The sequence below is a fragment of the Lycium barbarum genome, chromosome 4, assembly GCF_019175385.1.
Source record: "Lycium barbarum isolate Lr01 chromosome 4, ASM1917538v2, whole genome shotgun sequence".
NCBI classification, from domain to species: Eukaryota; Viridiplantae; Streptophyta; class Magnoliopsida; order Solanales; family Solanaceae; genus Lycium; species Lycium barbarum.
The window spans coordinates 140,607,412-140,669,826 of record NC_083340.1 but is presented as its reverse complement, the minus strand read 5'-3'; the positions used below and the strand labels follow the sequence as shown (position 1 = coordinate 140,669,826).

The 62,415-nt window shown below is 35.6% G+C and overlaps 2 protein-coding genes, 1 long non-coding RNA gene and 1 pseudogene across 3 annotated transcripts; 1 reads left to right on the top strand and 3 right to left on the bottom strand.

Annotated features, from left to right (window-relative positions):
* Positions 1–13,107: 13,107 nt before the first annotated feature.
* Positions 13,108–15,639, bottom strand: LOC132636678 (uncharacterized). Its single transcript, XR_009581390.1, has 2 exons — positions 15,052–15,639; positions 13,108–13,509 (listed from the first exon to the last, which is right to left on the bottom strand). It is a non-coding gene; the product is annotated as an uncharacterized LOC132636678 (long non-coding RNA).
* Positions 15,640–17,718: 2,079 nt separating this feature from the next.
* LOC132637929 (chlorophyll a-b binding protein 4, chloroplastic-like) lies at positions 17,719–18,048 on the bottom strand. Its single transcript, XM_060354941.1, has one exon. It carries the CDS (start codon positions 18,046–18,048, stop codon positions 17,719–17,721), a length of 330 nt encoding a protein of 109 aa, XP_060210924.1.
* A 9,405-nt stretch (positions 18,049–27,453) lies between these two features.
* Positions 27,454–32,530, top strand: LOC132637928 (glycine-rich cell wall structural protein 2-like). Its single transcript, XM_060354940.1, has 3 exons — positions 27,454–27,545; positions 28,075–28,569; positions 32,220–32,530. The coding sequence occupies exons 1-3, from the start codon at positions 27,497–27,499 to the stop codon at positions 32,528–32,530; spliced, it is 855 nt and encodes a 284-aa protein (XP_060210923.1). The 5' UTR covers positions 27,454–27,496.
* Positions 32,531–62,401: 29,871 nt separating this feature from the next.
* Positions 62,402–62,415, bottom strand: part of LOC132637927 (chlorophyll a-b binding protein type 2 member 2-like) — a 362-nt pseudogene continuing 348 nt past the window's right edge.

Genomic DNA, 62,415 nt, shown 5'->3' with positions numbered 1-62,415 from the left:
AAGTTAACAATATTAACCACTCGAACTATAATCTTTCTATCATGGTTTTCTTAACTTTAAAGCATTGAAACCGTTCAAGGACAACTCAATAACTAAATTAGGATGATAAACGTACCTTATTAGTCCAGAAACTCGAATTGTAACACTCTACTTTCAAGCTACAAGGCCAAGAACTTGCTGCCAACACGAGTTACTAGGATATCCTAACTAATCTCGAGTGTTATGGGCTCACATCTTACTTAGATGATGGGAAGGGATTAGGAGAGGGTTGTGGAGTGTATTAAGAAGCTAAGGATATGTTGGTATGAAGAAAATGAGGTTTAACACGCAACAGATCAATATATAACATTTCAGAAAGCTCTCCACCGCCTCGCATTGACGGAACCATCGATGTACGACGGTTCCGTCAATTTTCGACGACCCGTATCTTCCACCGTACATCTCCAAATTGCAGTGTTCCAGTTGCATCGGAAAGAAGACTCGCTGAACTTCAGTTTACATAGGTTATGCGTTCCATAATTCCTCTATTCTAGGAGATATATCTCTCTCAATTTGACCCAAAATTTCCAGTCCAAAGTTCTGCCAAGTTTTTCCAAAATTTCAACAAACTTAATTTCTTCGATTCGCTTGATCCTGGATCCTTTAGACCCTTGCTTAGTACTTATTAAAAATATTCCTTAACCTTATAAGGGTTTCATGACCTCTCTGAGCTTACACTAGTTTATTTACGACGCAAACGACGCGAAAATTTTCGAGGCGTAACAGCAAGTGTGTCGATAACAAATAACTTTATAAGTCCATCGCCTATATGAAATACTTTTATTCCATTTTTTGACCTGAAAGCTCTGTTGGTGACTCTGTCTCATTGGCATCTTGGCCTATTTGCTAACTTGCATTGGAGTGAACTTCAAATTTTTTATAATGGAAGAATATAACATTAGAACACAACTTATAATAGTATCTCTATACAAGTTTGTTTGTCTTTATGTCATAAGTTTATTATGAACAAACCAAACACCCAAAAGAAAAGGGAAAAAATCATTTTTCGTACAAATAAGAAACTTTATATGTGTATCTCGAGACATTCTACATGTGTACCTCGTTTCACATAAGCATCTATACATAAACGAGCTCCTAAACTTGACACAATTTTTCGTTTAGACACTTTATCTTGGGGTCCTACCAGTTGAACACTTAAAGCTGATGGATGATATGTGTCTATTAATTCCTTCATTGTATAAATAGTACGAGGTCTCAATATCGTCAACATTCTCTACAACAACAACATACCCAGTGAAATCTAGGGGTGGGCATAGATACCGAAAAAACGAACCGAACCGAATGAATTTGGTTTTTCGGTTTTCGGTGTTTCGGTGTTTTGGTTCGGTTCTGGTTTTTTTAAATAGCAAATTCAGTGTTCGGTGTTCGGATTTTCAGTTTTTCGATTTTTTGGTTTAACCGAAGTTTTTTTTTTTCTTTTTTGAAAATTTACTACATGAATACAATTTTTTTTGGGAAAAAACATAAGTAGACAATAATATTATAATATTTACATACTCTTAGCAACTAAATGTTATTAAACATTACATGGCAGGTTAAGGGTTTTATAGTAAATCAAATTGCTATATATAAGGAAACCTTTCAGACGTGAATAACTCCAATACCTATTTGTTGTTCATAGTATAACTGCTTTTATACAATTTCATACTTCCTCCTTATTCTGCAAGATTTTTTTCCAACGTTTTTTTCTTACCTTTTCTACTTCCTCCTTATTCTCAACTTCTTTCATTGTTCCATAAAAAATAAAATCTCAGTTTTCATTTAACACTACAGGATATTGAACACAAGTATAATAATAATTTGAGTGTTGATTTTTATTATATATAGTATAATAAAAATGTTATACATAGAATAATATTCATATAATTTATTTCACCTATTATAATAAATTAGATATAACTCACATAATTTGATTATACACTATATAAAATTTTATATACCTCGTATGATTTTATTATACGTTGTTTAATACATTATATTTTGTATATAGAAGATATTATCTTGTATGTGTGGATGATCACTATGATTGGATTCTAAACTCATCAAACCTTCAAACATTTAGTCTAGTGTAAACCTCTGTAACTCAAAGCAATCAAGAAGGAAAAATGGAAATAAATGGAGAGATGTGTAATTGCTAAAAAAAAATCGAATTAGAAAAACCGAACCGAACCGAACCGAACTAATTCGGTGCGGTGTGTTATACCCTATTTTAACCGGGGTCAAAATAGTTTACCACATCCGGGTAATTCCGGGGTTAATTAAAGTTAAGAGTCGCCACCTAATTATTTACGGTGAATTAGGGCACCTAAAGTTAATTAAAGTTATTTATCTAAAGTTTATTTTAAAGTCTACGAAACCAAATGATTCTAGGTACGGGTTCAACTAATCTAGAGGGAAGGTATTAGGCATCCTCTAAATTCCATTAATAATGGTTAATCCGTCCGGACTCAAATTTAATTAGGCTAAGAATGTAGATGTAATATTTTATAACATTTAAGAAAATATTTTGTAGTATTACTAAAGTTATAAATAGATGTATAAGGATCCTATTTAAAGTAGGATTTGTAGAAAATAATGATTTGTATAAAAGACCTTAGTTATGAATAAACCAAAGGAAGTATGGGATTGTATAAGGTTTTATTTGAAACACTTTAATAACTAAGTGTTAACTGATTTTAACAGTTATATATATATATATATATTAAATTACTAGATAAAGACGTTTATTTAAAATAAAAGGGATTCTGAATTTGTAGCTGGTAGAAAGGGGCTTAACATTGAATACCAATTTTAATAATTGACTAACTTAATTAGAAAGAAAATATGTTTGGTTGCTGGAATTGTTAAACGTCTCGTAAAAAAATGAAACAGAATCAAGTTTTGCTAAAATGTTACTTTTATACTTGCTAAAGTGATACATTACGGGCATCCTCTTTCAAACTAACTAGGTATTATACTCTTATGTGACAAATGTCCTATTAGGCGAGAGTTAAATGACACTAGATAATTAAAAGTAGTCTAATTGTTAATGCTATAATGACCCGGTTTCAGCACACAAACACACAAATTATCAAACAGAGAAAAGAGAAAAAAGAACGTAGGATGATAAGCATGTTCTTCATTCAGCTCCCCAGAAGTGGTAAACTGCCCGCAGGCTTTCATTATTCAACGGACGTAAAGGAGAAGTAATATCATGTTGGCTCCGTGCGACATCGGCGGCATTGAGTTTCAAATGAAACTGTTCGGCTCCGGTAAATCATGAAACAAAAAGAAAAGAAAAGACATTAGAAAAGGGATATCCAAATGCGATAGATGAATAAAAGAAGAGTAGAGCATCACAAAGAACTGGAATTGCATGTTTCAGGCCACACTTTGAACCTCGACAGATTAGGACACTGGGTCAATGATCATTCATTTGGCATACAAAATATTAGAGGCAAATCGACTATCATATATTGTTAAGATATAAACAACCACATAGTACAGAACTTTAAAACCGCGAAGCAAACTGAAGATTAAGGTCTTAGGCATAGAAATTCTATTTTTTTTAACTAATCTGTTTCTTCCTATCAGTGCAGTTAAAAGAAGAAAAATCAGAGGACCTCAACTCTATCCTTAACTGTTCAATCCCGAATTTCAGAAGAGGCTAATATCAAGTGAAGAATGGAAAACTTAAACAACCCAGCTAAAATCTTTTCATCTTTTCAAACAAAAACAAAAAAAGGAGACTGAAAAGAAATAATGTTGAACTCAGGAAACAGATTCAATCAGCAGCAACAATTTTCACAGAGAAGCATATAGAACTCACATGGGCTTGTTAAACTTTGTCTAGCTTAAGAGTTTGCGTCGATAGAGAAGGAAGCATTAGCTCTATTTTACTCTAAATGTTGTGGACCATTGAAAGCAATGAGCTAATCTTTTGAAATAGGACAAGGTGGTACAGAATGAACAGGCAGTAGACACGAGACTAGAACCTTTTGCCTGTACATTAGTTTTGGCATGATAATACAAATGAATCCAGTTGCTGAACATCCATGTATCAATCAAATATTGGAGAGTTTGATAGTTAAATAATGTCATATTGGATTCGTAAAACAATTCCTCGCGTTGAGACAGACAAGAACCATATCACGTTAGTCATATAGGCAGAATACACTTATTGATTTCCCTATGGTTAAGATGCATACTTCCGAATAACTATATAACATACCGCAAAGGAAAGTGGGAAACAATTCCATGAAATTACAATGCAGGGCATCTATGATGATATCAAGACTAATACGAAGGAATGCTAATAAATCAACAGATACAAATTATCTATCAGGTAAAGTTACCTTTACCTAAAATGAAGTCAAACAATTTGGACACGGTATTAGACACACAGGACTCCACGACTCGAATAACGAGAACCAAACTTAATCCCAAGAAACCTGAACAAGCAGCTGAAAGCCATCATTGTGCTATGCAATGACAAACACCAAACTACATACAGAGATGGGCAGTTGATACCCGACTACATGACAACTAACCTAAATGAGCTAAATGTGATAATCAAACTAACAGGGCACAGATACCATACTAAGCACTGATAATCAAACTAAATCATTCCAACCCAATGACTCAACTAAACAGAAGATAAATACTACCCTAAATGTGACAACTAAATTAGACAGGCAACAGAAGATAGACGCAGCAAAACTAAATTAAGCAGATAGAAACACTAGAACACACAGAGGAATGTAAAATGCAATAAGATAGAAGAGAACAGAGGATTGCTGACCTGTTTTGTGTACAGTGAAATGGGGTGTCGACGGTGTCGGATCTACTCTCTCGTTATGAATAGAACCGAACCTTGAGCCAAATGAACTCGAATGAAAGTATTGAAGAATTTTGCGAACTAAAGTTTCGTATTCTTTCTTTTTCGATGAATCAGATACCAAAATAGAGAGTAGGGATTCGTATCCTCTTTTTTTTTTTTTGGCTGAGCTCTTAACATGATATTTATAGGTGAAGTGAGTGCTAGGGTTCACGATTTGGGCGGGGTTTCGAAATGATATATCCATTTGAATTTTGAACAAATCTCTGTTTCGTATCAATTGATTTTCAGAATTCGTCTTCTTGTGTTGACTCAGTCGTTGAAGACAGGAGGGAAGGAGACGTTTATTGGATGTTGATCTGGAGATATTCGAAAATGGGTCTGTTAAAATCTGCCATGGCTGTGGCAATATAACTTTTTGTTTGAAAGAGGAAAGGATGAGGGAGTGAGACGTGAAGAGAGAGTTGTGCGTATTGCACGAAAATGGGATGGCAAGATCTGCCATGGATGAAAGCAAGTCTGTGTTTTGCTAAATGGAGGAAGAAGATGATGAAGTGCGGCTGATCTGTTTTCTCTAGGTTAAGGTAGTGGAAACATGAAGTTGGGTCGGGTCGGGTATAAAAATAGTGTGCTGGTCCGACATTAACATGGGGGCTGGGTTGAATTTTAAGTGTGGGCTTGACTGATTGGGCCATTAATTTGGCTGAACTTTCATGGCCCTTTCTTCCTTTAAATAATTTATTTCGGGCTTCTAATTTAACAACTAGTAATTAGTATGTAGAAAGTAAAGATTTAATAAAGTATAATTAATTTAACGAGTACAAAGTCCGAAAATGAAATGATGACGAGCTATTAAAAATTTCAATAAAGTAATGCTCGTAATGTTGATAGTAAAAATAACAAAAATGAGAGTAAAGATATTAATAGCAGTAGAAATAACAAATAGTAGTGAAAATAAAGTACTTAGTTTATTAATAAATTTAGAAGCCCAAGGAAATAAATTGGAATAAAGGAGGGACAAAATTGGGTGTCAACAGATTTCCCTCTTCGACCGGAGACGATGTAAGAGTTTTCGGGCAAAGAAGTTGACGTGAAGCCGATTTTGTTCCGACCAACAAGTATGACTTGGAAGAACTTGAGAAATATGGTTTAGGAGAATTGGTGGAAAATATTACATGATGGAAAGAATTATGGCTGAACCCGTTTCGAATTGCCTACATGTCTCGGGTTTCGTGAGAATCAAGTTTAAGAAGCGGGTTGATACTGACACTACGTTTTTGCCCCAGTGTTGAATTATAGTGAGACTGGGATATAGAAAAGGATACAAGATTGTGAAAGAGTTGACTGAGTAGAGTTTTATCGGTGGATATGAAAGAAAAATTAACCTATGTATCACGTGTTTGTGGACGTAGGCGGAGTCGGGTTCGAGAGTAGATCCGTGACCCTTGCTTGTGAGTTTGATATTCCTCTTCAGCAAATTTGCCCCAGTTCACTGCGTAAGATAAAGTTCCACGTTGTGCTGTGTCTCTGTATGTGGGTCGTACTTTCTGTCAAAAACTGAAATTTATGTCAAAATCAGTAATAAAGTCTGGGGTAAAGTTGAAAATGTAAATCTTATAAAGAATGTAAAATGATAATAAATATAAGTGTGAGAATGAAGATGAAGCCGTGTGGCTTATAGTAAGGTTGTGTGTCCAAATGTTGTCTCTGGTTGTCTTCCGGGACTTGAATAAATGTGTGATGTGTATGCTGAGGATGTAATAATATCTCCAGTTGTATTTGGAGACTTTAATGATAGTAATAAGGCCTCTGGCTGTCTTCCGGGACTCGATGATAAATGATGTCTGTGGAATTTAAGGTAAAGTCGTTAAAGTGGGTAAAATGGATGATAAAGTAAAATAATAAAATAGAGAGTAAAGTAAAAGTGTAGCCGCTTGGTTTATGCAGATGAGGCTGTATAGCCATATAATGTCTCCGGTTGTTTTCGGGACTTGATGGTAAATGATATGCTGATGAGGCCGTATGGCCAAACGATGTCTCCAGTTGTTTCGGGGACTCGAGGATATCTGTGAAATTAAGGTATAGTTATTAAAGTGAATGATAAGGTAATTAGTAAAGTAAAAAGTGAAGTAAGAGTGCAGCCGTCTGGCTTATGAAAATGAGGCTGTATAGCCATATGATATCTCCGGTTGTCTTCGGAGATTTGATGAAGATTCGCGTAAAGTCCGGGGTAAAGTCGTAAAGTGGATGATGTCTCCGGTTGTCTTCGGAGACTTGATGAAGATCCCTGTAAAGTTCAGGATAAAGTCGTTAAAGTTGGTAAAGTAAATGATAAAGTAATTGGTAGAATAGAGTGATAGTGTAGCCGTCTGGCTTATGCATATGAGGTTGTATAGCCGGATGATGCCCCGGTTGTCTTCGGAGACTTGATGAAAATTCCTGTAAAGTCCGGGGTAAAGTCGTAAAGTGGATGATGTCTCCGGTTGTCTTCGGAGACTTAATGTTGATTCCTGTAAAGTTCAGGGTAAAGTGGTTAAAGTAGGTAAAGTGAATGATAAGCATGTAGATTCCTGTAAAGTTCAGGATAAAGTCATTAAAATTGATAAAGTAAATGATAAAGTAGAGAGGGGAAAGTAATAGTGTAGCCATTTAGCTACTGATGTTGATGAGATCGTGATAAGCCCAATTAATGACGTCTTCGATGTAATCCTGATGTAATTCGTCTTCGATCTCGACAACCTACAAAACAGGTATATTTGTTAATAAAGTCATAAAGTTATTGTGATAAAAATAAAATTAAAGCTTAAGCTAGAAACAAAGCCGTTTGGCTTTTAAGGCGATGCCATAATGGGCCAAATGATGTTTTTCGGCCATGACTGATAAACTTGACATGTTGGTCTCGCGGCCTTTTAATTCCTGCACTCAAAGAAAAATTCTTAGTTTGGGAGGGGGAAGTTGATTCGTGTTGACTCGAAGCTTGACGTTGTCGGCGCTCCATTCGTCTTGTTTGTTTGGATCTTGTGATCTCCGTTTAAGCCTCGGTAGATGAACAGTAGTGAAACAATTGAAAGAAAGTATTTCATTTGAAAGGTAGGTATGTAAGTATATGTATAAGGAAATGTAACTATATGTATGTAAGTTGTGAAATATATATATGTAAATATATGTATGTAACGAAAGATATATATGTAAATATGTGTATGTAAGTTGTAAAATATTTCTGCCAACTTCAGATTGTGACACTTCTGAAACAATTGAAAAGTCATTTGTCTATACTATTTCCTGTCTGGTAGCCTTAATATTGTCGATGTCCAACTTTCTCTTGTCTAATCTTTCAAAATATGCCCCAGTTTTGGGCTCAGAAGGGTACACTAGACTTGTGTTGTGGTGCGACCGAACCTTGTATAGGTTGCCTACGTATCCCACCAAGGGAATCAGGTCAGAACGTAGTTCGGAGTACATAAAGTGGTTTGAAATTTTATAATAAAGGGACCGAACCCGATATGGATTGCCTACGTATCCCACCAAGGGAATCAGGTCAGCGTAGTTCTATTATGTAAATAGTAGAATATTTGTTGGATTTCTAACTAAATACGACTGTCCCGTATGTTGATAGTCTACGAATCCCACCGAGGGAATCAGGCCTTGTGTAGTTCTCAAATAATAAGGCTTTTTTGGATTTTTTGTTGTAATGCAACCGAACCCTATGTGGGCTGCCTACGTATCCCACCACGGGAATCAGGTCAGCGTAGTTCGTACTGTATTAAAGGAAAGGTTGCAAACTAGGTTGTCTAACCTAATGTCGTACTTTGGTTTTTCTTGACTGATAGTTTTCATGCTTGTGTCATCACCTATCGGCTATTTCAATTTCTTCCGAGTGGAATCTTGTCTTGTCCTCTAATTTCTTTGTTATTCTATCGAGATGTATGTTATTCATTCGTTCATTTTATGTCACAATCATAGAGTTGGCAGATTTGATAAATAAAGTAGAAAATAACAATAATAGATGATTAAGGAAAATCAGAAATGCATTCATAGTTTTTGCAATTTAAGCTTCCAAAAGATGAGGCAAAGCAACAAAAGTTTTGGGGCACGATTTAAGCCTCATTTTTAAAATCGTGCTATCTCAAAAGTTCACTACATGTTCAAATCTACCAAGACTTCCGGCGAACTAGGGATAGAGTACAAGTCCAATTCTTTAAAGTCTCTCCTGGTTCGGCACCCCAGATGGTTGGTGTCTCGGTGTTGTGAGTAGTTGTAGCGGCAATCTCTATTGGTGCTTGTTTTTGGATTGTTCCCACGGGAGCAACAAAAGTTGATGGCATGATGGCTTCTTTCACATCTCCATCTTCTTCAACAGTGATCATGTTCACATTGGCGTTTTCATGGGTAGGTAGAAGGTTGTTGTCCACATTGGGCCGAGCTCTAGTGATCTAGATCGCTCCTTCTTTAATCAGGGCTTCAATTTTGTTTTTGAGCCCGTAGCAATCCTCAGTGTCATGCCCAGCAACTCCAGAATGGTATGCACAACGTTTGGAACCATCAAACCATCTTGGGATAGGATTGGGAATTTTCCCTTCAATCGGTTGTATCACGCCTGCTGATTTCATTCGTTCAAACAATTGAGCCAAGGGTTCAGCGAATCGAGTGTAATTACGGGTGTTTTTGATGTCGGGGTTTGGACGGGCTTTAGGTGCGGTATGTGTTCGATTTTGGTAAGTGGGAGCTTGAACAGGTTGATATGGTCGTGGGTTTTGATGCGGAGGTGCTCGGGGTTGGTAGTGGTTTGCTTGGGCGTTTTAGACAGGGTAAGGAGATAGTGGAGTTTGGTAGGGTTCAGTATAGTGGTAAGGGTAGAAAGGTTGTTGTGAATGGTTAAAGTATGTGATGGCTTGGCTTGGCTTGGCTTATGTCCTTGGACATTCATGACCGCAGCAACATCTTCTTTCTTCTTTTTAAGCCCGTTGATAGAACCAGATTGAATGGCTTTGTTTACAGCTTGCAAAGCCGTAAGATCCTGAATTTTTCCAGATTTGATTCCTTCTTCCAAGGCTTCACCCATTCGGACAACGTCTGTGAATTTTTGTCCCATCATACCTATCATTTTCTCATAAAATATGCCGGCCTGGCATTCAATGAAGGTAGCGGTCATTTCTCTGTCATTCATCGGGGGTTGTACCCTGGCTGCTTCTGACCTCCAACGCAGTGCATATTCACGAAACGATTCAGTTGACTTCTTAGTTAACTTAGTCATGTAGACTCTGTCCGGTGTGATGTCGGTGTTGAAACTGAATCAGTCCATAAAGTCTTGGGCCATGTCGCTCCAACAATGCCACTTGCGGATGTCTTGTTGTGTATACCAGGTAAGAGCTTCACCAGACAAGCTTCTTATGAATAACTTCATTCTTATGTTCTGATCTCTACCTACTCCAACCAGTTTGTCGCAATAAGCCCTTAAGTGTGTATGAGGATCGCCGGTTCCATTGAAAGTATCAAACTTCGGCGGTTTGTAGCCTACGGGCAAATCGACATCAGGCTGCACACATAAATCTTCGTATTCTACGCTTTTAGTTCCCCTAGCAACTTGCAGGTTTCTCATTGCCTCCTTGAGGCTGTGGATCTCTTTTAACAACATATCATCCGCCCTTGCTTTTGCCTCTTTCTCCATTTCCTCGTATTTATCTACCTCGGGTTGGAACCTGACCGTTACTGGGTTGGTATAGGCTTGTGTTTCCGCTGCATATACCGGAGGAAGATATTGTGCATTAGGAGTGACAAAATGCGCCCCTTGTATATGCTGGGTTGGATAAGTTTGGCGGTGGGAATATTTTGGACTGGAGGTGGTGTGTTATAAATGGTGTTTGTAGGTAGTTTGTTTGGTAGGTTTAGAGGAGTAGTTGTAGGTGGTGGATTAGTGTTGGTAGGTAAAGGAATGTAAGGAGTGTGAACTTGTGATTGATTTGGTGGGTTGACGGGTGGTGGATTAGGAGTAGCATAGGTAGTGTAGGTGGGTGGTTGACTTTGTGGAAGAGTATAGACGTATGATGGATTTGGTGGATTTGTGAGGATGATAGGAGGAAAGTTGTTGTTGGTAGGTGCATTGTTTTGTGAAGGAAAATGTTCAGGAACTGGAGATTCGAGTGATGGAAAACGAGGTGGGTTTAGTGCAACAGTTCTAGGTTCAGGAGGTGGACTTTGGAGTGTAACAGATAAATTGGTCAGGTCCCTAACCCGATTTAGTTCGCCACGTAGGTCCTCAATCTCTTGAGTCAGGCGGGCGATATGTTCGTCATGTTGCATAGTATTTCTATGTTCAGAAGTCTCGGGAGGATCGTTAAAGATCACAATGTTTTCCAAACCAGTTGAAACGGATGCGGCTGGATCAGTCATGATAATTTCTTTTCCTTGCACAACCCAGGTACGTCAAGGTAGTGATGATGTCTTCGACCTTGTGAGGTAAGGGTGGTCGGCCAGCTCGAGTGTCAACACTAATCAACTCTTTGGGAATAAAAATAAAAAGAAACATAAAGCACAAATGATGTCAGTCCAGGTAAAGTCATGATCATGTAAAGTCAAGTAGGTCATGTAGCAAATAATTCATCGAATAAAGTCAAACAAATTGTCAAACAAATGTACATGGGTATATCAAACAATAACGCGTCCTAATGTGCATGTGACCTCTTTGTGCCAGAGGTAGGCCTATCGTTTGTTTGAAGGGTAAAGTGTGCCATAATACGTCATCCCGTTGCTTTTGATTAATTAAACAAGTTCTATTTCCCAAAATAAAGTACAAAAGTAATGTGGTATTTATTACATACCAAATGAATACAACATAAAATGTTTCCTAATCTAGATAAAGTAAATACAATTTCCTATGTCTAAATTTCAGCTCCGTTTTGTGACGCTCTTGGTTCTCGTCGGTTGTTGATCAAAGATGCCAATCCATACCTGTCACAGAAGCGTTAGTCATTCCCTCCCTCCAACGCTTCCCTCCCTCCTAAAGTTTAATTAATTAAAGCAAGTAGTCAGTATTTAGGCACAATTACCTTCAAACATGCACATAAAGTATGATTATTGTCACTTGGGGTTGTGAACCCACTTGGACGTTTGGGTAAAGTCATCTAATGGGTTTAATACACCAAGGGTATTAAACCTCCTAGGTCATGAAATGTATGCTCTTAATAAAGGGTGTTGGTTTAGCTCTACCCTAGGTTGACTAAGAGCGGGTTTACTAGACGCAAGGTTCCCGAGCGGACTACTCGAGTGAGAAGGCTACGCGGTCACCGGTATTCGGACACCCCGCGCATACGCCAACTCTCCTAAAATTTTGGTATTTGAAAGAAATTTGCGGGTGCGCGAAACACACCTCGTGTGTACGTGTGATAGTGTGAACTTCCAAATGTGGAGAAAAGTGATACGGAATGACAGTTTATATCAAACCAGTAACAGTTAAACAGTTTATATCAAACAAACAATTAATAGCATGTACAAACAGTTAACAACAAATAAAGTAATTCAGACAAGCACACAAAGCCTAATTAAACTAAGTCTGTTATGGTTAGAACCTAAGTAATCCCCAGCAGAGTCGCCAAGCTGTTGTACCCTATTTTAACCGGGGTCAAAATAGTTTACCACATCCGGGTAATTCCGGGGTTAATTAAAGTTAAGAGTCGCCACCTAATTATTTACGGTGAATTAGGGCACCTAAAGTTAATTAAAGTTATTTATCTAAAGTTTATTTTAAAGTCTACGAAACCAAATGATTCTAGGTACGGGTTCAACTAATCTAGAGGGAAGGTATTAGGCATCCTCTAAATTCCATTAATAATGGTTAATCCGTCCGGACTCAAATTTAATTAGGCTAAGAATGTAGATGTAATATTTTATAACATTTAAGAAAATATTTTGTAGTATTACTAAAGTTATAAATAGATGTATAAGGATCCTATTTAAAGTAGGATTTGTAGAAAATAATGATTTGTATAAAAGACCTTAGTTATGAATAAACCAAAGGAAGTATGGGATTGTATAAGGTTTTATTTGAAACACTTTAATAACTAAGTGTTAACTGATTTTAACAGTTATATATATATATATTAAATTACTAGATAAAGACGTTTATTTAAAATAAAAGGGATTCTGAATTTGTAGCTGGTAGAAAGGGGCTTAACATTGAATACCAATTTTAATAATTGACTAACTTAATTAGAAAGAAAATATGTTTGGTTGCTGGAATTGTTAAACGTCTCGTAAAAAAATGAAACAGAATCAAGTTTTGCTAAAATGTTACTTTTATACTTGCTAAAGTGATACATTACGGGCTTCCTTTTTCAAACTAACTAGGTATTATACTCTTATGTGACAAATGTCCTATTAGGCGAGAGTTAAATGACACTAGATAATTAAAAGTAGTCTAATTGTTAATGCTATAATGACCCGGTTTCAGCACACAAACACACAAATTATCAAACAGAGAAAAGAGAAAAAAGAACGTAGGATGATAAGCATGTTCTTCATTCAGCTCCCCAGAAGTGGTAAACTGCCCGCAGGCTTTCATTATTCAACGGACGTAAAGGAGAAGTAATATCATGTTGGCTCCGTGCGACATTGGCGGCGTTGAGTTTCAAATGAAACTGTTCGGCTCCGGTAAATCATGAAACAAAAAGAAAAGAAAAGACATTAGAAAAGGGATATCCAAATGCGATAGATGAATAAAAGAAGAGTAGAGCATCACAAAGAACTGGAATTGCATGTTTCAGGCCACACTTTGAACCTCGACAGATTAGGACACTGGGTCAATGATCATTCATTTGGCATACAAAATATTAGAGGCAAATCGACTATCATATATTGTTAAGATATAAACAACCACATAGTACAGAACTTTAAAACCGCGAAGCAAACTGGAGATTAAGGTCTTAGGCATAGAAATTCTATTTTTTTTAACTAATCTGTTTCTTCCTATCAGTGCAGTTAAAAGAAGAAAAATCAGAGGACCTCAACTCTATCCTTAACTGTTCAATCCCGAATTTCAGAAGAGGCTAATATCAAGTGAAGAATGGAAAACTTAAACAACCCAGCTAAAATCTTTTCATCTTTTCAAACAAAAACAAAAAAAAGGAGACTGAAAAGAAATAATGTTGAACTCAGGAAACAGATTCAATCAGCAACAACAATTTTCACAGAGAAGCATATAGAACTCACATGGGCTTGTTAAACTTTGTCTAGCTTAAGAGTTTGCATCGATAGAGAAGGAAGCATTAGCTCTATTTTACTCTAAATGTTGTGGACCATTGAAAGCAATGAGCTAATCTTTTGAAATAGGACAAGGTGGTACAGAATGAACAGGCAGTAACACGAGACCAGAACCTCTTGCCTGTACATTAGTTTTGGCATGATAATACAAATGAATCCAGTTGCTGAACATCCATGTATCAATCAAATATTGGAGAGTTTGATAGTTAAATAATGTCATATTGGATTCGTAAAACAATTCCTCGCATTGAGACAGACAAGAACCATATCACGTTAGTCATATAGGCAGAATACACTTATTGATTTCCCTATGGTTAAGACGCATACTTCCGAATAACTATATAACATACCGCAAAGGAAAGTGGGAAACAATTCCATGAAATTACAATGCAGGGCATCTATGATGATATCAAGACTAATACGAAGGAATGCTAATAAATCAACATATACAAATTATCTATCAGGTAAAGTTACCTTTAACTAAAATGAAGTCAAACAATTTGGACACGGTATTAGACACGCAGGACTCCACGACTCGAATAACGAGAACCAAACGTAATCCCTAGAAACCAGAACAAGCAGCTGAAAGCCAGCATTGTGCTATGCAATGACAAGCACCAAACTACATACAGAGATGGGCAGTTGATACCCGACTACATGACAACTAAGCTAAATGAGCTAAATGTGATAATCAAACTAACAGGGCACAGATACCATACTAAGCACTGATAATCAAACTAAATCATTCCAACCCAATGACTCAACTAAACAGAAGATAAATACTACCCTAAATGTGACAACTAAATTAGACAGGCAACAGAAGATAGACGCAGCAAAACTAAATTAAGCAGATAGAAACACTAGAACACACAGAGGAATGTAAAATGCACTAATATAGAAGAGAACAGAGGATTGCTGACCTGTTTTGTGTACAGTGAAATGGGGTGTCGACGGCGTCGGATCTACTCTCTCGTTATGAATAGAACCGAACCTTGAGCCAAATGAACTCGAATGAAAGTATTGAAGAATTTTGCGAACTAAAGTTTCGTATTCTTTCTTTTTCGATGAATCAGATACCAAAATAGAGAGTAGGGATTCGTATCCTCTTTTTTTTTTTTTTTTTTGGCTGAGCTCTTAACATGATATTTATAGGTGAAGTGAGTGCTAGGGTTCACGATTTGGGCGGGGTTTCGAAATGATATATCCGTTTGAATTTTGAACAAATCTCTGTTTCGTATCAATTGATTTTCAGAATTCGGCTTCTTGTGTTGACTCAGTCGTTGAAGACAGGAGGGAAGGAGACGTTTATTGGATGTTGATCTGGAGATATTCGAAAATGGGTCTGTTAAAATCTGCCATGGCTGTGGCAATATAACATTTTGTTTGAAAGAGGAAAGGATGAGGGAGTGAGGCGTGAAGAGAGAGCTGTGCGTATTGCACGAAAATGGGATGGCAAGATCTGCCATGGATGAAAGCAAGTCTGTGTTTTGCTAAATGGAGGAAGAAGATGATGAAGTGCGGCTTATCTGTTTTCTCTAGGTTAAGGTAGTGGAAACATGAAGTTGGGCCGGGTCGGGTATAAAAATAGTGGGCTGGTCCGACATTAACATGGGGGCTGGGTTGAATTTTAAGTGTGGGCTTGACTGATTGGGCCATTAATTTGGCTGAACTTTCATGGCCCTTTCTTCCTTTAAATAATTTATTTCGGGCTTCTAATTTAACAACTAGTAATTAGTATGTAGAAAGTAAAGATTTAATAAAGTATAATTAATTTAACGAGTACAAAGTCCGAAAATGAAATGATGACGAGCTATTAAAAATTTCAATAAAGTAATGCTCGTAATGTTGATAGTAAAAATAACGAAAACGAGAGTAAAGATATTAATAGCAGTAGAAATAACAAATAGTAGTGAAAATAAAGTACTTAGTTTATTAATAAATTTAGAAGCCCAAGGAAATAAATTGGAATAAAGGAGGGACAAAATTGGGTGTCAACACGGTGTTCGGTGTCCACTTTCAAAAAACCGAATCTAAAAAACCGAACCGAACATTGAAAAAACCGAACCGAAAAACCGAACGCCCACCCCTAGTGAAATCCCACAAAGTGGGGTCTGGGGAGGGCAGAGTGTACGCAGACTTTACCACTACTTTCTTAAGATAGAGAGGTTGCTTCCGGTAGACCCTCGACATAAGAAAGAAGCAATTCAAAGCAGGAAGCAAAAGATTCTTTGATCCCCTGAAAGGATGTTAAATGGCTTAAACTTTTGGCAAATTTCATGTTCTTCTTAAACAAATAAGGCAAGCAACATCTCAGTTACTTATACTACATCGATAATATAAAAATTAAGAAAAGCCAACAAAGACAATTAGCAGAAATAACATATCTAGCCCTTCATTCCTACAAGCACAACCTTCCAAGGGTTACACTCCTCCTTTTGTACACTTCCCCTCGCCATTTTCCTCTTCAAAAGAAAATCATACTGCTTTCTTTGCATCAAACTAGCCACCTTTATAACATATGTATTCTAACATTTCATTTTTGGACTTTGTTCCTTTGTTGCCTGTTTGCCTTCCTTCTACATATGTGATCAAGTTTTCCTGTTTAAAAAAAAGATCTCTCTTCTTTTTCATTCTCAAAAGCAATGCACTACAGAAAATGTCCTTCCATAAAGATCGTCATGGCATGAACTAATTTCCTTGCTTTAATTCCGCCCCTAAAACGAGCTCCTACTCCTCCTTCATGGGAACGGAAAAAAGTGATCGTACTTATATTACAGGTCCTTCAATTGCACTATTATAAGAAAGATTCAAGCAATTAGAAAGAGCAAGTGAGCAGAGAGAAAACAGAATAATAAAATTGTTCTCACAGCCTCAAGTGATGACACAAACCAAGAATTATGCCCATGTCAAACCAGAACTCACTCACAAACTAATTTTTCAATTGGAAATACTGGAATCTGATCAAGATCAGCTCTTTCTTGAACTCAGCTTGAACTGCAAACACGCAGGCTTCCAAGTCGGAAAGACTCAACCTTCGTGGCAGAATTAGAAACCTAAATATAAGTACGAAAATTCTGAGATTGATACTTCTCTTCATTTGCAATACACACATCATATCAGTGTAGTTTAACCTATTGTAGCTAGTCAGTTACTATTTTTAAGAGATTCCCAAGTAACGCTTATCGTGGAGATTTACAAAGTGATTCTGTCAATACTTTTTATACTGAGAGTGCGTAGAACTTAAGCTCGTTCATGTTGATATGCTACGGAAGTCTAGTTCCTACTCTTTTCTGGTAGATATCCTTATATATATATTATGTTTCTGAATTAACAAAAATCTTGTTTTGTTGGAAGTCATAAGCAGTGCAATTCATCACTGATTTCTAGCAATATAGGTTTTTTTATATTCCAATCTTATTAATTAGTTAGCATCATTCTCAAAATGTCAGTGGTATGTAACGAATATCATCAAGAGATAAAGAGACTGAATTGGAGAATATGTAATTCTTGGCTCTTGCATATGAATTAGCAAGTTCATAGCACATCAACAACATGGAGTAGCCCACAATTTTTATATATTACTAAATTCATTTTCCGGGTACAACGTTAGTAGCAAAAGCCCAAGCATTGTTAGCCACAGGGTCAAAAAGGTTCTCAATTGGTCCCTTTCCCGTGACAATAGCTTGAACAAAGAAACCAAACATCGAGAACATAATCAATCGTCCATTCTTGATTTCCTTGACCTTCAACTCAGCAAATGTCTCTGGATCATCAGCGAGGCCAAGAGGGTCAAAGGCACCTCCCGGGTAGATCTTGTCAAGGCCTTCACCTAGTGAGCCTGCACCAACTCTGTATCCTTCCGCAAAGCCCATAAGGACAACTTGGCAGGCCCAGATAGCGAGGATGGTCTGGCACATTATCCTTCTAAAATATTAGGAAAAACTACGTATATATGCATATTAAGGAGAAATATTTACGAAACGTGACGATAGTTTTCTTTATTTACAAAACATAAAGAATAATTACAAAACTTGACAGTGTATGAATACTGTATGAAGTCAAGTATATTGAATCCAGATTTTTTTTTCTCTGCAGAGTGTATGATTAGTGTATGAATACCGTAGGTATATTCATACAACTTTCATACACTATTCACACATATTTTTCATGCTCACCGGAAAATAGTCAGATCTGTCCGGAGCAACTAAGAAGACGAAGGGGACAGTGGTTTGACCGGAGCAACGAAGAAGAAGATCTGGCCGGAGCAACAAAGAAGACGAAGGGGACGAACACCCTCTTCCCTCCACCACTAGATCTGGCCGGTTCTCTGCCAAAGCTCCGGTAGATTCCACAGCCGGAGGATGGACGGAACCCTCGCCGGCGGGAAGACCATTAGCGGTTGTTGGAATGGGTTTTTTTTTTTTTTTGGTAGAATATGTATGTGTATAGGTATTGTAATGTTATGTTTTGTAAATAAAAAAATATTGTCACGTTTCATAAATATTCTCCCTTAATACGTATATATATGTAAATCACCCAAAATATTATCGTAGTAATATTTAATTTTCAAGTGTTGTTATTTTGCTAATTAATGATTTATTATTGTATTTTTAGCTTTGTTTCTGATTTATGCTATTTCGTATTCTGATGATTTGCCAAACATACTCAAGGAATCAGATAGGGACCATATACGATCAGGTCCCCTAGCCGTTGCAGGGTCAACCCTACAGCTGTAAAGTTGTTGCACTGTACCGACTGACAGCAGTGCAACAGCACAACTGTGTTGTGCTATAGGCCAAGACTACATGAAATGTCTCTTTTGGATCATCTCACACGCTCCCCTATATAAACAACATGTTACAAGTGTAACCCTAACACTTTGCAAATATGAAAATCACATATTCAAAGTGCTAGCCGCCATTGCTCTCCAGGAGCTCCTAAGAACAAAGCTTCGACAAACACAAGGACCAGATCCCAATGACTGAAGATGTCTTAAGTCCTTAGGTTTGTTGAGTCTTTGTATTTTGATCTTTATTTGTATTCCTACACTACTTTGTAGAAGTGTCATAGTAGGATGGATTGTCAACCTTTTCTCAGTTGTTTACTTGGCCAGAGTTAGTCAAGGTGTGCTTTTTTGCAATACAGTTATTGTAAAGTCTTACAATAGAGTTGTTGTAAGAGGGGAAGGGATTAAGAGTTTAATTCCTAGGTTGCAATAGGTTGTAATATGAAGTTGCTCATTTATAGTGACGTTTGGGAAATCCTACTCCGGTAGGTTGTGGTTTTTAATCGCTTGAGCAAAAAGTTTTCCCGGTAAATATCTTGTGTTATTTACTGTTGTGTTTACTCAAGGGAATATATAGAAAACATGATTCTCTATACTGTTTGGTGGACTCGAATATTTTATCAGTGTCCAAACAGTAAGTGCACATTATCCATGAAATATTTTGAAGCATATCTAGACGGTTACCTACATTAACAGAGTAGAATATTTAGTTACTATATTTTTCAGGACTCTATTTGTTAAATGATTCAAAAGGCATGGAATTGATCATCAATGTCGAGTAATTGAGTCACTGGATTTTAAGACTTCCAAAATTCAAAGATGGACTGCATATATTTGTGTGGCAAATAATTTTTTATACTTTCAAATTTCAATAAATAAAGAGAAACGCATGATAAAATTCACCTTTAGTGACTCACTTTTGTTTGATGTTCAACTACGTATACATTCACTTCTTTCTCGTTTTATTTTGGTTTTTTTTACGTTTTTTAAGCGTTTATAGATTAATCGGAAAAGGTTCAAATATGTCATCGAACTATCGGAAATGATTCATTTATGCCACTCGTCAATAGTTTAGCTCATTTATGCCATCGAACTATTAGAAATGACTCATTTATGCCACTCATCAATAGTTTGGCTCATTTATGTCATCGTCCGTTACCAAATTGACTCATTCATACCATTTTTCATTAACGTCGATTTTACAATATCAGATATGATACGTGACCTCCAACTAGATTATGGTTGTGGGTGGGTAGGGTGTATGAGTAGGATTTTTTAGTAATTTAGGATTTAAAATTGGGCTAGTTTAATTAAATGACGTAGACCTCTAATGGAGGCCATGTTTCATATCTGGTATTATAAAACCATCGTTAATGAAAAATGGCATGAATGAGTCATTTTGGTAACGGGTGATGGCATAAATGAGCCAAACTATTGCTGAGTGGTATAAATGAACCATTTCCGATAATTTGATGGTATAAATCAGCCAAACTATCGATGAGTGACATAAATGAGCCATTTTCGATAATTCGATGACATATTTGAGCCTTTTCCGTAAATTAATTAATTGGACCCCGCCAATAGTTATTGACCATGCCATTAGCTATAGTATTTAGCCCCTTCCTATGCAGATTTTTCATAGTACCTTAAAATTTTTACAATCTACTTAGTACTTTAGGTCATCCATGGCAACTCCAGCATTCAGCCTCACAAAACAAAGACCACATAAGCAAAGTAAGATATATTCCTCTTTCTTCTTTCTTGATACTTTACAAAAATGTTAATGAGTCCGCCGTGTCTGATAGCCTCTAAAGGTAATGAATGCATTCTTGGAGGATCACATTTTTTTGACCTCGTTGCACATAATATTACTGCATCCACTACATAACAAATCAGTCTAAATTAATATAATTAGATTTTTTTTTTTTTTTTGGAAAAAAAAAAATACAATGCATATGTAGTTTAAGTTGAGCCGGCAATGGAAGTTTTAGTGACTAATGTTAGCATCCATTTTGTGGCGACGCGGTGATGTCATTACAAAAACTCTTATTTTTATTGGTGATTGCATCGTTCGCCAGAAAAAGTCGTCATTAAAAATCTCATTTTTGTAGTGGTTGTTGGAAGTGGAGCTACCAAATGGAAGGAGGTTCAATTGTGAGATTCATTCGTTGAAAAATAATGCTAAGCAAATAAGATAAAAATGTTTTTGTGTATTTATGAATTGTTGAAACCCTTTAACTTTAGGGGAATTTTTAGTATCGTTATAAAGGCGATTTAAAAAATATTTTGGGTTTTATGTCTAAATTACAAGTGAATCATTTTTTTCAATTCTTTTGATAGAATTTCTAGTTTCGCCACTGGCTGGAAAAGCTACATTTTTTTTTTAACCAAGAAAATGCTATTTTCTGTGCAATGCTAACAATAGATGCAAAAATGAGATGCAAGTTGATGCTTGTTGTTGTTCTGGGAGTCCTAGTGCAAACTTCCTCTGCAAGAAAACTTCTCTAGAATCCAATATTACCCAATTTACCTAACTTCAACGGTGCATTTGACCAAATTTTAGGAGGTCTTGGTGGTGGCGGCGGTGGCAGAGGTGGAGGTGGAGGAGGAGGTAGTAATGATGGATTTGGTGCTGGCTTCAGATTTGGTGAGGGCCATGGGTTGGGTGTAAATGGTGGATTTGGCCAAATTGTGGGAGGTATTGTTGGTGTTGGCGGTGGTGGTGGTGGCTTCAGAGGTGGAGGAGGAGGTAGTGATGGTTGATTTGGTGTTGGCTTTGGCTATGGGGAGGGTCACGGATCCGGTGCAAATGAAAGAGTCGGCGGCGGTCAAAATAATGATAGTGGTTTTGGCACTGGAGCAGGTTGGGGCCATGGTGGTTGTGGCAATTGATTCCACCATTTGCTCAAATGACAATGTTTCATGTGCACGTTATTTTAGTGTGCGCTATTTCGCGAGTAGTTCTTGAATAAACATTTTGCTAGTGCGAACTTTTAATAGAGACATCAATGTGATTATGTGACAATGTTGATATGATGTAATTCTACTCTTGTTTTGATCAATTCAGCTATTATAGTAATGAATATCTTTTAATCTACAACGACATTGTCCGTTGATCAAGATCGTCCACCATTCAAACTACAGACTTATGAGTTTAAATTTCACTCAACTTGGTTACCTTCCCTTAGACAATATGTATTAGTACTCCAATTCACTTGAAGCAAAATCTGAGAAATTTCTTCAATAACTGCCTTTAACTTCAGGTTTCACTGAAAACTATGCCTAAATGGAAAATGGTCAAGCGCTTCCCAGAACACAGTTAAAAAAGGCCAATTGATCGAACAACTAGTTTAATAATCTACCATATTTGATGCTCCATACTTCTATGTCACATTCTTTTCTGGTCACCGTATTTACAGACACATCGATCTGTGTTTACGGATTTTCCAACATACAACCACATAAGTGACCTATAAAATCATCTTCTGAACAAGATCCTAGATCTAGTACTCCACCACTCCCTTAATCTACTATTAACAATAGTATCTCTATTAAGGATGCCTAATGGAGCACCAAAGTTTTGCCTTTGACAACAAACTCACAGATAAAACACGTATGTTGAATTGTTTGTGTCACCTATCTTGTTAATTATGGAGATAGAAGCCTTTGAAAGGTGCAAAAAAAGCTTTTTCCCTCATTCACTCTTTGACCTGAGCTCTGTTCATGAGTAAATATCTTAAAAAGTCATTCAATTTTGAGAAATTATTTAGCAAAGTCATTAAACTTTGCTATATATCAATAAAATCATTTAACATTAGCCTTTACTCTCATAAAATCACTCAACTAAATATGTCATCAAAAGACATGACAATATTAATTAATTTTTTTATGCCATGTAGACATGGACCCCACAAATTAAAAAAATCATATTTTAATACCTCAGCATCCACCTACCAATCCTTCATTTAAAACTCATTTTCTTTCTTGTTTCTACCTTATCTTTATGTGTGCTCTTATTCTTTTTCTTGAAATTATTTTCTTATTTATTTATTGCACTGTCCTTCTTTTTAGCTTCTACAATCTTTCTTTTCAGCTCTATTTTCTTATCTTTCTACTTTGTTTACGTATATCTATTTAATAGATAAGACTTACTCATACAAGATATTTACACCAAATCAATACGTATGAATTTTATTATAATTAAGAAATAAATAAAATAAAAATACATATTAATTACTCATAATTAAAGAATATATAGAAACACGTGAATGTTATTATTGGTCTGGCTTAAAGGAAGAGGCCACATAGGACCGGTTGGACCCTTTCCCTTTGTAAGCAAACAACAACAACAATTTTTTGGTTAATATACATTAGCACTAAGGTTAAAAATAAATCTGTTGGCATTGTGTTCAATGAGTCAATTGAAATTTAACAACTTAGCTCTCATGTAAAGTGTCTAAAGTAGTAGATTAATTTTTATACATTAAATTTTAGAAAAAACTGAAATGTATATCCAAAATTAAAGTATGAATTTATTTTATTTGTGGGATCCATGTCTACATGCATGGCATTAAAAAATGATTAATATTGCCATGTCAAATTTCTTTGATGACACAATTAGTTGAGTGATTTTATGAGAGTAAAGGCCAAAGTTGAGTGATTTTATTAATATGTAGTAAAATTTTAATGACATTGCCACATAATTTCTCAAAGTTAAGTGACCTTTTGAGATATTTACTCCTCTATTCATATAGCGTCACAACTTGTTTCATAGTAAAAACCCCCCCAACGAATACTCGAATTAATTATGACGCACCCAACCTTTGCGGACGATCTATTACCCCCCTGGCCTTATTTTTTCTATATTTTTGTACTCTTTCGGCTGACATGGCACAATCAAAATTTGATGCCCAGTTGCGCAGTAGAGAGTGTTGCACACTCTCCGCCACATTGGCGCCACATCACTGCCACTTTTCCTTTCTTTTTTTCATTTGATTTTTCTTTTATTAATTATATTTACACCAATTAACCTCTAATTAACCATTAAACCCTCCATTAATTTTGTCTTCTTCATCACTAAACCCTTCTTCTTTTTCTTCATCATTTCAAGAAATCCATCAACCCATTTTCTTCCTCCATTAACACACACACATTCAACCCATTTTCTTCCTCCATTAACACACACACATTCAACCCATTTTCTTCCTCCATTAACACACACACACACACACACACACACATTCAACCCAATTTTTTCAAAATTAACAATCCACATTCAACCCATTTTCTTCCTCCATTAACACACACAAATTCAATTTCTTTCATCAATCATAAATATCCTTTCAAGAAATCAACCAACCCATATTCTTCCTCCATTAACACACACACATTTTACCCATTTTCTTCCTCCATTAACACACACACATTCAACCCATTTTCTTCAAAATAAACAATGAAGAACTTGCACGAACTGCCATTCAAATGGACTGGTTGCTCAAAAATATTTATTGCACGAATTGCCCTTCATTGTCTACAAAATAAACAATGAAGAAATTGCACGAATTGCCCTTCAAATGGACTGGTTGCCCTTCATTGTTTACACGAATTGCCCTTCAAATGGACTGGTTGCACGAATTGCCCTTCATTGTTTACAAAATAAATAATGCAGAAATTGCACGAACTGCCCTTCAATTGGACTGGTTTCCCTTCAATGTGTGTGTGTTAATGGACGAAAAAAATGGGTTGAGTGTGTGTGTGTTAATGGAGGAAGAAAATGGATTGGTTGATTTCTTGAAAAGATATGTATGATTGATGATGAAATTGAATGTGTGTGTGTGTTAATGGAGGAAGAAATTGGGTTGAATGTGTGTGTGTTAATGGAGGAAGAATATGGGTTGGTTGATTTCTTGAAAATAATCTTTTTATGATTGGTGATGACATTGAATATGTGTGTGTTAATCGAGAAAATTGGTTGATTGATTTCTTGAAATGATGATGATGAAGAAGAAGAAGAAGAAGTGGCAGTGACGTGGCACTAACGTGGCGCCAATGTGGCGGAGAGTGTGCAACACTCTCCGTTGTGCAATTGTGCATCAAATTTTGATTGTGCCATGTCAGCCGAAAAAAGTACAAAAATACAAAAAAAAATAAGGCCAGGGGGGTAATAGGTCGCCCGCAAAAGTTGGGTGCGTCATAATTATTCCGAGTATACGTTGGGGGCTTTTTTTTTTTATGTATTTTCCCTTAACTTAATTGCACTACCTTTCCATTGAAGATAACAATATCATCTGCATAGGTCAGGTGTTAGGGTGCCAAACGGGTGGGTTTAGTTGATTCGGGTAGGTTGAAAATGGTTTGAACAAAAATGGGTTGGATTTCAACCCGCCCATATTTTATATGGGTAAAATATGGATTGGTTATGGGTTAGCCCATATTATATAACTGCAATATTATTTCAAACGTAATAATTTTTTCATTTATTTATTATCAAATATTGTGAAATAGAAAATTCGGGGGTGGGGGGAGGGGTAAGAAGTTTTTTTTCGTTTTTTATAATTGTTTTATAAAATTAAAATATAGGATGAAATAGAAAGTGTGTGTGGGTGGGGTAAGAAAAAATTTCTCACTTTTATAATATTTTTATAAAAGTAAGATAAAATATATGAAATAGAAAATGTGTGTGTTGACTTTTTATATTTTTTCTTAATAAAAGTAAGATAAAATATTCGAAATAGAAAGAATGTGTGTGTGGGGGTGGGGGGTGGGGTTTGTAAGAAAAAAATTCTCACTTTTTATAAATTTTAATAAAATTAAGATAAAATATATGAAATAGAAATGTGAGGGAGGGGGTGCATTGGTGTGCTTTTTATCGATCCGGAAAATATTTTTCCTTAAATTTTAAGGAATATATTTTCTTCTATTTTGAGAAAAATGAGTTGTTGGGTTTAATGAGTTTATATATGAGTACCCATATTTGCCCATATTTTTACATTTTTTTGCACGGATTTCCCTTCAAATGTGATAGTCTTTATTTTTGCCTTCTCTTAAAAAAGTGGCTGAAAATAACTCGAGGTTCTGGATTTGAACCTCCGCTCAGTCAAAAAAAAAAATAAATCGCAAGGCAAGGCTAGGCTTCGCGAAAAGTCTGTCTTACTTTTTTTTTTCTTTTTGCCTTAAGGCAGAGTTTTTTTTTTTAATTCTATTGGAATTCTACTTTTGCAACGAAACTCTGCCTTGAGATTTTTTTTTTTTTTGACTAAGCCGGGATTCAAACCCAAAACCTCGGGGTATTTCAGGCGAATGACAAAAATTAAAGACTAGCAATTTGAGGGCCAAAAATGAAAGACCACCCCCGAATAAGGTCAATCGTACAAATTGTCCTGGGTTAAGAAGAGACTTGAAGCCCATATTTATCCAACTGAAATATGAGTGACCCAACTCACTAAAATGTGATTAAATGGGCTAATTTTCTAAATATAAGCTTAAATTGCCACCTCAGGTGGTTAAATTTGAGTCCTCTAGTATTTATGGAGATAGGCACAAAACAAATTTGGGGTTACTGTACAAATTATTCAACAATCTAGATAGCACTTCAGCACGCACCCAAAATGAATAAGAAGGATCTTCCTGTATTAGACCTTATAAAGATGTGATGAATCATTTAGTGCTCCGTCGTCTCAAATTAGTTGTCACATTTTGTTGCTCGACAGTAAATGTAAACTTTGATTCAATAATTTAAAATACATTTTTTCATTAAATTGACTAGAAAAAGTTGCAACTTTTAGTACTTTTCATATAGTTTTTAAATATCTACATTTTACTTATAAAATCTTGAGTTGATCTAATCTAATTTAGCTTTAAATATTAGTCAAATTGATTCTCGAGAAACGAACATGACAACTAATGTGAGACAGAGAGGAGTATAAATGTCCATGACGTTTATAACGGATATATATACCATCTTCTTGGGGAAAACTCACAACTATGCACTTTACGATTGCAATATAAAATTAAAAAAAAAAAAAAAAAAACACGATTGCAATTTTTGAAAATAAACCATAGTGTCAAGACTTATCGGAATTCAACCACTCTTTCATGTAGAAATAATATTTGAATAAAAATACCCAACTTAAAAAACGACAAAGATCCACTTATTTGAACTTATAAAAACTGAACTCCACTGAAAATCTACACTAATGCTTAATTTTTGTTAATTTGAGTATCTTAATATCGAGTAATTTAAAAGTCATGGGATTTAGTTTATAAGTTAAAAAATGAATAGAAATATGGCAGATAATGTTTTCTACTTTCAATAAATAAAGCGAAACGCAAGATATTAATTCACTTTAGTAACTCTCTTTTCTTTATTGATGTTCAAGTACGTACATTCACTTCATTCTTATTTTTAATGACGTTTTGCAAGTGTTTGTATATTAATTAATGGTAATTTCAATAGGAGTATTGATCATTGTATTAATACCTTCAGGCTTCAAGGTACCTATATAATCTCCTTCCTATGCAGATATTTTCATAGTACCTCAAATATTCATACAATCTGAGTAATATCTTAGCACTTTTTGATGGCTAGTCCAACATTCAGCCTCACAAAACAAAGACCACGAAAGCAAAGTAAGATATTTCTCTTCCTAATTCTTGATTAAGAAAATCAAGTATTCATATATATTTAATTTTGAGCCAACAATGGAAGTCCTTGTGACTAGTTTTCGTCACAAAAACCATCCATTTTGGTGAACACAGTGATGTCGCCATAAAACTATTGTTTATATTAGAGATTGTATGGGTTGCCACAAAAGTTTCATTTCTAATAGTGACGTTGTTGGGAGCAGGAGTAGAGTTACTAATTGAAGGGGGCTTAATCGAATCCCCTACATTAAAAAGTAATACCGGTGAAGCAGGATAAACACAATTTTATATATGTAATAATGTAGTAATAGTGGTGGTTTTAAAATTGGTTTAGGTCACACATTTAAATCCTAAATGTTACATTTTAGTAGATTTTTAAATATCCCCTTGATAGAATTCCATCTCCGTCAATATTGATCGGAAGGCTACATTTTTTTACGGCTCTTCATAATTTTTATTGTGGTTTAATGTCTCATTCTTTTTTACTAACAATATGCTATTTTTTTTTTTTCAGTGCTAACTGTAGGTGCAAAAATGACATGCAAGTTTGTGCTTGTTGTTGTTGTGGGAGTTCTAGTGCAAACTTCCTCTGCAAGGAAACTTCTTGAGGATCCATTATTACCCAATTTACCTAACTTCAACGGTGGATTTGACCAAATTTTAGGTGGTCTTGGCAGCGGTGGTGGTGGTGGTGGAGGTGGAGGAGGAGGTGGAGGAGGAAGTAATGGTGAATTTGGTGCTGGCTTCGGATTTGGTGAAGGTCACGGATCAGGTGCAATTGGCGGATTTGACCAAATTGTGGGAGGTCTTGTTGGCGGTGGTGGTGGCGGCGGCGGCGGAGGTGGAGGTGGAGGAGGTAGCGATGGTGGATTTGGTTCCGGCTTTGGATATGGCGAGGGTCATGGATCAGGTGCAAACGGTAGCGGTGGTGGTGGTGGAGGTGGAGGTGGCGGCGGTGGTGGTCAAGACGGTGGTAGTGGTTTTGGGGCCGGAGCAGGATGGGGCCAAGGTGGTGGTGGAAATTGATCCCACCAATTGCTCAAATAAATCTCTTAATATAATAAGTGAAAAGCACATTAAAAGCAAGTAATTTTGCTATAGGGATTTTGTTTTTGTCCTAATTGCTAATTACACTATTTAGTGTGCTCTTGAATAAACATTTTGATTATTAGATACATGGTAACAATGTTCGACTTGATGTACATCTACTCTTGTTTTGTTTTTACCACATTATTAATCATTATAATAGATGATACAATTTTTCAATCCATAACACCAAATATGCAATATGGTGCAGTAGGGGAGGGAATCATAATAGTTCAATTGGTTGACTATCTAAACTTTCACATTGTTGGTGAAGGTTCAATTCTCCGCCTTGTACCGCTCCCCTATTTCCCCTTCCCCCACCCCCATTTTTTTTTATAAAAAAGAAGTAATATGATGCAGTAATATTAATAAGATTATCTTTTGAAGCAAAAAAAATGACCAATTTTCTGTTCCGTCAATTCCATTCTCCTCTGAAGAGAAGAGAAAATTCGTTCATCATTCTATTTATTGGAACTAAGGGAGCAATATATACAATCAGATCAAGGATTTAAAGCCTCATTGGTTCTTACATCGATCTCAAATTAATATATCAATATTTATAAATTTTGTTTGACAACTACAACTTGTTACCAATTTTTATCTATTTATCTTGTAAGTTGTTCACAAGTTTTGTTGGACCAACATAACTTGATACTATCTTTATTCTACATGTTTGTTAAATAATTCACAAGTTTTATCGAGGAACAAATCTTGATTATGTTGTTCAATTATTCACAAGTTTTCTTGGCGAGCGGCCATAGAGTTACTATCTTCATTATACCTAATTTGTTAATTTGGATGGGAAATTTTTGACTTTGTTATTTAATTGTTTGTAAGTTTTGTCGAGCAGCCACAACTCGGTAGTATCTTCTTTATGCCTTCACAAGTTTTGCCGAATGAATAAATCTTGATGTGTTGTTCAATTGTTCACAAGTTTCGCTTGACATCTATAACTTCATACTATTTTCATTCTACATATCTTTTTAATTGTTCATAAGTTTTTGCTGCCCCAACTTGTTCTTATTTTCATTTTACCTATCTTGTTAAATTGTTCACAAGTTCTGCAGGATAAGTAAATCTTGCATGTATTTTTAACAATTGTTCACAAGTTTTATTGTAGGGGTAAAATTTGGTATTCCCTCTTCCAAGTTATGTGACACTTTTCGCTTTTCGAGAGTCAATTTAACTAAACTTTGAAGCTAAATTGGATTAGATTAACTCAATATTTTAGGATTATAATTTATATATTTGAAAACTACATGGAAAGTACTATAAGTTGCAATTTTTCTCATATCAATTTGATGAAAAACACATCTTAAAATGCTAGTCAAAGTTCGCTTGAATCTCGGGGCACGAAAAATGTAACATAAATTGCGACATAGGGAGTATTATTTTTATTCTGTTGTTAAATTGTTCACAAATTTTGCCAGATGAACCATCTATCACGCCACCTTTTGACAAATTTAAAGCCCTTAATCTATACTCACTCTGTTTCAATCTGTTTGTCTTATTTTTCTTATTAGCACGTTTAAAAAAGAATGTCTCAATTCTTTTTTGGCAACACTTTAATTTCAACTTTCACATAACCAGTTTAAGACCACAAGATTAAATGACATTTTAGTACATATTATATATCTTATATTTAGACCACAAGATTAAGAAGTCATCTTTACTTTCTTAAACTTCATGTCAAGTCAAAGACAGACAAACAAATTGAAACGGAGAGAGTAATAATCTTAATTACAAAATTGGGACCTTCTTGTTGAGTGTCAAGTTACCTACTTTAATTTTCTTTTCCCCCAATTGTAAATATGCTAATAAACAAGTCACTTTGAGAAAAATTACTAGTTAGAGATTACCTTATATAAATTGTCATCGAAAAGATATTTCCATAATAGGTTATATATATTTTTTTTTTAAAAAGGTAAATTATCTACTACAACAAGTAAAGATAATCTAAGATGTTAAATTTTCTTGTATCGTTATTGAATATTAGTTAAACTTAGTTTTATGCAGGGCAAAATTCATTCACACCCCTAACTTTGCTATAAAAATCAAACTCCGCTTTAACTTTGAACAATAAACATTATTCTCCCCCTTCAAGAATAATGACAAAATCACTCAATTTTGCCTAACTATCACATAAAGTCACTAATTATAATCATGCACAAGAAGTACTATCAACTGCTAGTGATTTTCCGTGATATATAGACTAAATTGAGTGACTTTTTAGTCACAAATTTTCTTGACGACATCTAGATATATTCATATATTTAGCTAAATTTTAGTGATTTTCATCACAAAGAATAGGTTCGTGACCTTGATGTAATATAATAAAATAAAAGTTGAATAAATTGAGTAATTAACTCAATCCGTTGATTCACGGCCGTTTCCAACAAAACGTTCATAATCTACATTTTTACTGCATACAATATCAAACCGATAAAATTAAAGTTACACTAATGCTGAACTTGGTTATCTAAATGTCGAGTAATTAAGTCATTGGATTTTGAGATTTCCATAAGATCAAAATGAAAAACATAATTTTGTTGCTACTTTCAGTAAATAAAGCGAAACGCAAGATATAGTTTCCTTTTAGTAACTCTCTTTTCTTTATTGATGTTCAGTTCATTCTCCTTTTTTGGTTTCCGTTTTGCAAGAGTTAATTAATTAATTAATAGTACTTTCACTAATTGTCACTGACCGATATTCCATTAATACAATCAGACTTCAATTCAAGGTACCTATATAATCTCCTAACTATGCAGATATCTTCATAGTACCTCAAAACTCAAATATTCATACAATCTGAGTATAATAACTTAGCACTTTTTGATGGCTACTCCAACATTCAGCCTCACAAAACAAAGACCACGAAAGCAAAGTATGATATATATTCCTCATCCTTAGCTTCTTTTTTATGTGATATATAGATCTATTGAATTTTTGAAAATAATAACAAGTTCGTGTCGAACTTTTTCAAAATAGAGCATTTTTAGAGGATAGACTAATTAACATTAGTCTAGTCTAGTAAACAATATCACTGCATCCACTATATAACAATGAGTCTCTAAAGTTATTATGACTAGATTATATTTAAATTCAACTATGCATACAGCATATATATGTATAGTCTGAGCCGACAATGGAAGTCACAGTGACTAGTGTTCGCCACAAAAAACTTTCATTTTTGTGGAGTTAATGCGGTGATATCGCCACAAAAACTCTTGATTTTATTGGTAACTGCGAGTCGCCACAAAAAGTCATTATTGAAATTTCATTTCTCGTGGTGATGTTGTTGAAAGCTAGCAAATTTGGAGCTGTCGATATTTAAATTGTTGTATTCTTTTAACAGTAGGGAAACTTTTAGTGTAGTATTAAATATAACTTGAAAAATCATTTTGGTTTCTTGTTCAATTTTAAGTGTAACAATTTTATTTTTTAATTCTCTTGATAATATTCCTAGTTCTGTCACGGATAGGTTACACTTTTTACTGTTCCTCATAGTATTTATTGTGGTTTAACATATAGCAGCTATTTTCTTTAACCAAGAATTGCTATTTTTTGGTGCAGTGCTAACAGTAGATGCAAAGATGAGATGCAAGTTGATGATTGTTGTAGTTCTGGGAGTTCTAGTGCAGACTTCCTCTGCAAGGAAGCTTGTTGGGGATTCAATATTACCTAACTTCAATGGTGGATTCGGCCAAATTTTAGGAGGTCTAGGCGGTGGTGGTGGTGGAGGTGGAGGTGGAGGAGGAGGTAGTGATGGTGGTTTTGGTGCCGGTTTTGGATTTGGCGAGGGTCACAAATCGGGTGCAAATGATGGATTTGACCAAATTGTAGGAGGTGTTGTAGCTTTAGGATTCTTTTATTGCCATTGTTAGTGTTAATTACTGTATATTAACCTTTGCTTACGATTGGAAAAAATGTTTCATTCTAATGGCAGGTTTGTAAAGACGGACGGATTTGGCGATGTTCGGAGATAGTAACATGGTAAATTTTCGAAACTTGATATGTTAAAGTAGTTATTTTGATTCTTGATGTATTTATTTTGGATAAAACTCATAAATTCATTATATATAAACAAAACTAAGGCGAGGATATGCTAATAAGGACGTGTTTCTCTCAATAACTTCTAATTATCATTGACGGTTTTGAATTGTCAATGGGTAGCAGCTTTTGTTCTCTTGCATAATTCTCCTTGAAGATGGCTATGGCAATTGAAAGCATGCACAATATTACTTTTACTCAGTAGTAAAGGTAAATTTTTTATTTTTGAATTGATTTCTGAATAAAATTGTATTGAATCATATATATATATATATATATATATATATATATATATATATTTATTTATTTTATATTGTTCTGAGAGTTATAGCTGATTATTTTTAGCTTGAAGTGGAATTCCTATTTCATGTTTATTGTTAACTTGTAGAACAATGTTTTACTAGAGATAGATTATTTTGTTTAATAGAGTTACGCAAGCACTTTGCATTGGAGCAATAAGGTAATGCAATGGCCTAATCACATCTTGGGTACCAAATAAAGTTACATCATATATTCCGATTGGCTTATTCGATATACGGTACTTATGATGATTTGGCAGTGTTCGGAGATAGTAATATAGTAAATTTTCGAAACTTGACATGTTAAAGTCGTTATTTTGGTTCTTGATATGTATTTATTTTGGATAAAACTCATAATTTAATTATGTTATAAGGTTCATGTTGATTAATTTGTAGATCACAATATTGTCTTCAATCATCTATAGTTGTTGAGACTTATTGGATATATCAACATGCAGTTAGTTTTTCAATTCAAAACTGTAACTTGGAACATCAACATATGAAATTAACGGTGTTGCATTCCTGGTATCATACTTTGAGAAGGATTGAAACATGGGATAATAGAATCAATCAACAGACTAAGACGATTATTACTTTTGCTTACAATCAGTGTTTTAAAAGGCGGGGCGTAAGGCGGGGCGTTTTACATACGCCTCGACGAGGCGTAAGCCTCGAGGCACGGGGCGTAAGCCTCATGGGTATTTAATTTTTAGTATTTCTTAAAATAATATAATTACAATAAATATTTTTAAATAGGTAAAATTACATAAAAAAAAACTGTAAATAAATGAAATATATATATATATATATATATATATATATATATATATATATATATATATATGTGTGTGTGTGTGTATATGTGTGTGTGTGTGTGTGTGTGAGCGCGCGGGCGCGCTTGATCCTCACAAAAAAATGATCAAAGCAATCCATTATACACCGCTTATAACTTGTAATTATATATAACATAATTTTACAAGTATAAACAATACAATGAAATAAAAGCTATTATGAAATGCAAAACAATTCTAACATTTTAACTTTCAAACACGGAAAAAACACAGTTTCTTAAAACACTATTACTATCATACTATTCATTTTATCTCCCTATAAGCAAATAATCAATAAAATTAATCAATATTACAATTAAAACATAACTTCTTCATGAACAAAAAATAAAATTATATGATAATTCTGATACATAGGACTTATGACCAATGACAAGTGAAAATGTACAATTCCGCTATGTGTTTTTTTTTTAAAAATTAAGTGATATTCACCCTCACGACGTTCTCAAATAGTAAATATCCAATACTAGGACTTGTTATATGAGTTACACCCAATCTTCTATTTCTATAGATGAAAAACTATTAAGTATCATTATTTTGTTAAACAATTATGAGGGTGAATGATTTTAATTAATGAATTTAAAATATAATTTGTGTAAGAACTGTTAGGCGAGCCCTGGGCGTTGGGCGTTACGCGTGTTTAGGGCGTACGGTTGGGCGCTTAGGGCGTAAGCCTCATAGGAACTAAGCCCCGCACGTTAGCCCCAAGGCGTTTTGCCACTGCCCTGCCCCGAGTTGAGCCCCGGGGCGAGTCCTGACACTGCCTTTTAAAACAATGCTTACAATTGGAATAACTCCAACTCTCCCTATGAATCTCTCGGTATAGCTTTTGATTTGAGTTTCGTCTTTAGAATTTTATTTAAATTGAACAGCCAGCAGGATATTGTATATTTTATTGGCTATTAATTTATTACTTGTAGTTGACTTTAGAATGACCTAATATTTTCCAAAAAAATCACCATTTCTATATTAATGTTAGACTCAAAAAATGATTGAATTTAGCGCCGGATCTATAATGTTGGTTACGGAACTCTAAACTTTTACCCAACTCAGGTATATACTATGTCATACCCCATTTTAACCGGGTTAAATTAGAAGTACGACATATTGGAGATTCCTGTTTTTTGTTTATTTTAAGGAGTCGCCACCTAATTATTTACGGTGAATTAGGACACCTAAAGTTAATTAAAGTAATTATCTAAAGTTGATTTTATTTTAAAGTCTATGAAACCAAATGATTCTAGGTACGGGTTCAATTAGTCTAAAGGGAAGGTATTAGGCACCCTTTAAGACCCATTAACAATGGTTAACCGACCGGACTTACAATTGATTAGGCTAAGTGTGAACATAGTATTATAGAAAAGAACGTAGCTTTGTAAATATGACTAAAGTTATAGATAGACATATAAGAATGCTATTTAAAATAGGACTTGTAGAAAAGTAATAATTTGTATAAAAGAGTATTTCTAATGCTATTTTGAATACTACTTATAAATGTTGTTAAGGTTTTAAACGAAAGCATAATAGTGTTGTTTAAAATAATACTTGTAGAAAACATAATAATTTGCTTAAAAGAAGATTCTAAATGTTAAATGAGACTTAAAGATATGGCTAAGGCTTTAAATGAAAAATATAGTAATGTTATTCAAGATAAGATTTGTAGAAAATAGGATGATTTGCCTATGAATAATAGTCTTTTAAAAGATAATGCGACGAATGTGATTCTTTAAGTAAAAATGATATTATATGAATATGATGGTATGGAAATGCCTGGACTTATCTTTCTATTTCTATCACTCTTTATTTAACCAATTTTTTGGCTAAAAATATGTATAGTTGGGTAAATCTTGAAAATGTTTATAAAATATAATTGGATCCCTACTTAATGACGTTTTGAAATTCATAAGATAGTAAGAATGAAAAATGATTTCTTTAACCCAAAAATATGTAGGCATACTATTTGAAAATCAATTACTCAAATAAATGTTATGGATACTATAAATAGTTTAGAAAATAGAAGTGAATGTAATTTGTGAAATTAACTACCCATTACTAAACCACAACCCTTAATATACTAGAATTTATCTAAGTTAATAAAATAAGATGAGATGTTAGTCATACAAAGCAAATACAAAAAATACACAACAATAAAAATAAGGAAGAGAGTAAAAGAGTAAATGGGTTGGGCCTATTTATTAGGGCCCAACTGAACTGTTCACGTTTATTGGGCTTAGGCCCAATAAATCCCTCTATATTGCTGCTGTGGGCTGTCTTGTCTATTGGGCTTTGGCCCAGATTTTGTTTTCTTGTTTGGCTGCGGATTGGACTGACACAGGAGGAGTTACGTTGGGCTAAAAACCCAACATCAAGCGCGGAAGGAGACGAGTCCAAGGAACTCGTATGCGATAGTCATGCATAAAACAAAAGAAAACGATTAGTATACGATCAACGAATAATGTTAAACATACAAAATATGAACTCAAAAAAACCAATTAACAGATTGTATATTCTATGTATATTTCAAGTATACCTCATGTACACACACTCATAAGGATGTATAGAAGGTCAATATTGGAAAGCTTTCTGCCTCGTCTACCCGATGTTGCATAAGTTCCAAAGGATTTCATGAATCCCAGGCATGGCTAACACCGGGGAGGATTTAAGCTTGATCTTTAATGATCATTCAAACCTCACTAATAATGCATTAGTTGTGAGTATACTTATGGAATATATAGTCATGTGCCTAACTGCCTAAACCAATTTTAAGGAAAAAGCACTTAATGTTCAGCGGACATAATCAACAAACAACAACATGGATCAAGTAAGGTATTATGAGACTGATTAAGCATGTAACAAGAAAAACTAGAAGTACAACATACTTTTAACATGAATGACCGATTAAATAAATCTAGTGGCACATTATTTAACCAACAATTAGGCAAAGACTAGCAGTAACAATAGCTGGGAGTAATCAAACATGACTACTGGATTCATGTTCAACATGGCGCATACAGTGTCTGGTGACAGAAGAGTGCAACAAAGAAAACAAAGAGAACAGGTGCAACAAGAGGTAAGTAAAACAACTACAATCAGGAGAACTGGGCAGAAGATTGAACAGTTTCTGTTCCGAGAAGCAGCAGGGAAGGAAAACAATTGGGGAACAGATTTCTAGACGCAGGATGCAGGATCAAAAGCAGGTCACAATACTAAGCAAGATGAAATGACATGGGGCCATATAATTGCACAGAACAGCCATATGGAGTGTTTTAATTAGGGTAAGAAGCGCACAAGAAAACAAGTAACAAAGGAGCAGGAGTGCTATGCAAAAATCAGAAGGAAACAGAAGTTCAAGGCAGCATGGATATGCAGCAGGGCAAAAAACTGTGCAAGTGGCAATCTAATCCTAGCTGAGTGTCAACAATAGGAGGATTGGAGACTAGATGAGACTGATATTTAAATTTAAAAAATAGAAGAGAAGAGAAACATACCAACAGCCAACATTATCATTACTTAGGCCAATGAGCATATGAAAAGAATCTAACTTTTAAAGTTATCTTAGGATGGCAGTAGGCCAGCTAGACACAAGTGTTTTAGATGGCCAAAGTCAGTTTCAGTCTACTTGCTTGAAGGCATTCACAATCATTTTGGAAAAAGAGAAAGTGTGAGTTAGTTTAGCTCAAACGAGATCGAAATTTCCTTTTTTTAACATCCAGACTTAAGCTTTCTAAAGAAATATTTAGGCATACATGATCTTCAAACAGTCCAACATGCATGTGTATTAATCGCCTATGATTGACAAGCTAGCAATGCATTAATCATACCTCACAGAGCAGTTGAATATAACTATCCTAGTCTAAATTTAAACATGTTTGACAGCGAACTAATCAACTAAACCAAAATTAGATTTGGTTACGTTATGCACTCCACTTGAACTAACAGTAAACATATCACATACTACTGTTTTCATATTAGCACTAACCAAAATAGAAAACTTAAACCTACAGATTGATAGACAATTATGGAAATGGTTCAGTGTCGATCCGTTTTAATCACATACACAATATACCTAAGATATACACACCATGGTGTGTATATCAGATGTATATCGATTGTATATCTTCTTCTTACTTCGATAGCCCACTGTATATCCTATGTATATTCGACTTCATCTAGATTCTAAGTCTTGGAAATTTAGTCTAAACCTCCAAATCACAGTATACGTCCTTCAAATTCGTTTTAGCAATTAATATTCTATCCTAACAGCTCCCAAACATCAAACAAATAACATGACGATAAGCAAACTACATAACTGCTACAAAAAAAAAATAGCAGAATAAGCTAAGATTTTAACTAAAACAGAAACTAACGACTAAAACAATAAGTGTGTCAAAGTTCACCTTTTTTGTGTGCAGTGAACTGTCGTCGGGGCCTCGAATCTACTCTCTCGTATGGACAGATTCGAAGCTCGAATCGAAGATTAAAATGTCTTTGTCGTAATTAAAGTTCTTTTGCCGAACAGCGACGAAAGTTGATCGAATTGTGAAAATTTGATTTTTTTTTTCAACACAAATCTCATAGCAGAAAGTATTTTTTGATTTGAAAAAGTTCAGGACCAGATTTTTGCAAACTAAAAGAAAACCCAAGACTTTAGAAAATTGAAATTTGGTCAGAACTTGTTGGAGATTGGAACGTTGGAGGAGTTATGGGGTTCAAGATCTTGTTTTTCAGGGGTTTTTTTTTTGGTCTCCTTCGTCTAAAGTTCATTCCCTCCCTAAAACACTGAATAATCCTTCTTCTTATAGAGTGAGGAGAGAGAGGAGCGTATGAGAGAGAGGAGCGAGGGACAGAGAGGGTGGAAGTGGCAGAGGGGATGGCAGAGGCGTGGGGGGACAGGGAGGAGTGGAGAGAACGTGAGTGAGAGAGGAGAGTGGAAGGAGTGGAAGTGGAGGGGGCGGCTGAAGAAGGGGTGCGGGTGAATGGAGGAAAAAATTAGGGTAGATGATGATTTTGTGTAAAAGGGTGGGCCGGCCGGGTCGGGTGGAAGGAATGGGCTGATCCGTTGGGAAATATGTAATGGGTTGGTCCGTTTGGAAATATGTAATGGGCTGGTCCGTTTGGGCCATTAATTGGCTGAAAATGTTGATCTTTTCTCCTCTACTTCAATTATTTTTTGGGTTTCTAATTTAATAACCAGTACCATGTATACTAATTTAGTGATAATATGTAAAAATAAAGTATAATTAATTTAACGAATACCAAATCCGAAAATAAAAAATGATGACGAACCATTTAAAATTTGTGATAAAGTAATACTAGTAATGTTGATAGTAAAATAGTGAAAATTAATAATACTGAACATAAAGTGTTTAGCTTGTCAATAAATTTAGATGCCCGAGTAAATAAATTGAAATAAATGAGGGACAAAATTGGGTGTCAACATACTACATATGGTTAAGATCTGAATAAAGTAGCTACAAAAGTAGGAGCAAAAGCTAAAGCTTCTTTTTAAATTTTACCACACCAAAAAATTCATGGTGACATAGTGAATATGAAAATCTGGTGCTTGAGAAAGAGATGAGATAAATAAGGCACAGAGCCATGGTGAAAATCAAATCCCAAAATTATTCTTGCCTCAAAATATATGATTGATGTATGAACCTTTCATAAAATAGTAACCAAATTCACCGAAGAAACAATCTTCTCTTAATTGTAACATTTGACCTACATTCAAATTAATAAGGAAGACATCAAGTTCACAGGAACTGAGAAAATAATAATCTAAAATAGTATTTTTGTGATACTAACCATATATTCTAAGTTACTTGCCTATATTTGATAGAGTTAGTTACCTGTAATTAATTTTTAACTTACATATTTTGTGTAAATATTTGCTAAATATAAAAAGTTAATTATATTCACTAAACTAAAACGACTCTGAACCTAATGCAAGTGTCATGACCCAACCAGAGGGCCATGACGGGCGCCCGGAGCTAGCCTACCGAGCACCACAAAACATACATGCATTCCATCATATAATCATACCTGAGTGGGCCATCTTGCTAACTCATAAATATAGTCAGCTGTAAGGGACACCAGCCCAAAAGATATACATAAACGTCATCAAGCTGAAACCAAGTATACAAGCCGACAAGGCTATCAATATAATGATACAACAACATAAGGACCGAGAAGGTCATAGAATATTTAACTGTGCATATCTGTCTACGAGCCTCTACTGAAGTACATAACATAATAAGGACGGGATAGGACCCTGCAGTACCCATCTGTACACGAAGGATCATACCAACTGGACTGCAACTTCGAAACAAGTGGAGTGCTCCTGTACAACAGCTGAGAAGTCAGCCTATGAGTCTGAACCGTCTCCCTATCTACCTGCGGGCATGAATGCAGCGTCTGTTATACCCCATTTTAAACGGGTTAAATCGGAGTACAACATATTGGTGATTCCCAAATTATTTATTTTAAGGAGTCGCCACCTAATTATTTTAATGGTGAATTAGGACACCTAAGTATTAACTAAGGCAAAGCTAAACTAAACCTCCATTAATGGTCTGCTTAATTAATCTGATTCTAGGTAAGGGTTCTTGGCTATCCTAAAGGGAAGGGGTTAGGCATCCTTTAAGATTCGCTAACTACGATTAATCGATCAAACTTAGGTTAGTTAATTAAAACTAGGAAAATACAAATATAGCCATTTTAAATATTTAAGAACATAGCTTATAAATATTATCAAGATTAAAATGGGAAATATGGAGTACTGTTTAAATTAAATAAGATAATAATTTGCATAAAAGATTTTAGTTATAAGTGAACTAAAGAAAGCGCGGGATTATGCAACGTTTTATAAATATTTGAGGAAAATAAGTTATACCAACTAACAATTTGAAAGATTAATATTAGTAAATTTTAAGGTTTTATGATATTTTAAAATATGAAGAAATCGTCAGAAGTCCGAGGGGATTTGATGTCTGCTAAAAAATGATCCAAGCCTTCATTATTTAAAATATTATGAAATCAACATGATTTGTTTGAAAAAATGTTGTTGTTATTTAGCCTTTGGCGTCTTTCTAAGAAATCATTTCGTTTAGCCATAAATTTTGTATACATTAACGATTAATTAAACATTTAATTACATTTTTTTAAAGTTTTTAAATGATCACGTTTAATCTTTCAACAACTATGATCCCCACTAATTCCGCTAGGATTCATCTAAGCTAAGAAAACAAAAAATAAGGTAAAATGTTAGTCAAGCAATACAAATCAAATACACAAAGGAAAATAGAGTAGAGGAGATAAATATAATTAAATGGGTTTGGCCCATTTTATGCTGCTGCGATCTGTTTCTGCCATATGGGCTTTGGCCCAAAATCCTTTTTTTTCTACATTGCGGATAGGGGTTGACTCAAGAGGGATATCACGTTGGGCTTTAGCCCAACATCGAACGCGGGAAGAAGACGAACCCCTTGGACTCATATGAGAGGGTCATGCATAAAAATGAAAGAAAAAGGATTAGTACAGTGAGGATTTACAAGACCTATACTTCAAATAAAGAGAAAGCAATGGCCGAAACAAATAAAAAAAAAAGAATCACGTAAATAGTAAACAAGAGCAGAACTTTGACATGCCAATTTGATAGAGTGGTCTCAACACTCAAGACAAACAAGTGATTTATGTATACATTATGTATATTTAAGTATACCTCGTGTATATATGTCCAAACAAAAAATCAAATACTTAACTCAGGTGAAGACATGTTTGATTATACTTGATGGTTTAGAGCCTCATTTAAAGGGTACCAGGACAGATTCCAAAACAAAGAAAGGAGAAGACACAGTATACATGATATACACAGGGTTAAGAATTCAGAGATATGCCAATGCAATTTCAGGGCAATAAAACATCCTATGTCATCTTCAGCTTAAGGCGAGGGAGACACTTAAATGCCAATCTCATTTGATACCAACAAGTTATTTCATGTGTAGAAGGGATATTTTCATACTCATACTATTATCAACACAAATGGCATTGCATATAGAGCAGTCCTTCAATAAAATAGGGACATTTGATCAGATGCAGAGAAAGTATGCCACATTCAAGCCCAAATGATCATCTTTCACCACATTTAAGACAGCCCAGACACATGCATTAAATTCTCATACTAAACAGTTCCAAACTCCTTCCTAAACATGCTTATTATGCCATTCTCTGGATACTTAGTCAATGAATGAGCCTTAATTTCAGTTAACTACGATGTTACAGTCATTAAACCACTTTTAAGTAAGAGACTTGCAATCAAATGTATCCCAGGTTTGCAGATAATTCATCATGCTAATCATCCATAAAAGAATCAATTTGAAGTGATATGTGTAAACTGGACAAGACTAAATAGATTCTTGATATCATTTAGACTCAAACTAGCATGCTTTTGCAGATTCATAAATCAATATGCAACTAAGATCCAACTAGCAAAACTAGTATAAACTCTCAGGCACTCAATAGTCATTTTTAAAAAAAGCAGGATCCATAGACTGGACCAATAATAGGCTAATCAGACTAAATTTATTTTATTCAAATCATGGATGACAGAAACTAATCAAAACTAAGGAAAACAAATGTTAGTAGGCTTCATGAGTTATTCTAGCCTAAACAGACCTATAAGAAAAAGAAAAAGAAACAAAACTAGAACCCAGGTCACCATTCTTTGAACATATAAGTCTATACATCAACTAATGTGATCCAGAATTAAACATATTGCACTTAATGGACTTAAAACATGTGAATAGAAAGCAAAGCAATGTAAAGGCATGATTAGGTAAACTGCAGGTTGAATTACACATGGCTGACCAAGATTGAACAGGTATGACACAACTAAGCAGCTTAGATTTCAACTAACTTATGACTAATCAACATTGAACATACAGAACATAGTCAAACAACTAGGCTAATTGGCATATGGCTAATCAAACATAAAACCTAAACAAACTACTTCAGGCTAACTAATCATGGGTAAATTAAACACATTAACAGATTACTCATATAAATAATCAAATAACACATAAGTAAGTAATGTAAGCCTAAGAATATAATTAAACCAAAATTGCACACGGAACTAACAATTACAGAACTAACATAAGGCAGGATTAATCTAAGATTAAACATGGATTATGCAAACGAAAACACTACAAACAAGAACTAATCATACAATTAGACAAACGAATCACAGAAACAGTATAAAACACTTAAATGACTACTAAAATAACTAAGGAAGGAGAATTACCTTTTTCGAGTGTAGAGAACTGGGCTTGATTCTCGGATATACACTCGAAACACTACAATCTCCGAGTTTGCATGCACTCAGATTCGAAATAGTAACAGGGGTGAAAGAGAATGAAAATAATTTGGTATTCCGAATGAATATCAAGAAGTATTGAGACCGATGAAGACTAATATTTTCTAGGGGAATTGAGGCGGCTAAAAAAAGAACTCCCTTCAAATGGGTCAAGAAGCGAATATTTATAGGAGAATTTTAGGGTTTGCTGGGGTTCGAAATTGGGGGGGGGGGGGGGGGGGGATTTCTGGTCAAAAATGTTGCACCCCCCAAATCCAAACGTTCGTATTTTGGTGGATATTTCAAATGCCCGATCAGAAAAGCGAGAAGGAGACAAAATTCCATTAAAACTTTGTACCCGAAAATGAAAAGGAACTGATAAAGAAAAGATTTGAACTCACAAATGGACAAAAACTCATTAAGGATTTTCAGATTGAAAAGAACAAAGAGAGAAAAGAGATCACCTCTTCAACGTTGACCCCGAACGAGCGTTAATTTCTTTTTCCTAATTCGTCCACGCATGGTCTGTGAGAGTGAAAGGATTCTGCAACTTCACCGCTTTCGTCGAGAGAGAGAGAGAGAAGAGAGAGGCGCGGCTGGGTTCGTTAGGGTTTAAGATGATAAAATAAAGTTGTGGGCCGGGTCGGTTTACGGGTGTGGGCTGGGTCGGTTTGGGTAGGTTTTAACAAATGGTGGGCAGATTATTATGGACTGGTTCGAAATTATTTGTGGATTGATTGGGCTCGGATTTGGGCTAATATTGATTGAATGAAAGAAACAATTTGGGCTTCTAAATTTAAATAAAAGATCTTCTTCCATTAATTATATATTAACGTGTGCTAAAATATTACATACTATAAAATATATTTAACTAAATAAACTTATACGATGTTGTAATAGCCGTGCGATAATATTTTAAAAGTTTAACAGTAAGTAAATGCTATTGTTTAATTGCATAAAATAAATGCGATGCGTGTGTGCATAAGACGGTAAATAAAAATGTTAAAAGTGATCATAATGCAAATCATAATGATGATGATGATGATAGCAATGATAATAGTGGTAGTAATAACGGCAATAAAAAAAATAGCTAATGACTATAATAGGATAATGAAATGATGATATTAATAAAAAGCTAATAATTGTAGGCGCAAATAAATATTTTGGAGGAAGGCGGAACAAAATTGGGTGTCAACAGCGTCCCCAAACAAAAGGACGTCAGTACATGTTGACACCCAATTTTGTCCCTCCTTTATTCCAATTTATTTCCACGGGCTTCTAAATTTATTGACGAGCTAAACACTATTATTATTTTTTATTGCTACTACTATCAATATCGTTACTTTCATTTCACTAGTTTACTAGCAATATTACTAGCATTACGTTATCACACATTTTTATATAGTCCGTCGTCATTTCATTTCCGGATTCGGACTCGTTAGATTAAATATTTATTTTTTACACCAACCACATGATACATATTATACAAGTTATATCACAATATGCCAAACAAATGGCCCAAATCCGACCAGCCCATTATCCTACACTACCCACTTGAGAGATCAGCCCACACCCGTCCAGCCCAACAAACACTTAACCCAGCCCATTACCAGCGACCCGACCGACCCACTACAATCCCTAAATCTCTTCTTCACAAAAGAGAGAGCTCAGCCGCACCCCTCTGGCCTCTCTCTCTTTCATCGTCATCTCTTTCACCCCTCACTCTCTCTCTTTCATCATCATCTCCACTCCTCCCTGTCTCCCGCACCCGCTCCTCTCCACTCACCCTTGTCCCCCACGCCTGTCTCCTCCATCTCTCTCTGTCATACGCTCCTCTCTCTCATGCGCTCCCCTCTCTTGTCTATAAAATGGGGATTGGAACATTGATTGAAGAGGAGAGACCTTACCACATTCAACTTTATTCGATTACTACACAAAATCTTGAATTTGTTCAAATCGAGTTTTTTTTTTCAGTCGCCGGAACCCCTTCTTAAATATTTACATTTTTACTATACCCGAGAATACTCAGTTGAAGAAATTAAGTCGTTTATTCCTTCTCCTGTTACTTAAAAATTGAGTGTAGATTGGAGACCCGACGCCTCAGTTCATTGCACGCAAAAAAGGTAAACCTTGATACATTTATTGCTTTTAATCTTTAGTTAAAATTCTAGCTCATTTCTGTTTTCTTTGTAGCAGTTATGTAGTTTTCTTTGTTTTCCTGTTATTTGCTTGATGTTTGGGTGGTGTTAGGATAGGGTGTTAATTGCCAAATAGTGAATTTTGAAAGACGTCACTGTGGTTTGGATGTTTAGACTAAATTTCCAGGACTTAGAACCCATTTAGAGCCGAATATACATAGGATATACAATTGGGTTAACAAGATAAGAAGGAGATATACATGCGATATACACACCCTGATATGTATATTTTAGGTATACTGTGTATATTGTTAAAACAGTTCTAAACTATCCCTCTTTACCCTATTTGTTCTAAGTAATGTACCCTGCGATGAATGTAATCTGCTTAGATTTAAATACGATAAAATGATTATACTACATGTCGACGTTGGTTGTTGAATTATGTTTGATTCCAAATCTGAATTCTGAGTGTAGTTTCATCAATAGGCATGTATTAGACCTTGTTCCATTTTCAGTTTCGGGTTGCAGTTTAGTAACTTAGCCGGGTTATGTATATTCATGTTTAATTAGTTTAACTCCGGTTCTAATAATGTTCGTGTGTTCGCGTCTTGGTTTAATTTTTCCAGTTCAGTAGTTAATAGTCTTACACGTTTATGTTTCCAGCTGGTGTGTTTTAATTTCAGTTTGTAAGTGTTTATGTGTTCACATATGTTTGTCGTTTCAGTCAGTTTAGTTCGTTTATGGGTGTTCAGTCGTTAGTGAATCTAGTTTTAGTTAGTAGCTTGATAGGATTCGTGTATGTTCGTGTTTGCTACTTGTTTAAAGTTCAACATGGCTTGATTGATTTGATTATATAAGCATCTTAGTATTATGCAGATTTGGTGTGCGAATTAAGAAGTATGAATCATTTGCAGCTTTTAGTATTCTTTCTATCGGTTCAAAAACGATTTAGTTTAAGAAGACACTCAAAGTATGGGCTATTAGATAGTATGATCTAATCTTCGGATGCATATGCATTTTTTATTTACATCCTTGTTTTGACTTAAACCTGTTCCCTTATTCGAACATGAGTAATTATACACCTAATTTGAAAATGGAGGATTGTTTTGGATTCAATCTGTTTAGCGTACGTCTGTTCAGAACTGTGTGTGCCCATTAAATTGAATATCAATGTTGTTTTGCTCTTTTAAGTTGAGGCCATAAGTTTGTATTTGTTGAATGGGAAATTCGTGCCAATAATATATTGTTCTGTTTCTGCTGGAATAAGTAAAGGAATGGTTTTAACCCATTGTGTCTTTTCTTGCTTTCATCACCTGTCCATATACTCTGATCTCTGTGTGGTCGGTTTAGTCAAAATTAGCTTGTGAGCATTTTGCTGCATTTCTGGGTTAAAATCTTGATTATATACACGGAATACATGAGATACACATGGCTGATATACACTTAGGTGTATATGGGAAGGTATACTACGTATATTACTAAAGAGATTCATGTTACAGGCCTTATAAATATTGTCTTAGGCTGGTTGCATTTTTCCCTCCTTTTACTGCTTTGATAATACAGCGGACACCCCCCTCTTTTGCATATTAATCATTCCTGGACCTATACGTTCCAAAATACATGCGCAGTTCAGATTTTAATCTGAACCTGGGACTGCTGCCCCTCCTTTATGTTTAAGCTTGTTTTTTTTTCTTTCTTTGCATTTACTATCGGGATTAGACCATGTTTTGTTAGGTGAATTAACAAAAAATAAAAAACCAGTAACTATGCGTTCATTAATGTTATGTGTGAATTTAAAACCATGAATATCCTTGTGTAAGTTTCCTTGTCGCTAATCTTTATCTTTTTCTTTACATGTACACATCGGAGAAAAACGGAGTCCTAATTCGGGACTCATCCTCTTCCATATCCGGTGTTCGGCTAAAATCCCAACATAATTTCTCTCGAGTCAGCCCCATCAGCAACAGTCCGCAGCATTTATTTTCGCTGGGCCGAAGCCCAATAGCAGTGGACAGTATCAATCCTAAAATGGGCTGAGCCATTTAAATCATTTTGCTCCTCTCTCCTTCTATTTCATTTTTGTTGTGTATTTTATTTGTATTGCATGACTAACACTTTTATTTCATAATTTAGATTGAACCTTAGCAAAATTAGTGGAGTTTAGTTTGATAATGAACAGCTAATTTAAGGAAAACAAATAATTAATCCCATGGTTTCATTTCTTCCGTCGTATTAAATCATTTATAGTACCTCTAATATCTATCTATATTAAAGCAATCGATTTTCAAAGGCGTAAGGCCACGAACACATATTTTGAATTATATTTTCATTCCTACTATATTGGAAATCTCAAAGTATTACTGATATGCAAATATATATTCAAATATATTGTATAAATAACTCTCCAACTTTAGATCAGTCACGTACATTTTTTGGCTAGGCATAGTTAACAAACATAATAACGAAGAAGGGAAAATTCCATCTTGTCTGTACTCTTAAACAAAATTAGTCAAGGTCTCCCCTCCTTTTGAGTTATTTTCAAATATATCCCGCGCTCCTTCAATTTATATCTAAACTCTTTTATACAAATTATTATTTTTACAAGTCTTATTTCTAATAACATTATTACCTTTTCCTTTAAAAACTTTAGCAATATTTATAAGTTATTTCCCAAACATTTAAAATATTATATTTGCATTCTTAGCCTAATTAAATTTTAGTCCGGTCGGATTAATCATTATTAATGGAACTTAGAGGATGCCTAATACCTTCCCTCTAGGTTAGTTGAACCCGTACCTAGAATCTTTTTGGTTTCGTAGACTTTAAAACAAAATCAATTTTAGATAACTACTTTAATAAACTTTAGGTGCCCTAATTCACCGTAAATAATTAGGTGACGACTCCTTAACATAAACGAAAAATAGGAATCGCCAATATGTTGTACTTCTAATTTAACCCGGTTAAAATGAGGGTATAATAGCTTGGCGACTCCGCTGGGGACTACTTAGGTTCTAACCATAACGGACTTAGTTCAAATAGGTTTTATGTGCTTATTTTAATTACTTTATTTATTTGTTAACTGTTTTTACATGCTATTAATTGTGTGTTTGATATAAACTGTATGTTTGATATAAACTGTTTATGTGTTATTTGCTTTGATAAAACTGTCATTCCGTTCATATTTCTTCCACTCCTGGAAAACTCACGCATATTCACACACTTAAAGCGGTTTCGCGGTTCGCGGTCGTACACTACTAAATCACCCTTAGTTGGATTGATCTTGTGGATTTAGTCGATCAGCGGTGCAGTCGACGGCCACGGACCTTCCACTCCCAAGTTGTCCACTTGGGGGAGCCTTGTGTCATAGGAAAACAACTCTTAGTCAGCCAAAGATAGAGCTAAACCAACACCCTTTATTAGGAGCATACATTTCATGACCTAGGAGGTTTAATACCCTTGGTGTATTAAACCCATTAGTTGACTTTACCCAAACGTCCAAGCGGGTTCACGACCCCAAGTGACACTAAGCATACTTTATGTGCATGTTTGAAGGATAACAGTGCCTAAATATTGACTACTTGCTTCAATTAATTAAACTTTAGGAGGGAGGGAATAACTAACGTCTCTATGACAGGTATGAATTTGCATTGGAGTACAACAAACGACGAAGACCAAGGGCATCACAAAATGGAGCTAGATGTCATATTTACTTTACTTATATTAGGAAACAATCTTATGTAATAAATATTACATTATTTTTTGTACTTTATTTTGGAGAAATAGAATTTGATTAATTAATCAAAAGCAATAGGATGACGTATTATGGCACACTTTACCCTTCAAACAAACGATAGGCCTACCTCTGGCACAAAGAGGTCACATGCATATTAGGACGCGTTATTATAATCATTTACATTTGTTTGACAACTTGTTTGACTTTATTTGATGAATTATTTGCTACATGACTTACTTGACTCTATGTGATCATGACTTTACCTAGATAGGCTGTGAGACTGACATCATTTGCACTTTATGTTTCTTTTATTCCCAAAAGAGTTGATTCGTGTTGACGCTCGATGGCCAACCATCCTTACATCACAAGGTCAAAGACGTCATCGTTACTTGAACGTAGTTGGGCTGTTCAAGGAAATGAAATTACTATGTCTGATCCGGCCGCACCTATTTCAACTGGTGTGGAAAACATCGTGATCTCTGGTGATCCCCCCGAGACTTCCGAACATGGAACTACTATTCAACGTGATGAACATATCGCCCGCTTGACTCAAGAAATTGAGGATCTACGTGGAGAACTGAATCGGGTTAGGGCCTTGACCAATTTATCCATCACACTCCAAAGTCCGCCTCCTGAACCTAGAAATACTGCACCAAACCCACCTCGTTTCCCATCACTCGAATCTCCAGTTCCTGAGCATTTTCCTCCACAAAACAATGCACCTACCAACAACAACTTACCTCCGATCACCCCCGCAAATCCACCAAATCCATCATCCGCCTATACTCCCCCACAAAGTCAACCACCCACTTACACTAACTATACTCCTCCACAAAATCAACCACCCACTTACACTAACTATACTCCTCCACAAAATCAACCACCTACCTACACTACCTATGCTACTCATAATCCACCACCCGTCACCCCACCAAGTCAATCGCTAGTTCACACTCCCTATGTTCCTTTACCCACCAACACTAATCCACTACCCACAACCACTCCTCTAAACCCACCAAATCAACCACCTACAAACACCACTTATAACACACCACCTCCGGTCCAAAACACTCTCACCGTCCAAACTTATCCAACCCAGCATATAGAAGGGGGACATTTTGTCACTCCAAATGCGCAATATGTTCCTCCAGTATATGCCGCAGAAACACAAGCCTTTACCAACCCAGTAACGGTCAGGTTCCAACCCGAGGTGGATCAATACGAGGAAATGGAAAAAGAAGCAAAAGCAAGGGCAGACGATATGTTGCTAAAAGAGATTCACATTCTCAAAGAAGCAATGAGAAACCTTCAAGTTGCTAGGGGAACTAAGAGTGTAGAATACGAGGATCTCTGTGTTCAGCCTGACATCGATTTACCCGTAGGCTACAAACCTCCGAAATTTGATACATTCAATGGAACAGGCGATCCTCATACATACATAAGGGCTTATTGCGACAAACTGGTTGGAGTAGGAAGAGACCAGAACATAAGGATAAAGCTCTTCATAAGAAGCTTATCTGGTGAAGCTCTTACCTGGTATACACAACAAGACATCCACAAGTGGCGAGGTTGGAGTGACATGGCGCAAGACTTTATGGATAGATTCAGTTTTAACACCGATATCACGCCAGATAGAGTCTACATGACTAAGTTAACCAAGAGGTCAACTGAGACGTTCCGCGAGTATGCGTTACGTTGGAGGTCAGAAGCGGCCAGGGTTCAACCTCCGATGAATGATAGAGAAATGACTGCTACCTTCATTGAATGCCAGGCTGGCGTATTTTATGAGAAAATGATAGGTATGATGGGACAAAAATTCACAGAAGTTGTCCGAATGGGAGAAGCCTTAGAAGAAGGAATCAAATCGGGAAAAATTTAGGATCTTATTACTTTGCAAGCAATAAACAAAGCTATTCAATCTGGTTCGGTCGGCGGGGTTAAAAAGAAGAAAGAAGATGTCGCTGCAGTCATGAATATCCAAGGGCATAAGCCGAGCCAAGCCATTACATACTTTAACCACCCACAACAAACTTTCTACCCTTACCACTACCTTGAACCCTACCAAGCTCCACTATCTCCTTACCCTGTCTACAACACCCAAGCAAACTAATACCAACCCCGAGCACCTCCACATCAAAACCCACGTCCATACCAATCTGTTCAAGCTCCCACTTATCAAAATCGACCACATGCTACACCCAGAACCCGTCCAAACCCTGACACCAAAAACACCCATAATTACACTCGGTTCGCTGAACCCTTGGCTCAATTGTTTGAAAGAGTGAAAGCAGCAGGCGTGATACAACCGATTGAAGGAAAAATTCCCGATCCTATCCCAAAATGGTTTGATGGTTCCAAGCGCTGTGCATACCATTCTGGTGTTGCTGGACACGCCACTGAAGATTGATATGGGCTTAAAAACAAAATCGAAGCCCTGATTAAGGAAGGAGTAGTACAGCTCACTGGAGCTAAGCCCAATGTGGTCAACAATCCTTTACCTGCTCACGAAGATGCCAAAGTTTGAAAGAAGTTATTACGTCAATTGGAAGGATGAAAAGGGGCATGTCATCAACTTTTGTCGCTTCCGTGGGAACAATCCAAAAACAAACATACATGAAGACTACTGCTACAACTACTTACAATACCTAGACATCGTCCATCCAGGGTGCCAAACTAGGAGAGACTCTGAAGAATTGGACTAGTACTCCGTCCATGATTCGCAGGGAGTCTTGGTAGTATGAACATGTAGTGAACTTGTTTTTTAAATTGAGGTTTGAATCGTACCCAAAACTTTTGTTTGTTTTGCTTCATCTTTTGGAAGCTTAAATTGCAAAAACTATGAATGCATTTCTGATTTTCCTTAATCATCCATTATTGTTATTTTCTACTTTATTTATCAAAACTGTCAACTCTATGATTGTGACATAAAATGAACGAATGAATAACATACGTCTCGAGAAAATAATAAAGAATTTAGAGGATAAAACAATATTCCAGTTGAAAGAAAACGAAATAGCCGATAGGTGAGGGCATAAACCTCAAAGCTAGCAATTCAAGAAGAAATCAAAGTACGACATTAGACAACCTAGTTTGCAACCTTTCCTTTAATACAGGTACGAACTACGTTCCGACCTGATTCCCGTGGTGGGATACGTAGGCAGCCCACATAGGGTTAGGTTGCATTATAACAGAAAATCCAAAAAATCTTACGTAGTACGAACTACGTTCCGACCTGATTCCCTTGGTGGGATACGTAGGCAGCCCACATAGGGTTCGGTTGCATTACAACATAAAATCCAAAAATCCTTATACAAGAAGAATTACGCATGGCTCGATTCCCTCGGCGGGATTCATAGACTTTCAACACACAGACAATTGTATTTAGTTAGAAATCCAACAAGCCTTTAGCCATTTACATAACAGAACTACGCTGACCTGATTCCCTTGGTGGGATACGTATGCAATCCACATCGGGTTCGGTCCCTTTATTAGAAAACTTCAGACCATTTTATGCATTCATGAACTACGTTCTGACCTGATTACTTGGCGGATACGTAGGCAACCTATTCAAGGTTCGGTCACACCACTACATAAGTCTAGTATACCCTTCTGAACCCAAAACTGGGGCATAGTTTGAAAGATTAGACAAGAGAAAGTTGGACATCGACAATATTAAGGCCACCAGACAGGAAATAGTATAGACAAATGACTTTTCAATTGTTTCAGAAGTGTCACAATCTGAAGTTGGCAGAAATATTTTACAACTTACATACATATATTTACATATATATCTTTCCTTACATACATATATTACACAACTTATATACATATAGTTACATTTCCGTATACATATACTTACATACCTACCTTTCAAATGAAATACTTTCTTTCAATTGTTTCACTACTGTTCATCTACCGAGGCTTGAACGGAGATCACAAGATCCAAACAAACAGGATGAATGGAGCGCCAATAAAGTCAAGCTTTGAGTCAACACGAATCAACTTCCCCTTCCCAAACTACGAATTTTTCTTTGAGTGCAGGAATCAAAAGGCCGCGAGATCAACAATCAAGTCTATCGATCACTGCTAAAAGCATCGCTTGGCCATTATGGCCTTGCCTTAAAAGCCAAACGGCTTTATTTCTAACTTTATCTTTAATTTTATTTTATTTTTATCACAATAACTTTATAACTTTATATACCTATTTTTGTAGGTTGACAAAATTGAAGGCGAATTAAATCCGGATCACATGTCATTAGTTCGGCTTGTCACGATACCATCAACATCATTTGCCAAACGGCTATTCTATCACTTTACTCCATACTTTATCAAATACTTTATCATATACTTTACCAACTTTAACCACTTTACTCTGAACTTTACAGGAATCAACGTTAAGTCTTCGAAGACAACCGGGGGCATCATTTGGCTATTCAGCCTCTTCTGCACAAGCCAAACGGCTACACTCTTACTCTACCCCCTACTTTATCCATTACTTTATCATTTACTTTACCAACTTTAACGACTTTATCCTGAACTTTGCAGGGATTATCATTAAGTCTCCGAAGACAACCGGGGGCATCATTCGGCTATACAGCCTCATATGCATAAGCCAGACGACTACACTATGACTTTACTCTCTACTTTATCATTTACTTTACCAACTTTAACGATTTTATCCTGAACTTTGCAGGGATTATCATTAAGTCTCTGAAGATAACCGGGGGCATTATTCGGCTACACAGCGTCATATGCATAAGCCAGACGGCTACACTATGACTTTACTCTCTACTTTATCATTCACTTTACCAACTCTAACGACTTTACCCTGAATTTTACAGGAATTATCTCTGAGCCTTCGAAGACAACCGGAGACATCATCCACTTTACGACTTTACCCCGGACTTTACAGGAATCTTCATCAAATCTCCGAAGAAAACTGGAGATATCATATCATCAAGTCCCGAAAAAAACCGGAGACATCACATGGCTACACGGCCTCATCTGCATAAGCCAAACGGCTACACTCTTACTTTACTCTCTACTTTATTGCTTTACTTTACCATCCACTTTACCTACTTTAACGACTTTACCTTAAATTCTGCAGACATCATTTATCATCGAGTCTCGGAAGACAGCCGGAGGCCTTATTACTATCATTAAAAGTTCCAAATACAATTGGAGATATTATTACATTCTCGACATACGCATCACACATTCATTCAAGTCCCTGAAGACAACCAGAGACAACATTGGCCACACTGCCTCATTATAAGCCACACGGCTTCATCTTCAATCCCACACTCATATTTATTATCATTTTACGCTCTTTATAAATTTTGTACTTTCAACTTTATCCAGACTTTACTACTAATTTTGACATGAATTTCAGCTTTAACAGAAAATACAATATGCATGCAGAGACACAGCGCAACGTGGAACTTTATCTTACGCAGTGAACTGGGGAAAATTTGCTGAAGAGGAATATCAAACTCACAAGCAAGGGTCACGGATCTACTCTCGAACTCAACTCCGCCTGCGTCCACAAACACGTGCTACGTAGGTTAATTTCTCTTTCGTATCCACCGCTAAAACTCTACTCAATCAACTCTTTTCACAATCTTGTATCCCTTTCTATATCCCAGTCTCACCATAATTCAACACTGGGGCAAAAGTGTAGCGTCGGTATCGATCTATTTCTTTCGAGCTACATACAACTTGAGTGTCACGAAGCTCGAGATATGTAGGCAACTCAAAACCATGGTTCGGCCATAATTCTTCTGCTCCCATAATATTTTTCACCAATTCTCCTAACCTATATTTTCTCAAGTTCTTCCAAGTTCGTATTCTTTGGTCGGAACAAAATTGGCTACTACGTCATCTTCTTCGCCCGAAAACTCTTACATCGGCTCCGGTCGAAGAGGGGCATCTGTTGACACCCAATTTTGTCCCTCCTTTATTCCAATTTATTTCCACGGGCTTCTAAATTTATTGACGAGCTAAACACTATTATTATTTTTTATTGCTACTACTATCAATATCGTTGCTTTCATATCACTCTCTCTCTTCCGTTCCTCTCTCTCTTTCATTCCTCTCTCTCTTTCATCGTCATCTCCACTCCTCCCTGTCTCCCGCACCCGCTCCTCTCCACTCACCCTTGTCCCCCACGCCTGTCTCCTCCATCTCTCTCTGTCATACGCTCCTCTCTCTCATGTGCTCCCCTCTCTTGTCTATAAAATGGGAATTGGAACATTGATTGAAGAGGAGAGACCTTACCACATTCAACTTTATTCGATTACTACACAAAATCTTGAATTTGTTCAAATCGAGTTTTTTTTTCAGTCGCCGGAACCCCTTCTTAAATATTTACATTTTTACTATACCCGAGAATACTCAGTTGAAGAAATTAAGTCGTTTATTCCTTCTCCTGTTACTTAAAAATTGAGTGTAGATTGGAGACCCGACGCCTCAGTTCATTGCACGCAAAAAAGGTAAACCTTGATACATTTATTGCTTTTAATCTTTAGTTTTCGCTTTAGTTAAAATTCTAGCTCATTTCTGTTTTCTTTGTAGAAGTTATGTAGTTTTCTTTGTTTTCCTGTTATTTGCTTGATGTTTGGGTGCTGTTAGGATAGGGTGTTAATTGCCAAATAGTGAATTTTGAAAGACGTCACTGTGGTTTGGATGTTTAGACTAAATTTCCAGGACTTAGAACCCATTTAGAGCCGAATATACATAGGATATACAATTGGGTTAACAAGATAAGAATGAGATATACATGCGATATACACACCCTGATATGTATATTTTAGGTATACTGTGTATATTGTTAAAACAGTTCTAAACTATCCCTCTTTACCCTATTTGTTCTAAGTAATGTACCCTGCGATGAATGTAATCTGCTTAGATTTAAATACGATAAAATGATTATACTACATGTCGACGTTGGTTGTTGAATTATGTTTGATTCCAAATCTGAATTCTGAGTGTAGTTTCATCAATAGGCATGTATTAGACCTTGTTCCATTTTCAGTTTCGGGTTGCAGTTTAGTAACTTAGCCGGGTTATGTATATTCATGTTTAATTAGTTTAACTCCGGTTCTAATAATGTTCGTGTGTTCGCGTCTTGGTTTAATTTTTCCAGTTCAGTAGTTAACAGTCTTACACGTTTATGTTTCCAGCTGGTGTGTTTTAATTTCAGTTTGTAAGTGTTTATGTGTTCACATATGTTTGTCGTTTCAGTCAGTTTAGTTCGTTTATGGGTGTTCAGTCGTTAGTGAATCTAGTTTTAGTTAGTAGCTTGATAGGATTCGTGTATGTTCGTGTTTGCTACTTGTTTAAAGTTCAACATGGCTTGATTGATTTGATTATATAAGCATCTTAGTATTACGCAGATTTGGTGTGCGAATTAAGAAGTATGAATCATTTGCAGCTTTTAGTATTCTTTCTATCGGTTCAAAAATGATTTAGTTTAAGAAGACACTCAAAGTATGGGCTATTAGATAGTATGATCTAATCTTCGGATGCATATGCATTTTTTATTTACATCCTTGTTTTGACTTAAACCTGTCCCCTTATTCGAACATGAGTAATTATACACCTAATTTGAAAATGGAGGATTGTTTTGGATTCAATCTGTTTAGCGTACGTCTGTTCAGAACTGTGTGTGCCCATTAAATTGAATATCAATGTTGTTTTGCTCTTTTAAGTTGAGGCCATAAGTTTGTATTTGTTGAATGGGAAATTCGTGCCAATAATATATTGTTCTGTTTCTGCTGGAATAAGTAAAGGAATGGTTTTAACCCATTGTGTCTTTTCTTGCTTTCATCACCTGTCCATATACTCTGATCTCTGTGTGGTCGGTTTAGTCAAAATTAGCTTGTGAGCATTTTGCTGCATTTCTGGGTTAAAATCTTGATTATATACACGGAATACATGAGATACACATGGCTGATATACACTTAGGTGTATATGGGAAGGTATACTACGTATATTACTAAAGAGATTCATGTTACAGGCCTTATAAATATTGTCTTAGGCTGGTTGCATTTTTCCCTCCTTTTACTGCTTTGATAATACAGCGGACACCCCCCTCTTTTGCATATTAATCATTCCTGGACCTATACGTTCCAAAATACATGCGTAGTTCAGATTTTAATCTGAACCTGGGACTGCTGCCCCTCCTTTATGTTTAAGCTTGTTTTTTTTTTTTCTTTCTTTGCATTTACTATCGGGATTGGACCATGTTTTGTCACGTGAATTAACAAAAAAATAAAAAATTAGTAACTATGCCTTCATTAATGTTATGTGTGAATTTAAAACCATGAATATCCTTGGGTAAGTTTCCTTGTCGCTAATCTTTATCTTTTTCTTTACATGTACACATCGGAGAAAAACGGAGTCCTAATTCGGGACTCATCCTCTTCCATATCCGGTGTTCGGCTAAAAGCCCAACATAATTTCTCTCGAGTCAGCCCCATCAGCAACAGTCCGCAGCATTTATTTTCGCTGGGCCGAAGCCCAATAGCAGTGGACAATATCAATCCTAAAATGGGCTGAGCCATTTAAATCATTTTGCTCCTCTCTCCTTCTATTTCATTTTTGTTGTGTATTTTATTTGTATTGCATGACTAACACTTTTATTTCATAATTTAGATTGAACCTTAGCAAAATTAGTGGAGTTTAGTTTGATAATGAACAGCTAATTTAAGGAAAACAAATAATTAATCCCATGGTTTCATTTCTTCCGTCGTATTAAATCATTTAAAGTACCTCTAATATCTATCTATATTAAAGCAATCGATTTTCAAAGGCGTAAGGCCACGAACACATATTTTGAATTATATTTTCATTCCTACTATATTGGAAATCTCAAAGTATTACTGATATGCAAATATATATTCAAATATATTGTATAAATAACTCTCCAACTTTAGATCAGTCACGTACATTTTTTGGCTAGGCATAGTTAACAAACATAATAACGAAGAAGGGAAAATTCCATCTTGTCTGTACTCTTAAACAAAATTAGTCAAGGTCTCCCCTCCTTTTGAGTTATTTTCAAATATATCCCGCGCTCCTTCAATTTATAACTAAATTCTTTTATACAAATTATTATTTTTACAAGTCTTATTTCTAATAACATTATTACCTTTTCCTTTAAAAACTTTAGCAATATTTATAAGTTATTTCCCAAACATTTAAAATATTATATTTGCATTCTTAGCCTAATTAAATTTTAGTCCGGTCGGATTAATCATTATTAATGGAACTTAGAGGATGCCTAATACCTTCCCTCTAGGTTAGTTGAACCCGTACCTAGAATCTTTTTGGTTTCGTAGACTTTAAAACAAAATCAATTTTAGATAACTACTTTAATAAACTTTAGGTGCCCTAATTCACCGTAAATAATTAGGTGGCGACTCCTTAACATAAACGAAAAATAGGAATCACCAATATGTTGTACTTCTAATTTAACCCGGTTAAAATGGGGGTATGACAGTACAAATAATGTACTGAGTATGTAAGGCATGGATAATAACATAATGAAAATATGAAGATAACATAAGATAAGAGAGATCAACCTGAACCTCTGAATGCCTCTTAAGGCAAATGTCATGCATGCTTAGCTTTTTTTTTAAAAAAAAAAAAAACACACACACACACACACAGATATATATATATATATATATATATATATATATATATATATATATATATATATATATATATATATATATATATATATAATACTGTACCCGGCCATATAGGCTCGGTGCTATCATCATATCATCATCATCCCGCGTCCGGTGCATCCTGCCCAGGGTAACATCATAACATGCTCATTGTAGTGGTGTGCACAATAGGTGCCGTACCCGGCCGACTATAGCGCTGCTCGGTGTGAGAATATACATATATATATAAAGCATGCATGAGAGCCCAAAGAAAAGCTATGACGCTATCGGAGTGACGAAAGGTCGGTAAAATTCCGATTATCATTATGGAACTATTATCATGGACATATCTCACCTTGAAGGAACAATAATCATAAGATGAGATCAACATCAATAATAAGATCAATAACCATAATATGAGATCAATAACCAATAATCATGAGATAAGGATCAACAATATCATAAGAACATCACTAACATATGCTTCTAATATTTCTAAGAGAAGAATCGTTATGGACATCCTTTGTGTAAGCTCGAAACAAAGGAATCATGCCTTAAGAAAGAAAGGGACAGCCTTAACATACCTTGTCGCTCACTTAGCTAGTCAACGCTTAACTTTCGAGCTCACAAATCTACATACAAGGTAAATCATACCCAAATTAGTCTAAGGACATTCTTAAACCCCATGTTAAACTAGTTTCTAAGTTAACGGAATTCGGCCAGCATTTCCCCTATAATATCCACTTCTATCCATCTCCAAATCAAACCCAAACATCAACAACAACATTCAACAACAGCAACATCAAGATACAACAAGATAAACAGCTACAAATCCGTCCCAAAACTTCCTTCAAAAACCGTCCATAAGTTAACAACATCAACAACTCGAACTATAATCTTTCTATCATGGTTTTCTTAACTTTAAAGCATTGAAACCGTTCAAGGACAACTCAATAACTAAATTAGGATGATAAACGTACCTTATTAGTCCAGAAACTCGAATTGTAACACTCTACTTTCAAGCTACAAGGCCAACAACTTGCTGCCAACACGAGTTACTAGGATATCCTAACTAGTCTCGGGTTTTGTGGGCTCACATCTTACTTAGATGATGGGAAGGGATTAGGAGAGGGTTGTGGAGTGTATTAAGAAGCTTAGGATATGTTGGTATGAAGAAAATGAGGTTTAACACGCAACAGATCAATATATAACATTCCAGAAAGCTCTCCACCGCCTCGTATTGACGGAACCATCGATGTACGACGGTTTCGTCGATTTTCGACGGCCCGTATCTTCCACCGTAAATCTCCAAATTGCAATCTTTCAGTAGCATTGGAAAGAAGACTCGCTGAACTTCAGTTTATATAGGTTATGCGTTCCATAATTCCTCTATTCTAGGAGATATACCTCTCTCAAGTTGACCCAAAATTTCCTGTCCAAAGTTCTGCCAAGTTTTTCCAAAATTTCGACAAACTTAATTTCTTCGATTCGCTTGATCTTGGATCCTTTAGAACCTTGCTTAGTACTTATTAAAAATATTCCTTACCCTTATAAGGGTTTCATGACCTCTCCGAGCTTACGCTAGTTTATTTACGACGCAAACGACGCGAAAATTTTAGAGGTGTAACAGCAAGTGTGCCGATAACAAATAACTTTATAAGTCCATCGCCTATATGAAATACTTTTATTCCATTTTTTGACCTGAAAGCTCTGTTGGTGACTCTGTCTGATTGGCATCTTGCCCTATTTGCTAACTTGCATTGGAGAGAACTTCAAATTTTGTACAATGGAAGAATATAACATTAGAACACAACTTATAATAGTATCTCTATACAAGCTTGTTTGTCTTTATGTCATTAGTTTATTATGAACAAACCAAACACCCAAAAGAAAAGGGAAAAAATCATTTTTCGTACAAATAAGAAACTTTATATGTGTATCTCGAGACATTCTACATGTGTACCTCGTTTCACATAAGCATCTATACATAAACGAGCTCCTAAACTTGACACAAATTTTCGCTTAGACACTTTATCTTGGGGTCGTACCGATTGAACACTTAAAGCTGATGGATGATATGTGTCTATTAATTCCTTCATTGTAGAAATAGTACGAGGTCTCAAAATCGTCAACATTCTCTACAACAGCAACATACCCAATGAAATCCCACAAAGTGGGGTCTGGGGAGGGCAGAGTGTACGTAGACCTTACCACTACTTTCTTAAGGTAGAGAGGTTGCTTCCGGTAGACCCTCGGCATAAGAAGAAGCAATTCAAAGCAGGAAGCAAAAAATTCTTTGATCCCCTGAAAGGATGTTAAATGGCTTAAACTTTTGGCAAATTTCATGTTCTTCTTAAACAAATAAGGCAAGAAACATCTTAGTTACTTATACTACATCGATAATATAAAAATTAAGAAAAGCCAACAAAGACAATTAGCAGAAATAACATATCTAACCCTTCATTCCTACAAATACAACCTTCCAAGTGCTACACTCATTCCTACAAATACAACCTTCCAAGTGCTACACTCCTCCTTTTGGACACTTCCCCTCGCCATTTTCCTCTTCAAAAGAAAATCATACTGCTTTCTTTGCATCAAACTAGCCACCTTTATAACATATGTATTCTAACATTTCTTTTTTGGACTTTGTTCTTTATTCGCCTGTTCGCCTTCCTTCTACATATGTGATCAATTTTTCCTGTTTAAAAAAAAGATCTTTCTTCTTCTTCATTCTCAAAAGAAATGCACTACAGAAACTGTCCTTCCATAAAGATCGTCGTGGCATGAACTAATTTCCTTGCTTTAATTCCGCCCCTAAAGCGAGCTCCTACTCCTCCTTCATGGGAACGGAAAAAAGTGATCGTACTTATATTACGGGTCCTTCAATTGCACTATTATAAGAAAGATTTAGGCAATTAGAAAGAACAAGAGAGCAGAGAGAAAACAGAATAATAAAATTGTTCTCAAGCCTCAAGTGATGACACAAACCAAGAATTATGCCCATGTCAAACCAGAACTCACTCACAAACTAATTTTTCAATTGGAAATACTGGAATCTGATCAAGATCAGCTCTTTCTTGAACTCAGCTTGAACTGCAAACACGCAGGCTTCCAAGTCGGAAAGACTCAACCTTCGTGGCAGAATTAGAAACCTAAATATAAGTATGAAAATTCTGAGATTGATACTTCTCTTTATTTGCAATACACACATCATATCAGTGTAGTTTAACCTATTGTAGCTAGTCAGTTACCATTTTTATGAGATTCCCAAGTAATGCTTATCGTGGAGATTTACGAAGTGATTCTGTCAATACTTTTTATACTGAGAGCGCATAGAACTTAAGCTCGTTCATGTTGATATGCTACGGAAGTCTAGTTCCTACTCTTTTCTGGTAGATATCCATATATATATTATGTTTCTGAATTAACAAAAATCTTGTTTTGTCGGAAGTCATAAGCAGTGCAACTCATCACTGATTTCTAGCAATATAGGTTTTTTATATTTCAATCTTATTAATTAGTTAGTATCATTCTCAAAATGTCAGTGGTATGTAACGAATATCATCAAGAGATAAAGAGACTGAATTGGAGAATATGTAATTCTTGGCTCTTGCATATGAATTAGCAAGTTCATAGCACATCAACAACATGGAGTTCCCACAATTTTTATATATT

Coding starts and splice junctions, on each gene's coding strand:
- LOC132637929 (XM_060354941.1), bottom strand. CDS start 18,048: ATGTGCCAGACCATCCTCGCTATCTGGGCCTGCCAAGTTGTCCTTATG.
- LOC132637928 (XM_060354940.1), top strand. CDS start 27,497: ATGGCTAGTCCAACATTCAGCCTCACAAAACAAAGACCACGAAAGCAA. Junction 27,546..28,074: donor ACAAAGACCACGAAAGCAAA/GTAAGATATTTC, acceptor TTTTTTTTTCAG/TGCTAACTGTAGGTGCAAAA. Junction 28,570..32,219: donor CGGAGCAGGATGGGGCCAAG/GTGGTGGTGGAA, acceptor TTTTTGGTGCAG/TGCTAACAGTAGATGCAAAG.